General features: G+C 42.6%; 1 protein-coding gene and 1 pseudogene across 1 annotated transcript in view; both read left to right on the top strand.

Moving 5' to 3' along the window:
- The first annotated feature begins 19,078 nt into the window (after positions 1–19,078).
- LOC132769723 (ral guanine nucleotide dissociation stimulator-like 1 pseudogene) lies at positions 19,079–28,915 on the top strand (annotated as a pseudogene).
- Positions 28,916–70,315: 41,400 nt separating this feature from the next.
- FZD7 (frizzled class receptor 7) overlaps positions 70,316–72,089 on the top strand; it is a 4,275-nt gene continuing 2,501 nt past the window's right edge. The window contains exon 1 of the mRNA XM_060783152.2: positions 70,316–72,089. This exon is cut by the window's right edge and continues 2,501 nt beyond it. Coding sequence (XP_060639135.2) covers positions 70,810–72,089 — 1,280 coding nt within the window. The 5' untranslated portion in view covers positions 70,316–70,809.

Consider the following 72,089-nt stretch of genomic DNA (forward strand, 5'->3'; position numbering starts at 1 on the left):
AATAATAATAATAATTTTTAAAAGAGTATCTGACATGTGATCCAATACAAAAGCCTGCACAGTGCTCTTATTGGCTGTGTACTAATCTTGTTGTGTATCTAATAATAATAATAATAATAATAATAATAATAATAATAATAATAATAGTGTCCGACATGTGATCCAATACAAAAGCCTGTACAGTGATCTTATTTGCTGTGTAATAATCTTGTTGTATATCTAATAATAATAATAATCATAATAATAATAATCGAATGGCACCGGCTCTGGCATAAAGCAGTACAGGTGGTCCCAGTGGCCACTGGTGCACTAGATGCTGTGCCAAAAGATCCCAGCCAGCATTTGGAAACAATAAACATCTACAAAATCATGATCGGTCAACTGCAAAAGGCCACCTTACTTGGATCTGCACGCATCATTTGAAAATACATCACACAGTCCTAGACGCTTGGGAAGTGTTCGACTTGTGATTTTGTGATGCTAAATCCAGCATATAGATCTCGTTTGCTGTGACATACTGTGCTTTTGTGTCAATAATAATAATAATAACAAAAACAACAATAATGAGTGTCCGTCCTGTGATCGAATACAAAAACCAGCAAAGTGATCTTGTTTGCTGTATACTAATCTTGTTGTGTATCAAATAATAATGTGAATAGCAACAACCCAAGTACACTGGGTTGTAGAACCTAGACAATGTGTTGCTTCTTTTAAAGCGAACGAAAGCAACATAATGCTTAGGAATCGGAATAATTGCCACTTTTGTCAGGACAAGGGCGTCCAGCATTTTGTATACTGACAGTGTTCTTCTCTTCCTCCTGATCTGCATCTTGTTGCTTCTTTTAAGAGGCTGGTGGGAACAGGTTAAAGGTCAACCCTGAGCTGCCAGCAAATGGGGTGAAAAATTGTGGAGAGTTCCCCTTTGCTTGGATTAAGGGGTCTATTCTTCCCTTTTGTGACGGGGCTACCTTCTCCCGGACGGCTCCCATGTAGCAAATTAGTGTTCTGACCTCTCTTTCTAATTACTTCTTCAGGTGTAACAGCCAGCCAGCTGTTGGGAAGGCGGCCAGGGGCTGGGTGGTGTCCTGTTCCCATCATGGCATCCGACACAGATTTCTTCTTCCTCGGTTATCACAAAAGGGGCCTTTTGTTTTTATGAGAATAAACAGTGGCCTCTCTCCCTGGAGAAATAAAAGTTGGGGGGGGGGGGGGAAAGAATATCACAAGCAGAACAATATGCAGAAATGACAAGAGGAACAAGGAAGGTAAACTCTAATCAAGGATAGGGTCGGATATTGAGCACATTCCCCGCTTTCCCTTTTGGAGTCTAAATATAAAATTAGTCCCTGAATGACTTCATATTTAAAAATATAATTCTTCACATTATATTTTGTATTTAATCTCTTTTGCATAGTCTGCGGAAAGGCTTAGAGAGATGTTGCTGACTATGTCCTGATTTGTATCCCAAATACATTATTTTCATATTGTACTTCGGGCTTAATGTTTAAATGCAATACGCTGCATTAAAAATAATAATACATAGCTCTGCCATTGCTCTGTATTCACGGATCTCCCTTATTAATTCTAGCAAAGCTTCTGTGAAATTTGCAGATGTTATTACCACATTTCCAGCAAACACTGATTGTATGTATTTTAATAATAACAATAATAATAATAATAATAATAGATTTATTTATTTATTTATTTATTTAAAAGTTTTATATACAGACCTTCTCACCTCTCTTGAGGGACTCAGACCATACCATAATATTACATACGAGGCCCGTAGCCAGGATTTCATTTTGGGGGGGGGGGGGCTAAAAAAATTCAGGGGGGGTTCGGGGAGGGAGCTGAGTTTTGGGGGGGGGGGCTGAGTGAAAGAAGTTCTAGCCTAGCAAACCTTCTGTATCATTACCCCAATACCCCCATGCATATGGGATATATTGAGTATGGTGATCAGATCATGATATGAATAAACATAACAGTTTAAATAATGCACCAGTAAGGTCTTTTCGTGAACCACCATGAGAATTTCGGGGGGGGGGGGGGGCTGAAGCCCCTCAAGCCCCCCCCCCCCCCCCCCCCGGCTACATGCCTGTCACATACAGTCAATAAAACATCATAATTCATATTACAATAAAACATTAAAACAGCAATTACATTCAATAACTACAAGGTCAGTCGTCACACTAAACTCAATGTTCATCATCCTCCACCCATATCTCAGGGTGTTGGCTCACTCGTCGAATGCCTGTCTCCATAACCACGTCTTTATCTGTTTCCTGAATATCAGGAAAACTGGAAAAGATTCCTATGCAATCTTCTGCACAACGAAATTTAATACTGGTTTATTAAATGATCAGTGTAGACGAGGACTAAAACATGGAAAAGCTGACACGATATGAGGATTTAAAGATCAAACTGCAAAGACTCTAAAGCCAGTAAAGGTGATCCCAGAGGTGATCAGCACACTGGGTGCAGTGCCTAAAGACCTTGGCCTGCACTTAAACCCAATTGGCGCTGACAAAATTACCATCTGCCAGCTGCAGAAGGCCACCTTACTGGGATCTGCACGCATTATTTGCCAATGCATCACACAATCCTAGACAGTTGGGAAGTGTCCGACGTGTGATCCAGTACAACAGCCAGCAGAGTGATCTTGTTTGCTGTGGACTCATCTTGTTGTGTTTCAAATCATCATCATCATCATCATCATCATCATCATCATCATCATCATCACATAATCCTAGACACTTGGGAAGTGTCCAATATGTGATCCAATACAACAGCCAGCATAGTGAGCTTGTTTTCTGTGTACTAAACTTGTTGTGTTTTTAATAATAATAATAATAATAATAATAATAATAATAATAATACCTTACTTGGATTTGCACGCATCATTCGAAAATACATCACACAGTTCTAGGCGCTTGGGAAGTATTCGACTTGTGATTTCGTGATACGAAATCCAGCATACATATCTCGTTTGCTGTGATATACTATGTTTTTGTGTCAGTAAAATAATAATAATAATAATAATAATAATAATAATAATTTTATTTCTTACCCATCTTTCCTCGTGGCTCAAGGTGGGTCACGGCACTGTCAAAACACACAAACATTGAAAAATTCTATAAACACACATATTAAAATATAGTTCTATAAAATATACATATTAAAATGTATTTCTATAACAGTGTATTGTTCCTGCTACTACTGCTGTTGTTGCTGTTTTTGTTGTTGTTGTTGGTTGTCTGAAGTTCTAGAAATAGCATTAAAAGGGCAAAACAGCTTTGTACATCGACCCAGAGAAGCATTTCTTAAATCAAGTCCATTTACCCTCATTACAGTAACGTTTGGTTTTTGCTAGAGAAGCAGTATTGCCCAAAGATTCATCTTACACAATAGAGTTAATGCAGTTTGACACCACTTTTACTGCCATGGCCCAATGCTATGGAATCATGGGATTTGTAGTTTGATTTGGCAAAAAGGCTAAAAACCTTCTGGTGTCAAATTGCATTGATTCTACAGTATGGAAGCACGCCAAGACTCCAAGTATAAACCTGTTACTAATATAGATGGTGCTAAAGAGTTTTTTGTGCTGGAGCGGTTACTGAGTCATTAATGGAAATTAAGCTTGGGGGACATATTCTTTCACTATAGTGCTTAGCTGAGGTGCAAAGAAAGCACTGAATAAACATATATTTTGATTTAATAACAGTATCATTTTCTTAATATATTATTCAATTAACGTCCTTGATTTTAAGATGACTGTAATCTACTTACATGTACCTACAATGATGGAAATTGTGCTTTGTTGATGATCTAGTTATTATGGTACTAATAACATTTCACTTTATGAAATTAACGAACTTTTTGGTCAAATGTTCAGTTCACTTATTTAAATTCACAACAACCCTGTGAGGCTGAGAGCAATTGACTCAGGTCCCTTCTACACTGCCATATGAAATCCAGATTGTCTGCTTTGAGCTGGATTATATGGCAGCGTAGTCTCATATAATCCAGTTCAAAGCAGATAATGTAGATTAGCTGCTTCGAAAATCTGGATTATATGGCAGTGTAGAAGAGGCTTCATATTCACTTAGAAATCATGGTGGTGATGGGGCCCAGTATTAATTCAAATACAAGAAGTACTTGTATATCCACTCTCAGCACAATGAGGCATATTGTCTCATTCCTGAAGGCCAAATTGTCGTCATAATGATCTTCTTATTTACCTAGGCGATCCCATGTAGTCCAAGGATGCTGGTCCTCTAAGGTCCGTGTTCTGTCGGTGGGTCTGTAGGTGACTCCATTCGTGCCTCTTCAAATTCTACAGCACTGCTGATCACAGCTGACCTCCAGCTGGAACACTCAAGGGCCAGGGCTTCCCACTTCTCAGTGTCTATACCACAGTTTTTGAGGTTGGCTTTGAGCCCATTTTTAAATCTCTTTTCCCGCCCACCAACATTTTGTTTTTGAGTTCGGAGTAGAGCAACTGCTTTGGGAGACGGTGGTCGGGCATCCGGACAACATGGCTGGTCCAGCGGAGTTGATGGCAGAGGACCATCTTTGCTTCTTTCAGCACGCTGACATTTGTCCGCTTTTCTTCCCAAGAGATTTGCAGGATTCATGATGATCATATATAGTAAGCTCACGCCAAATACCTTCTCATATGCCCTAGATCCCATATCCAATGCCAAGGAATACTGGTAGTTGCAGTACAACTACCGTAATATTCCCATTCCTGCTGCAGCAAATGTGACAGACTTTGAAAGCTAAGGATTTCCCAGACCCCTTCTACCCAGGTGTATAAAATCCACATTATCTGCTTTAAATTGGATCATATGGTAGAAAGATATAGGTTTCCCTTTAATCTAATCATGTCTAATCATGTCCAACTCTGGGTGTTGGTTCTCATCTCCATTTCTAAGCCGAAGAGCTAGCGTTGTCCGTAGATACCTCCTAAGTCATGTGGTCGCCATGACTCCATAGAGCACTGTTACCTTCCTGCTGGAGTGATACCTATTGATCTCCTCACATTTGCATGTTTTCGAACTGCTAGGATGGCAGAAGCTGGGGCTAACAGTGGGTGCTCACCCTGCTCCCTGGATTTGAACCGTTGACCTTTTGGTCAGCAAGTTCAGCAGCGTCACTGGGGGCTCGCGAATTATATGGTAGTGTAGACTAAAGTAATCCAGTTTCAATAAGATAATGTGGATTTTCTGTGTTGATAACCTAGATTATCTAGTAGTGTAGAAAAAGGCCCCAGAGTACCTGGGAGCAGTGCTTTTATGGTGGATCTTCCCAACAGCACTTTCATAAATCATGAACCTCATAATTATTTGGAGTGAAGCCATGACCAATATATGTGGTATCAAATAGATACAGGGTTGCATCTACAAATATTGCTTTTTGCACTATAACTCCTAGAATAAATTAGCAGGACATTGTTTTAAACTATATCATATTTTATGACAACCCAACTCCTCTACTGAGCATGGATAGTTGTGCTGTCACGTGCTGGGCCTATAATAATTGTCTTTTGAACAGGACGTGCTGTTTATGCCCAGCGGGAAGCCAGGTTGCTTTGGCTGAGAGGCCCTAAGGATTTTCCTATACAAAAGTCTTTAGATGATTGAAAAGTTTAACAAAGTTCTTTATTATTGCGTAGATCTTCAACAATTTAAACAAACACTTCTCAGATCTTCAACAAGTCAAACAAATGCTTCTTAACTTACCCAAATGGACAGGTAACTGGCTTCGTGAATTGTTTCTTTTCTTTAAAAGGAAAACCCTTTTTAACCCCTCCCAGGCAATCTACTTTCTATGCTTGCTGGTGTGGGCTCTACTCCCAGTTTCAATTACTTCTGGTTACCCGAGTAGACCTACCAGCCAAGGCTTTGTAGATTCTCCAGCTGGAGTTCTTTTGGATCTTTTCCAGAAAGATGTGGAGCTGTTTCCCCCGGATGCTGTGAGAAATGAAGCTTGTCTACAGATGGAGCTGATCCACATCCTGTAGCTAAGCTTTCCACTATAAGACTGAACTAAAAATGGTTCCCTTTCCCTCCCAGAGCCCTGGAAAAAGGGGTGGAACCAAAACTTAACAATGATAGACAGGTCATTGGCCCTATAATTGCAAACCAAGGGAAGCCACCTTACTGCAAAATGCATGGAACCTTGGAATATATGCAAACACTCAATAGAAAGAAAATGAAGCTGAAGCTCCTGGTACAGCCGTACCAGCACAATAGTAATGCCAATTTCCCCCCATAATAACTCTTTCAGGAGTGATTTCCCTTCCGAGGTGTATTTTATTTATTTATTTATGACATTTATATGCCGCCCTTCTCACCCTGAAGGGGACTCAGAGCAGCTTACAAGTAATATGTAAATACAATATATTATATTATTACCATAGCACAATATCAATATTATATATTACTATATTAAACCATAACATTAAACTGTAATATTATTAGTAATATTGCATGTAATATAGTAATATCATAATATTACTAATAATAGTAATATTACTAATACTAATAGTAATAGTAATATTACTAATACTAATAATTTATTTATTTATTTATTTACTTTGCTTATATACCGCTGTATCTCAAGCCCGAAGGCGACTCACAGCGGTTCACAAACAGTAAAAACAGTAGAAAAAGCAGTGGTTCCATACAACTTATAACAATTGACTTAACACATTATCCATAAATTACCAATAAGCAATTACAATGCACAATTATTACAAAAAACAACCGTACCCAATCTTCTCATCATCCAAGCGTAGTCCAGGTTCGTCGTCCATTGTTCCATTCCTATGTTCCATTACCAGACTGCACTAAATTACTCAAACGCCTGCACAAACATCCAGGTCTTCACCTTTTTGCGGAATACCATTAGAGATGGTGCTAGTCTAATGTCCGTAGGAAGGGCGTTCCACAGCCGAGGAGCCACCACCGAGAAGGCCCTATCTCTCGTCCCCGCCATCCGAGCTTGAGAAGCAGGCGGGATCGAGAGCAGAGTCTCCCCGGAAGATCTCAAAGTCCTGGTGGGTTCATAATAATATCATATTATTAGTAGTATTATATTGTATTACGTTATAATATTATCAATACAATATGTATATTATATTATATTATATTATATTATATTATATTATATTATAAGCACAGTGCAGGAGACAAGATAGAACTGTTGTCCTGGTACCTCTCTTCACTCTGATCTCAGAGAAGCAGTTGGTGCTGGAGGCGTATTCTCACTTCCTGTTGTCTCATTCTCATTCTTAACCATGAGTCGTTTGTAAGTCGGATGTTTGTAACTTGGGGACTGCCTGTATAGGAGAAACACCTGTGATTAGAGTGGGTAGAGTGGATGAAGGCCATTGGCTTCAGTGGGATAAAGTCCTCAGGCTATGATGCCTTGAGCTCACAAAATGAAGAATGGGAGATAAATGTAACAAACTAATAAATATCAGATTTATCTCTTGAACTTTATGGGGTTTGTGACAGTGAAAACATTCCACCGGCTATTAAAATCAATAATGCAATTAAATTCCTTAAACTAAAGTCCCATTGTTAACCAGCCTTGCTGGCAAACACACTCATTCCAAAGGATGCTGCCCAGTCATTGTGAGTCAAGGACTTTTCAAACTGAGCCCCTGCAGTAAGCCGGGAAGCAGAAGTCTGATAAAGGACTATGTTTGCCTTGAGATTTTACCTTAGCAAACACTGCCCGAGCAAATCCAAAAGCCTCCAACCCCTAGTGCGGGTGATTAAAATACAAAAAGAAAATTGACTCGCAAGCAGCACCTACAAAAACAGGCTTATGGGATTGCTGCACATCTTTAACCCCTGCTGTTTCTCTTGCCGCCAAACGTAATTAAGATAATTATTTGTTATCTCTCCAAAATGAGGCGGTGCTGAGGAATAGAAGTCAGGCTCTGTGCCAGAATAAATACATTTCCCTGATAGACCAAGAATACACACACAAACACACAAGAAGTGCAGATTTTATTTTAAGTAGCATCTTTTTGCTTCCTTACTGATGGAAAATGGCTTCAAGCAACCAACCTCCAAATGCAGGCAACGTCTTCATCAATTTGCCCAGAAGACAACCCGGCAAGCAAAAGCGCTCCTATTTCCATAACCATTAGACAAAAAGCAGTTTCTCTGAAAAAGCTGGAATGGGTGGCTGACTGCAGGGGAAGGGAAAAGGAAATTCAAATAAGGATGAGTGTGGGAGATTTAGCAAAGTTAACCTTTGGGAGCAGGAAGGATGAGCCGGGTTCTTTATAAACATCTTTTTGGCAAGCGTATGCAAGTTTAGATCTCCTTTAGGTCAGCAGGATGTCACTGCTTTGCAGGTCTGTCTTTAATATGTGATTCTAACACATCTCATCTGCAACAATGCTGTGCCGGTTCAGAAATGTGTATCTATTTTATTTATTTATTTATTTATTTATTTATTTGCTATATTTATATACCATCCCTCTCAGCTCACAGGCAACTCGGGGCGGTTTACAGTTGGTACCAAAAACATAAAATACAATTTCAATACAATTGTTCCATCTTCCAGGAGCATGGTTTACATTGCCTTTTATCTGCATGGGATAGCTTTCCTTTGCATTTCCCCAGGGTTGCTATAGACCCAGCAGCACCCTGGAAGTAAAACAGTATCAGAATCTTTGGGTTAGAAGTCCGCCCTTTTTCCTGGGGTTGAGATCTCCATTTTGGAATCTCCCCTGCCTCCTTCATTAGAGAAAAAAGCCTCAGATGTGCTGTTGGTCAGACAGGCAAAGCTTTGAAAAGTCATTGTGAGTACAATTGAGCAATTGAGTACAATTGAGATACTAAGATAGATAGATAGATAGATAGATAAGGAATTGAGTAATTAAGAAATTGAGTTATAGATAGAAATTGAGTTATTGAGAAATAGAGAGAAATAGTTAATGAATACTATTGAGCATTACTTCATCTTCAAAGCTAACTTTGAGCTTAGATAGGGCAAGACCTGTTCTTTCCAACCATAACAGCTCAGGGTTAGGGTGAAAGATCCCAGGATTTTTTCTACCTTTTGGAGAAAAGTTACCTCAGTAATTGAAGGAAAAGGAAAGAACATCTCTATGGTTTCCCAAATTGACTGTTTGTGTTGTAACTTTATCAAGCTGTGCCAAGTCGACCAAGGACTTTGGAAATAAATATTTGGTTGATATTCAGATGTTGACTGGCATCAGTTGCTGAAAGCATTGAGTTATTGCTTCAAAGAAAGACCCCCAGCGGTTCACCCAGATAAAGAGAGAAGCACATCTTAGTTTTAACGTTATAGGGTCTGGGTGTGACGGCACAACAATAAAAACAATCGAATAATAAAACCATAACAAAATCAATAAAAACATGAACATTAGGGTCTCCTGTTAAAAACACTGTCCAGTCACATAGTCCAACCATTCAATTTTCCTGTGTCTGTTACACTGTATTTGCAAATGCCTGCTCAAAAAGCCAAGTCTTGACTCTCTTCCAAAATGTTAAAATGAGGAGGGGGGGGGGCGATCTGATATCCCTAGGGAGGGCGTTCCATAGCCGAGGGACCACCACTGAGGAGGCCCTGTTTCTCGTCCCCGCCAGCCGTACTTGTGACAAAGGCGGGACCGAGAGCAGGGCCTTCCCAGACAATCTTAAAATCCTGAACATAAATAAAATATGAGTATACAACTCTGATTGAATTCACTGGAACTTAGAAACATTACTGCCTACATGCTCACTGGAAGTTGTGGTCCCTCAAAAAACCTTCTAGCTCCATAGTTCACCTCCAATTACCTATAAGTTGCCAAACTTTATCTTTTGTTAAAGCATAATTTGAGACAATGCCCCAATAAAGTGCTCACATCCACCTCCCATTATTCCCACCAAGAATGGTTACTGGAAGCCAAAATATTTTAATTTTAAGTATAGTCCAAAATATTTTAATTTTAAGTATTAGTTAAATGTTTATCCCTCCCCCATTTCCTCTTATGAAATCAAATGATGTATGAGGTTCACTGTGTCCCCTCTTCCTCTTCACAACAACTTTATGGGTTAAGTCAAGTAGAGAAAGTGACTGGGCTGAGGTCAATGACCTTCAAGGGGGACTTGAATTTTGATTTTTAACACACTTAGGACCTCATCACATTGAGATCCTCAAGTCCAGGAACAGTGGGGTCATCAATGGGGAAGTGGGTAAATCTGGCAGGCAGAGGGTGAAACCCTTATCCCACGCTCTGCATCGCCTGCATCGCTGCCTTCCCCATCACATGAGGAAAAGCTTCATTGCCCAGTTTCCCCCTGTGCTGTCCCCAACTTCCGTAATGACACATGTAGCCACCCGTGTTCGCCGGGCTTTGTCCTAGGACCCTGCCAGGACAGGGCCAGGACAGAACCCTGCTGGAAGCAAGCCTGCATCATGAGATGGGCTCCAGTGAGCTTCATCCTGGAAGTGTCCTAGGATGGAGCTCAAGCCTCATATGATGAGGTCCTTATTCTATAATTTTAACCATACCTTTGAATCCTAATTTCCTGGACACCCTATCTAACCACTATGCTAAATTTTCTATCTGAAACTGCTAGTGTGTGTGATGAAATAATCACTACAGTCATCAGAACATAAATGCAATTGGTTATTTAGTAAGTAAAACATTATTTGAAAGTTTTGGTTCGCTCCTGACATGATAAATAAAATAAATAAATTTGAAAGTGTGGGTTTTTATAAAAAGCGCAACTGACTAGAACTTTGTTTGATGTTAAATTGTTGTTCGGAGGTTGCAGTGGGTTAAACCCCTGTGCCGGCAGGACTGAAGACGCAGGTCGCAGGTTCGAATCCGGGGAGAGGCAGATGAGCTCCCTCTATCAGCTCCAGCTCCTCATGTGGGGAACATGAGAGAAGCCTCCCACAAGGATGATAAAACATCAAATCATCCGGGCGTCCCCTGGGCAACGGCCTTGCAGACGGCCAATTCTCTCACAACAGAAGCGACTTGCAGTTTCTCAAGTTGCTCCTGACACGACAAAAATAAATCACATTGAATCAATTCCTGTGTTCAAATTTGCCAGCCTCTGTGGCGAATTGGAGTGCAGCAGGGCAATCCCAGTGCCCCACGCCCTGACTGGCCAGCAGCTGATGCTTCCCCATCCCACATGGGGAAGCAACGCCACGTGGCATTTCCTGTAGTAGCCCCATAGAACATGGAGAGGATATTGTATTGGCGGCACAGTGTCCTAGGACACTCCTGCTCCAGTTGACACATAGAAATCCACCAGAAGTAAGGCTACATTGTGTAATGAACGGAATTAAATTTTCCACGTGTGATGAGGTTGCAAATCTTAATTTCCAGAATTTGCCAGCCAGATATGGGAGCTATAGTCCAGAAAGCAATGTTTCAAAGTTCTGGCACATTGTATCTATCCAAATAAAAAGATTAATAATAATTAAATATTAACATTCAGAGAGAGTTTTAAAAAAAAAAGACAGCGAGGGTATATCTTATTCTCACAGTAAAATGTTTCCCTTGAGAAATGTTTTGCAAACACATTGGGAGCTACTAATCTGTAGAGCGGTTAATTTATTAGCAGTGTCTTATTAACAACTCAATTCATGTTTGTGGAGACACTGCTTCACATTTTAGCTATTACCAAGAAAAGGATACCAATGCCCCCAGCATGTGGTTAAAAAGGTAAAGGTTTCCCCTGATATTAAGTCTAGTTGTGTCTGACTCTGGGGGGTGGTAATCATCTCGATTTCTAAGCCGAAGAGCCGGCATTGTCTGTAGACACCTCCAAGGTCATATGGCCAGCATGACTGCATGGAGCACAGTTACTTTCCCGCCAAGGCAGTACCTATGGATCTACTCACATTTGCATGTTTTCGAACTGCTAGGTTGGCAGAGTCTGTGGCTAACAGCTGGAGCTTACCCGGCTCCCCAGATTCAAACTGACAACTTTTTGGTTAGCAAGTTCACTAGCTCAGTGGTTTAACCTGCTGTGCCACCAGGGTTACTTGAAGAAAAAACACACTTTCCAATTGCAGTTATAATCTATATAAATAAAAATGTAATGTTAGTTTGTGGGATTAACATAACTCAAAAACCACAGGATGAATTGACACAAAATGTGGACACTATAACCCTAACAGACCAATGAGTGACCATCACTCATAACCCCCCCCCCCCCAAAAAAAAGAACAGCGGAAAGGACTTAAAAACAAAAAAAACCGAAAGGATGAAAAGTTAAATGACGATACAGAAAAAAAGGGAAGGAAGAGAGAGGGAAGGAGGGGGAGAAAGAAAGAAAGAAAGAAAGAAAGAAAGAAAGAAAGAAAGAAGAGAGAAGGGAGCATGCAAGCAAAGAGCGAAGGAAGGAAGGAAGCAAGGAAGGAAGGAAGTAGAGAAGGAAAAAAATAAGAGAGGGAAGGAAAGAGGGAGCGAAGGAAGGAGGGAAGGAAGGAGAGAAAGGGAGGGAAAGAAAGATGGGGGAAAAGGACAAATTGAAGCAAAAAGCAAAAAAGTGAAGGAAAGAGGTAGAGAAGGAAGAAAGGAGAAAGAGGGAAGGAAAGAAGGAAAGAGAGAAAGGAGGATGGAAGCAAAAAGCGAAGGAAGGAAGAAAAGAGGTAGAGAAGGAAGAAAGGAGAGAAAGAGGGAAGGAAGGAAAGAGGTAGAGAAGGAAGAAAAGAGAGAAAGAGAGAAGGAAGGAAAGAGGTAGAGAAGGAAGAAAGGAGAGAAAGAGGGAAGGAAGGAAAGAGGTAGAGAAGGAAGGAGAGAAAGAGGGAAGGAAGGAAAGAAAGAGGGAAGGAAGGAAAGAAAGAGGTAGAGTAGGAAGAAAGGAGAGAAAGAGGGAAGGAAGGAAAGAGGTAGAGAAGGAAGGAAGGAAAGAAGAAAAGGGAAGGAAGGAAGGGAAGGAGAGAAAGAGGGAGGAAAGTTTGGCCATAGCAACTCATGGCGGGTACAGCTAGTAAGTAGACTCATAAACAATCAGGTACAAGGTGGTAGCAGACACACATTGACTTGAAAAGTAGCTCCAAAATCAATACATTATATTTCAAGAAAAATGCAGTTAGTATGGGGGTACTTGGGTGGGATACTGGGTCCTGTGGCTATATTTCAGAAGAAGAAGGAACTGGCAAAAACCAACTCTGAGTCTTTCTTGCCTAAGAAACCCTATCAGTTTTGAGTCAGCATAAGTCAACAGGGACTTAAACACACACGCATCGGGAGAGAGGAGTGTTGCTGTGAAATACAAAGTTATTTCAGAAATCTTCCATCAGGGTCAAAGCTCAATCTGCTCCCAAGGCACTTTGACCTTTGTGTCCCTTCTCCTTATTTTTGTTCTGCTTCAAATCCCTGCCAGGAAGTTCAGTGAAGTGAGTTGTATGGGGTTACTGATAAAATGGGGAGAGGGTGCAAAAACCAGGGAAACAATGCAGTGAAGAGAGTGTAAAGGTGAGAAACAAATGCAAAGCACATTAAAATAATTTAGTAGGAATCTCTAAACACAAATACATATGTCAATCACAGTCTCAGCCAAACAACCCTCACAAGTTGTGAATTTTCATTGTGTTAGTTGATAGTTTAAGCTAGTATAAGTTTTCATAAACTTTCCCCAATTCCCGAACCTCCACATGAGGTTTTCTCATTATAGTTCCTCAGTAGAGATTTGTTAATCAATATCCTGATAGCCAAATTCTTACAAACATCCCTCCCCAGAGGGAAAAACCCTAGTCAAACAAAAGCATTATACTATGTTGATAAGTGTCATTTGTACTTCATTTTTCCTCCAAGAAGGTCAGACTGGCATTCTTCTGAGATTATTCTATTTTATCCTCATCCTACAAAGTAGATTACCCGGAGAGAGGTAACTTGTGTCGCACCTTGTTAACTATAATTGGTATTTTGTCAAGTTCTTTGTAGGTGAGACCTCGAAGAAGTGGGAGAAGGGAAAATGGAAAAGTCAAAGAGTAGGGGGAATAAAGATGTCTGTGAATGTGGCAGCAGATTCTCAGGTGCCCGTGTCAAAGGAAATGAGGCATTGGCGACGAAGCCACTTTCTTGGGAGTGACACTCCAACTACAGCACAGTCTTAGGTAGGTATGTGGCATGACTGACACCTTCATTATGGGCTCTTGGGGTCCAAATGATGACCTTTGTATCCAACTTTTCAAACTTGTAGTTTAAATATCCATTGCATTTTCTCTCTTTTTTTTAATGAGCTACTAATTGTTTTATTTTGCCCTCAGCTAAAGGATAAGAATTATCCTTTTTTTTAAAAAAAAATACTGTAGACAACATGTTTTAAAACATGTTTCACACCTAGCTCCAGCAGACAAAAGTCCTTTGTCCCACCCTGGTCTTTCCACAGATATATAAACCCATTTTCCTACTTCCAACAGACCTCACTACCTCTGAGGATGCTTGCCATAGATGCAGGTGAAACGTCAGGAGAAAATGCCTCTAGAACATGGCCATATAGCCCGGAAAACCTACAACAACCCAGTGATTCCGGCCATGAAAGCCTTCGACAATACATTTTGAAATATGTTTTGCTCTTTGCTCCATAACCTGACCTGACAACATTTCTTGATGGGTAGATATATTAAATGAATAAGTGACTACCATGAGATCATTCATGGCTTTTCATTTCCGAGTAAGATCTAAAACCTAGGGCATTTTGATCCAAGGCCAGCTCTCTGCTCCACACACTAGACTCCATCCCTTTCCTGCCCCAAATTATTAAAAAGTTATTATGAACATGAGTGCGGTGGACAAAATTCAACAGCTAAAACTTCCTCTGTTGTTGCATCTCTTTGCAGGGTGATAATTCTACCTATAACACAATTTGTTAACAGCAAGGTTGTCCTGCCAAAGCGGTAACAAACACTATAGTGCTAGCCATGGCTAGTGTTATCAGATGGCATTATTGTACCTAATACAAGCAAAAAGCTATCCATTGTAATTAGCATACCCGAGGGCCCTTTCACACTACAATTGTAAAACTATGGCTGTATCCACACTGTAGTATGGTACCAGTCTGACACCACATTAACAGCTATGGCTCAATGCTACAAGAATCTAGGATTTGTGATTTTGTGAGATATTTACCTTGTGTTGCCAGAGAGCTCTGGGATATTTAGAATTCTCAATTAGGGAGCTCTAATAACCATGGCTCATAAAATTGAGCAGATCCCATGCTTCAAATATCTGGGGATAGTCTTCCATTCCTCCAGCAGCAGAAAAGTCCATGGAGATCATGTGGCTGAGATTGCACAAAGGATTAAACAACTAATAACTGACACTGAGTGCCAATTAGACTTAGCCAATGCCCCGTCCTTTATTATTGATGGAGTCAGTAGGTTTTGTACCTCCCCTATGAATTATCTAACCATTCTGGAGGTTTCCATCCATTGGAGGGCCTTCCCTTTGGCACGTTGCCATGCCCTCCCACCTGCCATATTGGAAGGCTGTTACCAGAAGACTCTGAGACTCAGAGACACATAGAGATGACGGAACATGTGCTTCTTCAGTGCATATAGAGACAATGGAACAGGCGCACAGCACAACTCCCGTGTTACACCAGCCCTACTGGCTGCCAATTAGCTTCCGAGCACAATTCAAAGTGCTGGTTTTAACCTACAAAATCCTACACGCCTTGGGCACGGTTTACCTATCCGAACTGCTCTCGGTCCCACCATTTTCGCAGGCGTGTTTGGTGTGGACGAGAGGCAGGGGCTTATCTGTGGTGGTCCCCAGGCTATGGAACTCTCTCCCCAGTGAGATTAGGTCTGCCCCCTCTCTCCTGTCATTCAGGAAGCAGCTAGAATCCTGGCTTTGGAGTCAGACATTTGCAGATTGACGGATGATTTGATATAGACCAAGAGTTATTTGGCCACAGCGTTTTGGACTGAGTTGGATGTTGTTTTAATGTGATGAATTGTTTTTATATGTATTTTAGAACTTATTTATTGTATGTTGTTTTATGACATTATTTATTTTATAGCATTGAATTTTGATGTTAGCCATTCTAAGTCCCTCCACGGAGGTAGAGAAGAATGGATACAAAAGTTCTAAATAAATAAATAAATTCTTAATTTTGTAAATAAAAATTGGATGAATTTAGTCTTTGGGCCATTTGGTGCGTATATATTGCATATCAAAATTTTCAAAGATCCCATCAAAATTGTAACTGCTACACATCTTCCTTCTACATCCTTAAACGCCAATTCTGGAGTCAGATTTTCTTTTATATATGTTACTACTCCTCTTTTTTTCTTTTCGTAGGATGAATAAAATGTCTTACCTAATCTCTTATTTTCCAAATGTGCCACATGTTTGTGGCAAATATGCGTTTCTTGCAATGAAATAATGTCCAGATTTGCCTTTTGTAATTTACCAAATAATTTATTCCGTTTCTGGGGCGAATTCATACCATTGATATTCTTCGAGAAACATTTGATTTGTCTTTCTGCCATTTTATCCAAGTAAATCTGTGTCTTGTCCTATATCGCCCAAATTCAGTTCCGAAATTCCTTGCGCTGTTATGTCCGGACCGTAAGCTCCTTCTCCTAGATCTTCTGATGTTAGTACACTGCTCCCTTGACTTTTACTAAATTGTCTATATTCCTCTGGGGTCTCAATTCTTGGCTTTTTCTTCTCTTTACCGTTTCCATTTCCGTTCCCTGGTGTCAATGCCTTTTTATCTCCTTTCCTTCCTTCAGATTTTTCCTCTTCAGCTTCTTTCATTAAATTCTCATAGAAGGACTTGGCCTTTTGTTCCGATGTCAACCAATATCTTTCTTCTTTATACGTCACCATAATGCCTTCAATTCTCTCCCATCGGAATCTAATTGATCTTTTCTTTAATTCATCTGTAAGGAAGTAGTACTTTTTTCTTCTGCTTAGGGTCGATTGTGGGAATTCTTTCAGAGCTGCAATCTTGGTTTCTTTATAATAGATTGGGTTCTTATTGCTTCTGTATAACACTTCATCTCTAGTTTTCTTCCGTGTGAATTGTACTATCACATCTCGTGGCGTCTTATTTTTCCTTGAATAAAATGAGGATACACGATAAATTTGATCTAACTCCATCTCCAATTCGTCTTCTTCACATTCCAGACATTTTGCTATCATATTTGTTATCAACTGGGTAATATCTTCTTCTTTATCTTCTTGAATATTTCTGAATCGTAAATAATAATCCATTTGCTTTTGTAGTAACTTTTCTTGCTCTATTTCCATCTTTTCTTTTTGTCTATCAATTCCTTTAATTCTCTTCAACATATGAGATTGTGTTTCCTCCATCTTGTCTTTGCTAATTTTCAGCTCCTTTACTTCTCCATATAGGTGGGATATATCTTTTTTTATTTGCCCAAATTCCTCTTCCATCTTCTTTTTAATTCCTTGAAACTCTTCTGTCATTTTTTTGTAATTTTTTTCTTGCTTATTGAAAAACTCTTCTTGTTTGTCCGCCATATCCTTTTTTAATGAATCTTGTTTTTCGGACAGTTTTTTAATTTCCTTCAAAATATTCTCCATGTTAAGACTGGTATCTAAGGAACCTCTTCTTATCTGAATCTTCTCCTTCTCTTGCTTCCCCTTTAATGACATCTATTCTTTATTATTCTCAACAATAATTTTCAATCAATTTGTATATCCTAATTCATTAAATTTTTCTATAATTATTTCCCAATTAATTCCCAATATTAAATTATTTTTATTGTTTTCTTAATTATATATATATGAATCTATAATTAGTTTATCTTCTTCAATTTAAAACAATTTCCTTTATTAAAATATTTACTATATATTTAATTAAATTTGCAATTAATTAATTTAAGTTTTGCAATTACAATTGATTAATTATTATTATTTGTTTATATTATTTGTATTTAATTCAACTAATCATCAATTATCTTATCTTATCCGTTGATTCCCCAATCTTCTTCAATCTTCTTTAACAATTTCTTCTCTTCCCCTATTTCGTCTGCTTCTCTTCCTGGTTCGTGTCTTCTTCTCGTCCTCGTTCCTGTAGTACTCGTCTGCTTCTCTTCCTCGTGGCTCGTCTTCTTCTCGTTCTCGCTTCTCCTCCCGTCTACTTCTCGTCCTCGTCCTCAGTTGTCCACGGGTGTCCCTTTATCTCTATTTACTTCAAAAAAGCCAATTTCTGCCGTTTTTTGCCGCTTTCCGCCGCTCCGTAACATTCTTTCTCTATGGTCTCTTACTTCTCTATGATTCCGCCCTTCTTCCGCCCTTCCTCTGAATTCTCTTCCGCCCTTCTTCTTCTTATTTGTCCCTCCTCTTCCTTCTGACTTCACTTCCCTTTCCTCTCTTCTCTTCACTTCGTCACTTCCTGTTTTTCCTCTTTCCACCTTTGTTTATAAAGAAGGGGCTCACTAGCCACAACAATATGGCGCTCAAGGTCAAAATTCAACTTTCTTCTTACCACCTCGGGATGGGTGGAGGTAAGGGCAGGGAGTGGGTTAAAAATGGGACAGGCGGGCGGCTGCTTATTTTTAATCCAGTTCTAGGCTGTTAATCTTCTTGTCTCTCCAGACCTTTCTTCCCACGCGGCAGTTAATTATGTAATTAAATTTTTAATGAAATATTTCCCAGTTAGTTAAATTAATCAAATTATCCCTTTGTTTTCTTTCCGGATCGCCTTTTTATTTAGCGTTCTCGCTCTTTCGCTTTTCTCTTAATTTCTCTGTATAATTCTATATGATTCTTTAGCTCCTTATCTTTGTTTCTCCACTCTCGCTCTCCTGCTTTATTGATTGCTTTGAGGTAAACTCTCTCGTTACCTGATGGTGAGATCTTCTTGTTTTTCTCCTTGAGATTCTTATTTCTTTCTTCTTTCTTTTGTGCGGGCTGGCTGCGGTTGAAACGGGTTTTCACCCGATCCCTGCGGGGCGCTTGCTTCCCGCCGACCCGGACCCCCCTCGACCCCCCTCCTTGAGGGAAAGGGGCTCTTGGGGCTCTACAGGTCTCTGCGGGTTCGCTACACCTTTGCCTTCAATCCAGCAAAGGTGGGGGAGCAAACAGCTCACCCAAATGCGCCTCTACGCTGGTCCCCCGTCGGAGCTCCCTCTCAACGAGGTTTGCCTGTCGCCATCACCCACCGGAACAGAATTTGATGAGCTCTTATTGATCGGGGATTTTAATGGAGTAATGGACAAACAAAAAGACAAGAATAAGACAAAAAGGAACGGAGATGGAGGAGGCTTACTGCCACAAAAATTTTTTGATCTCCAAAAGGAATTTGACTTGGAAGACATCTGGAGAGTTAGGAATGTAAAGAAACAGGGCTACACCTTTTATTCCCATCGACACCAAACATGGTCAAGGATAGATATGGCGTGGATATCAAAAAAATTAGCTACTAAGGTAGTACAGATGGAAATACTACCCAGAGATATTTCAGACCACTGTCCATTGGAGATAGAAATAAATTATAAGAATTACCAAAGGAAAAGGAGATTGAATGAAAATCTGATTAAGACAGAGGAAGATAAAATGCATTATAATAAAATTATTAAGGACTATTTTGAAATTAATGACATTGGAGAGACAAAAATACAAGTAACATGGGACGCGCTGAAAGCCGTTTTAAGAGGACATTTTATTCAACATGGAGCTAGGAAAAATAAAGAAAGAAATAGACAAATGAAGGAAGTGATGAACAAAATTGAAGAGAAAGAGTCAGAATTAAAAAAGAAACCGGATAGTAAAAAATTGAATAAGGAAATAGCGAGACTTAAACAGGAGAAGTCTCGCTTAGAGATGGAAAGACAAGCAAGAGAGCTGAAATTTTTGAAACAACAAACGTTTGAAAATGCAAACAGATCTGGGAAATGGCTAGCAAGACAGGTCCGCAAGAAGAAACAAGCTACTCAAATAACGAAAATAATTGAAGGAGATAGAGTACTTACGACTGACAAGGAGATTATGGAAGAATTTAGGAAATACTTCAGTAAATTATATACAAGTGATGGAATAAGGAAGGAGGAAATTACCGAATATATAAGTCAATTGAAACTGCAAAAAGTTTCGGAGGAGATACGAGAAAAGCTAAATAAAGAGATTACGGAAGAAGAAATTGGTAGAGCATTGAATAAAATGGATGCAGACAAGGCCCCAGGCCCTGATGGATTTACGGCGGGTTTTTACAAATCAACGAAGAGAACTGTTATACCAATGTTGAAAAAGGTCCTAAATGAGGCACTACTGTATCAAAAAATTCCGGAATCTTGGAACCAGGCCGAAATAGTAATGATACATAAAGAAGGCACACCATCTGAGAATATCAAAAATTACAGACCTATTTCACTACTTAATGTAGATTATAAAATATTTACGAACATCTTGGCGACAAGATTAAAAGAATTTTTGATGGATTGGATAGGGGAAGACCAGACAGGGTTTCTCCCGGGAAGGTACATGAAGGATAATATACGAACTGTTCTTGATTTGATAGAATATTTTGAAGTGAATCACCAGAAGGAAGCCGCCATTTTATCAATTGACGCTGAGAAAGCATTTGATAATTTGAATTGGGATTTTTTTAAGATGCTGATCCAGGAGATGGATATGGGAGCACAATTCACAAATGCAATCAATGCTATTTATGATGTACAAAGAGCAAAAATTCAGATAAATGGTCAACAATCCGAAGAGTTTATAATTACGAAAGGAACAAGACAAGGTTGCCCGCTATCTCCCTTGATTTTTATTATGGCTTTGGAGCCATTGATGAGGAGAATAAGAGAAGATACAAATATTAAGGGAGTTAAAATTGGGAAATACGAATATAAGATTAAAGCCTTCGCGGATGACCTGTTAGGGATAGTTGAAGACCCCATAAATAATCTTCAGAAGTGGATAGAGAAAATCCAAGAATATGGAAGAGTGGCAGGCTTCAAACTGAATAAAGGAAAAACAAAAATCTTAACTAAAAATGTAAAGAAGGAAAAGCAGGAGGAAATCACATCTACTACAGGAATGGAAATTGTTAAAAAATTAAAATATTTAGGAATTTGGATATCTACCAAGAACGGTCAATTGTTGAAGAATAATTATGAATCGTTCTGGAGTAAAATACAGAAGGACCTCAAGAATTGGAAAATATTGAAGTTATCTCTATTAGGAAGAATAGCGTTAATTAAAATGAATGTATTACCGAGATTACTGTTTCTATTTCAAAACATCCCCATAATCAGAAATCAAACAATTTTTAAAAACTGGAAGAAAGAACTGTTGAAATTTGTTTGGGAGGGGAAAAGACCTAGAATTAAATATTTAAATCTAATAGATAAAAAAAACAAGAGGAGGTCTAGGTTTCCCAGATCTGAAAGCCTATCATGATGCAAGTGCTCTCTTATGGATCAGAGATTGGATGTTATTAGAAAATGAAAAAGGATTGAATTTAGAAGGACATGATCTACGTGTGGGCTGGCATGCCTACACGTGGTATGACAGAGAGAAAAAGGAAAAAAAATTCGGAAACCACTTTGTAAGAGCATCCTTGTTGAGAGTATGGGAGAAATATAAGAATTACTTTTACACTAAAACGCCCCTTTGGATCTCTCCAATGGAGGCGCATCAAAGAAGATTATTGGGCTGGAGAGCGTGGCCAACATATAGAGATATTTTAAAAGAGAATACAGGAGAGATTAAATCTTATGAGCAATTAAAGGAGAAAAATGTGAATATGACATGGCTGCATTACTTACAAATGAAAGACTACATTAAGCAAGATAATAAAATAGGTTTTGCTTGGGAAGAATCAACCTGGGATAAAAATTTTGAAGGTAAAGAAAAAAGTTATCACAGTTATTTACAATACGCTCTTGTCGTGGCTAACGGAAGCTGAACAAGTTAAACCATGTATGATAAAGTGGGCAGAAAACATAAGAAGACCGATTCAATTTAAGGAATGGGAACAGATGTGGAACAAGAAATTAAAATATGTATATGCAACAGATTTAAGGGAAAACTGGATAAAAATGTTCCACAGATGGTATACCACTCCTAAGAAACTATCTTTAATGAACAAAAATTCTTCTGATAAATGTTGGAAAAATTGCCAACAGATAGGGACATTTTATCATATGTGGTGGACGTGTAAAGAAGTATCGAAATATTGGTCTATGATACACGAAGAGCTACAAAAAATTCTGAAAAGAGTATTTAAGAAGAAACCAGAATATTATTTACTGGGCTTTACGGACTTGGAATTACAATTACAGGAAAATGACGATAAACTTTTTACTTATATGACGACGGCAGCGAGAATAGTGTTGGCAAAGGTTTGGAAACAGGAAAGTATACCTAATAAGGAGGAATGGTTGATGAAAGTTAGAGAAATAAGGAAGATGGACGAATTGACTTTTCTTTTGAGAAAAAATACCGGAAACCCGATAAAGAAGACTGACTGGACACTTTTTGACAATTACGAGAAGGAAAGAAAAAAGTAAACATGAGACAATTGAATGGAAAGCAACAGAATCATTTTGAGAGACGCAACACCTGATGAGGAGATGGAAGTCAAACTTTTTTTATCTTTTTTTTTATAATAGATTTTCTTTTTTTATGTATTTTTCATAATTTTTCATATTTTTTTTATATATTTTTCTCTTTATCTATAATTTTCCTACTGTCCTATCTTCTTTGAATGTTCCCCCTCTTTCGTTGTAGTTGAAAATACCTTAATAAAAATTATTCAAAAATAAATAAATAAATAAATTCTTCAGTGCCTGTTCTATAGAGATATTCGATCCTGTCTCATTATGCCATGGCTATACAAACGCCATGGCTATACAAATACTTACATTTCACCTGTCATGTCCAGCAGTTTTAATTTTATTTATTACATTTGGTCCAGCCCTTAGTTTTAAATGTGTCATGATGTATTGTTTTAATGTTTTACTGTTATTGCTTTATGTTTATTGGTTGCTTTATGAGTTTTATGTTGTATTTGTTATGCTGTTGTTTTATTGAGGCCTTGGCCTTTGTAACCCGCACTGAGTCCTTTGGGAGATGTTAGCGGGGTACAAATAAAGTTAATAATAATAATAATAATAATAATAATAATGTCAAAGTGAAACCTGGGCTGAGAAATGGCTCTTAACTAAAAATGTTCTTAAGTTGGGATGCTCTTAAGTCAAAGTTTCACTGTACACTTTGTCTTTAATGCAGACCCCATCTTTACTAGATGTGACTTGCATCAAAGACAAAGATGGCTGCTAGACTAGAGGAGCCCTTTCTTCTGTGGGTTGCTGCAGGAAGTACAAAGACATATTTTCATTTTGTTTGTGGCCTTATTTTACTATAAGGCTTCCTTGGAGAGAGGGGATATACTGGCCATGCTGACTGGGATAGTCTGAGAATTACAACACAAAAAAGGTCACTCTTCTGAGCTTTGATTTTTTTCCAAGATCAGAGTAAATGCATAGTCTCAAACCAAATCTCAGCACAGGGGTTTGGAGTTTAATCCAGGATTAGGGAACAAATAAAGCTATAGATACACAAAAACATAAAGTAATATAGCTGTTGTTGGATTGCACCTCCCAGCAGTCCTAGGCACTGTAGAAGGATGATGTCCAAGTGTATCGAAAAGAGCTACACATGCCTAATGCAGCCTTCCCTTCTTCTGTCCACCTCTCAATTCACGTATTTCCCCTCTCTCAATATTTTTTTATTTCTTAGCCCTAGCCAAGCATAATTTCCTCCTAATCAAAAAGTAGAAATAACTCAGCGGAAGCCACTTTCTTTGCAGTTCAGACTTAATCAGAGCAAGGGTTTTCTTTCTTTCTTATCTAGCCCTCATATCACATGTGGCACCAGATCAGCTGAGATAAGAAACTCTAATGACCACAACAGATTTCCTTTTTCCCTCTTTCATTATTTGGCACGTTATGCTCACCTCCAGTAGGGAAGCCACTATATATGTATAGCACGCTGGCTGCTGTGCCATGCGAAAGAGGATTGGACTCAGCATCCTACCCGCCTGTGGGGATGGTTGCCCAGGATGGAATATATACTTTCCTTTAATAAGCTCCTCACTCTACCTTTGAGATAAAAAGGGAGAGGAAATGTTTATATTCTGACAAACCGTCTCTTTCCACCAAGGTCTTGTTTTATTTATTAGCTCGCTCTGTCCCTCTTGTCATTTCTCCCTCTTCTCTTCCTTTTCCGGTATATCCATCCCTCTTCCTCCCCCTCACTTTCTCTCCCACACTTGCTAATTCTGTCCTTGAGTGACAGTGAAACTTTCAGAAAAATCTATGCCGCTTGCCTTCAATTCCTTCTCACCATCCTCTCCATAAGAAGAGATGCTTAAAAGTGGTTCACTGTGTTCAGGAAAGTAACAAAGCACCTTATTCTCATAAAGGATAAAACCCATTCAAGTCACCAAAACACGAAATACAAACAGTCTATTTCAGTGTTTCTCCATCTGGGGGTCAGGACTCCTGGGGGGTAGAAAGAGGGGTTTCAGAAGACCATTGCAAAATCCATATTTCTGATGGTTTTAGGAACCCCTTTGGCAGAGAAGGCTGAAGATCTCTCCACCTGTCCTTTTTGGAATCCTCCCACCAAAATCCTCCCTCTGCTGTGATTGGATGGCCTCTCATATGGCCTCTCAGCCAAGGGGAGGGCTGTTTCTAAGACTCCAAGCAAGTAGGGGAGAGCAGGCGTGCTTGGCGCATGGCAGCATGGGAGAGCACATGAGGCTGGAGGGAGGCTCATGTCAGCAAGTCCCTTCAAGGCAAGGGGAAAGCACCGCACGACATGGGACTGAGAGTGGCCCAGCAGCATCAGGAGGAGAAGGAGCAGCAGAAGCAGCTTATGTAATTTGTAACGCTATTTATTAGGGGAAAAAGTTAGTATTTTTGTTTTTTTATTAATGCTCCCATTAGAAAATGCATATTTATCTATTTATATTTATCTTACCTTTTCTTCCCCCAACCCTAGATCCTGATTTTAACCCCCCCCTTCCCTTTACCCCCCCCCCCGTCCCACTCCCGTTCCCATATTTACCCCTTATATCTTCCCAACCCTTCATTCCAAACTCCTCCCCCTCCCTTCTTTTTTATGTGAATGTTGAAGAACTTAATAAAAATATTTTTTAAAAGAAAAAAAAGAAAATGCATATTTATTTATTTATTATTTAGAGCATTTGTATCCTGTCCTTCTCAACCTCCGAAGGGGGGCTCAGAACAGCTTAGAATTGGCAGTCGTTAGATGCTGACAAAGAAACAGATATGGTTAAACTACAACTCCCTAAATTGTGGGTTAATCCTCCCCAAATCCCACCAGTATTCATAGTTGGCCATGTTGGATCTGTGTGCCAAGTTTGGTCCAGATCCGTCGTCAGCTGGGTTCAGTGCTCTTTAAATGTGGGTGAACTACAACTCACATATACCAAGATCAATCACCCCCAAACCCCGCCTGTATTCACAGTTGGCCAGGTTGGGTCTGTGTGCCCAGTTTGGTTGAGATCCATCATCGGTGGGGGTCACAGGGTTCTCTGGATGCAGGGAGAGCTACAATCACCATCATGTTGAGTGAGTCCCCCCAAATCCCACCAGTATTCAAAGTTGGCCATATTGAGTATTTGTGCCAAGTTTAGTCCAGATCCATCATTGTTTGTGTCGACAGTGCTCTCTGGATGTAGGTGAACTACAACTCGAGAACTCAAGGTCAGTGTTCACCAAAACCCAGTATTTTCTGTTGGTCATGGGAGTTCTGTGTGTCAAGTTTGATTCAATTCCATGGTTCAAAATGCTCTTTGATTGTAGGCTAACTATAAATGACAGCAACTACAACTCCCAAATGACAAAATCAACCCCACAAAATCCCACCAGTATTAAAATTTGGGTGTATCAGATATTTGTGTCTAATGTGGTCCAGATCCATAGTTGTTTGGGTTCACAGTGCTTTCCAGAGGTAGGTAAACTACATCTCCCCTAAATAACTTTCAATTCCTTCCAAATCTCTCCAGTATTTTCTGTTGGTCATGGGGATTCTGTATGGAAAGTCTGGTCCAATTGGTGGACTCTTTGATTGTAGGTGAACTATAAATCCCAGCAACTATATCTCCCAAATGTCAATGTGTATTTTCCCCAAACTTCCCCAGTGTTCACATTTGGACATTTTAAGTATTTCTGCCTATAAATCCCAGAAACTACAACTCCCAAATGACAAAATCAACCCCCCCCCCCAACCCCACCAGTATTAAAATTTGGGCGTATTGGATATATGTGCCAAATTTGGTCCAGTGAATGAAAATAAATCCTGTATATCAGATATTTACATTACAATTAATAACAATAGCAAAATTATAGTTATGAAGTAGCAACAAAAATAATCTTATGCTTGGGGGTCACCACAACATGAGGGACTATATTAAGGGGTCATGGCATTAGAGAGGTTGAGGAACACTAGTCTATTTAATAAGGTTTAAAAAAAAAAGAAGCCCAAGTCAAGATAGATACCAATCTCTGACAGCAATTAAAAGTTGAGATAAAGTAGGTTTAACATTATCTGCAATTCAATTGCTGGCTTCTGCTGCATGCTTCATGTTGAAGGAAAGGCCTCCTATAGGCCTGAAAAAAACCAAGAAAGGCCAAAAACAAAGTGAAATTGCCTCTGCATTGCACAGGAGATATTGCTAAATATTTGTGGTGTTTTTTTAAAGTTCAGGGTTCGGATGACACTTCAAGGTCCTGCAAGGGGCCAACATAGCCCCTAAATCTCGAATAGTTCCTCATCCCTGATTTAAAGGGTGGACTGTAGTTAGAATTGGAATAATAATAATAATCATCATCATCATCCTCACAGATCAAGGCAGGGCACAAGACCATCAAAACATAAAATACATACAATAAAATACATATATCAAAACATCCACTATAAAATACACACACCCAAGCACATGGTACAAAAATCAAAATGCATTGGGCATAGAATGCAAACCCAAAAGTTATGGTTCAGAACTGACTGAGATGGTCTGCGGGAAAAAGTGGATCTTTAACTGTGCCTTAAAAGTTTGCCAGCTATTGGTAATGTATACATTATGGAAATAATAATAATAATAATAATAATAATAATAATAATAATAATAAAAGATTGACAGTTCCTTTAGCTTCCAGATCATGACAGTTAAAGCGGCAGTTAAACAGCATTGATCCCACAGCGGAAAGACATTCTATGCCTGCCTCGTCTATCTCGCACGATGTTTCTGGCAGCATCCACACTGAGAGGATGATGGTGGAGGCCCGTACAAAAAGCCGTTTGGTGACAAGAGCTTAATTCTGGATGGAGGTGAAGAGGTAGAAGAAGGTGCCATCTATCATGTCACTCTCAAAAGAGTACAGATTCAACAAGCTGCTAGTAAAGCAGCAGAATGGCTTGGGATTGAATGGCACCAACTGCCCCCAAATCATGCTTTTAGCCTATGTGAGACACGTAAGATAAGGTCAATCAAGGCTGGCACTCTGGAGAAGCTTGTGGAGAACCTGCTGACAGCTTCTGGGGACAATGACTTCACCTACATCAACATATTTCTGGCAACGTATCGAGGCTTTGCATCCACAAAAGTAGTTCTGGATTTGATCCTTGACAGATATGGAAACCTGGAGACCTCAAACTGTGAAGAAGACGGAAGCCAGAAGTCTACCGAGAAGAAAACAGTCCTCAGGACAGCCATGGCCTCCCTTTTGAGAGCGTGGCTAGACCAGTGCCCTGAAGACTTCCGAGAGCCCCCCGATTATCCTTGTTGGCAGAAACTCTTGGCTTACCTGACCCGGGTCATGTCAGGGTCAGGACTTGATGGAAGGGCACAAAACCTGTTGGAGCAATTTCAGAAGCCAGAGGTCGTGAATGGCGGGATCCGTGACACCCTTGCCAATGAGGAAAAACTGGAGACTGAGAGTTCGGAAGATTTCTCTTCTTTCGCTGAAGACTTTGTGGTGGAACAGCTCACCTACATGGATGCCGAACTGTTTCAGAGGGTGGTGCCATATCACTGTTTGGGCAGCATCTGGTCTCAGAGGAATAAGAAGGAAAACCACCACGTGGCCCTCTCCATCAGAGCCACCATTGCACAATTCAATGCCGTGACCCAATGTGTCATCCAAACCATCTTGAAGGACAAAGAGTTGACAACCCAGCAGCGAGCCAAGATCATAGAGAAGTGGATCAGTATTGCCCACGAATGCAGGATCTTGAAGAATTTCTCCTCCTTGAGGGCCATCGTTGCAGCACTGCAATCCAACTCCATCTACCGGCTAAAAAAGTGTTGGGCCAGCCTTGCCAAGGACAGCATGTTGATGTCTGAAGAACTGTCAGACATTTTCTCAGACTCTGACAACTATTTGATAAGCCAGGAGCTGCTTAAGAGGGAAGGAACAGCAAAATTTGCAAATTTGGGCAGCACTGGAAAAGAAAATCAGAGAAGGGCTCAGTGGTGACTTCAGCTGCAAAAAGATATGGGCGTAATGCATGGCATGGTTCCTTACCTTGGGACCTTTTTGACTGATCTGATAATGCTCAATGCGGCCCTACAGCACTATGTGGAAGGGGGACTCATAAATTTTGAGAAGAGAAGGCAGAAGTTTGAAGTAACAGCTCAGATTAAGCTCTTGCAATCCTCCTGCAACAACTATTGCATGGCGGCAGACATAAGATTCAGCCAGTGGTTCAGGACACAGCCATCTTTAACAGAGAAAGAGAGCGATACCCTTGCTCTTGAGATAGAAGCAACTACCACATCTCTAAAACCACGGAAGAGCAGGGGGAAGAGGATGAGCTCCTTACTTCACTGCTGTAATTTCACATACCGTGCCCACCAAAGGACACCCAAGTAGGAGTGAAAGCCACAGAAGATAGTACGTCATTGCAGATACTGGGTCAAGGCCGGTTATTTAAACAGGACTTTGACAGAGATTAGACGATCTCTAGGATATGGATTTACCTCAATGGGGGAGCAAGCCTCTTTGAGGAACGACCATGTTTTTAATCTAATGTTCATAATTTTATTGTTAATTTTGTTACTTGATTGTGCTGTATTTTGTGTTTTATATTCATTGGATATGTTATTAACTGTTCATTCTATTTTATCTATTTTATTGTATTGCACTTGTTATATTAATGTTGTAAGCCGCCCAGAGTCCCTTTGGGAGAGAGGGCAGGATATAAATAAACTTTTAAATCATAATTATTATTATTATCTCTTCCGGCAGGTCATCCAGCAGTCTTAGAGCAGCCAATGAAAAGGTCCTCCAGGTGAGAGTTCACCATCGGGTTCCAGCTTTTTGGAGTAGCCACTCCACAGAGGACCTCAATGTCCTTTGGGGCAGATTGTGAACCAAACCATGGACCCAAACCATGTAGGAGTGGGTCTTTATTCTTTACATATGCACATTGTTTCTATAGCAAGGTGGGCTTCCCCATTGGTGATGTTGTCCAGATCTATTGAAAGTAGGCATGCAACCTTCAGATTGAACTATCAGCAGGGGCAGATCGTTATGCAACCAAGTCTAGCAGAAGTCCTCTCTTCTATATATCTGTTAAAGGAGCCAGAGCACTTTCCTTTCATCACTGCATTTTTACTTTTCCCTTTCTTTTCCACAAAGTGATGAGCGAATGACGAAGAAGCTTGAACTTTGATTCCCTTGATAATGGAGTGGAAGAAGCTGTTGAGGAAGATACTGAGCTGTAATGACAGGAAGGCTCACTTTTGTTGAGTCCTGCTAAATTTATCATCTTTCCGTTGAAATGCTTGTAGTAACTGTATTGGATCAATGTTTGTAAATATGTTGACTTATTTCTATTGTAAATTGTTTTTATAGGTTTTGCTTTACATATGTATGTGATTTTGTATTGTTTCTACATAATGTTGTCGGGTCCCATTCAGGGAGAATAGTGAGATACAAATAAAGATTTATTATTGTTGTTGTTGTTGTACCTCATTACCTTTGGGGATGCTTGCCATAGATGCAGGCGAAACATCAGGAGAGAATGCCTCTAGACAATGGCCATATAGCCCGAAAAAACCTACAACAACCCAGTGATTCCGGCCATGAAAGCCTTCAACAATACGTTGTTGTTGTTGTTGTTGTTTGAAGAAGGTCTTTTCAAGTGGCTTCTCTATGTCATGGATGTCATGGAAGTGCAGAGATGGAACAAAAAAGCACCTGGTGACTCTCCACCAGCCAACAGTGCCAGAAGAATCATCCAAGGAAAGAAAAATCAAAAGCTGCCAACTTGATTTCTAAACTAGCTTCTACATCGGATGGATTACAATTGGATACAAGTAGCTTCCTGCCCCAGAATGACATGTTAACCTTTGTCTGCTTCTGGTCCTCAACTGACTTAGGCTGGAGGAATCCCACTGATGTCACTGTTCATGTTTACTGGAACTAACAACTGGACCCAGCTATCATACTATCACCTACTCCTGTTCTAACTGACATCAACAAACTCAACTGACTTTTAATTCAAAACTGACTCTAACCTTAACTGATTTCTAACTGATTTAACTGACTCCAACTGACTTCTGATTGAAACACATTCTAAAATGGAGTCTCACTCTGAACAGGGTCACAACCTCTAACAACATAGAGTTCAGAGTCAAACTGCATACCAACATACACATGCAATATAGTCAGCAATCTCAATTATATACATAACAAATAACTAGTATAACAGGCTTGTAGAAGGTTGCTATTTCCAACAGGCCAGGCTTTCCTTGATTCAGTCTATCCATCTTTTATGTGGCCTTCCTCTTTTCCTACTGCCTTCCAAGCAAGAAACTAGACAATGAATATTAGGGCACTATGACACACAGTACATCAGGGCTTCTGATCTTCAACAACCAGAAAGGGGATTAGGGGAGATACAGATCCCCTGCTGTTTTAGGAGATGTGTCATCCTCCAGTTCTGGTCACTGTGTACATTTGTGATCTTTGAGACTCATAGTTCACATTATACACCATTACTCTGGTTCTGACTCATAGTTCACATTATACGCCATTACGCTCCTCCTGTTTTCTTCACATCTATGCTGAATGAGCTGAGTCAATTGAATCTGCACGTGGCTTTTAAAGGTTAAATAAGATATATCTTGTGAAAAGTATGAGTCGTCAGGATGCATTTCAACAGAAGCCCCGCATTGTTGCAAAACATGCAACAATACTGATCCATGTATTGTCAAAGGCTTTCATGGCCGGAATCACTGGGTTGTTGTAGGTTTTTTCGGGCTGTATGGCCATGTTCTGGAGGCATTCTCTCCTGACGTTTCGCCTGCATCTATGAGGATGCTTGCCATAGATGCAGGCGAAACGTCAGGAGAGAATGCCTCTAGACCATGGCCATACAGCCCGAAAAAACCTACAACAACCCAGTACTGATCCAAGCAAAAACCTGCATAATTTTAATCATTGGCTTTATATATGAACTAGCAATTGTTGTTAAAAAGGTGTCACGCTTCTATGTACGTGGGGCCAATCATTGAACATGGGCTTCCTCAAAGGGTTGATGTGCTTATAAAATGGGAACGAGGAAAGCCATGACTGCTGTCTCGAGCTCACTGGAGAAAAAGTGGGCATGAAGACCCACTTCGCCTTATCCCCAGCTGGCCACCATCAGAAGAACAACTACAGTAGAGGAGTTGGCTATGGCTGGATTTACACTGCCCTGTATGCCAGGATCTTATCCCGGATTATCTGATTATCCCAGATTAGACTCGTATAATACAATTCAAAGCAGATAATCTGGGATCAGATCCTGGGATATAGGGCCATGCAGATCCAACCCAACAGAGCCGAATTGCAACATCAGAAATGGGCATTGTGCCACAGGACTATTGTGAGAATAGTAGTAGAGCAGTGGTTCTCAACCTGTGTGTCCTCAGGTGTTTTGGCCTACAACTCCCAGAAATCCCAGCCAGTTTACCAGCTGTTAGGATTTCTGGGAATTGAAGGTCAAAACATCTGGGGACCCACAGACTGAGAATCAGTGTAGTCAGGCATGTAGCCGGGGGGGAGGGGGGCTCGAGGGGCTTCAGCCTCCCCCGAAATTCTCATGGTGGTTCGCGAAAAGGCCTTACTGGTGCATTATTTAAACTGTTATGTTTATTCATATCATGATCTGATCACCATACTCAATGTATCCCATATACATGGGGGTATTGGGGTAATGATACAAAAGGTTTGCTAGGGTAGACCCTGTTTCACTCAGACTCAGCCCCCCCCCCTGAAACTCAGCCCCCCAACCCCCCCCCCGAAAAAAATTCAGCCCCCCCCCCCCCCCCCCGAAACGAAATCCTGGCTATGGGCCTGAGTGTAGTAGAGCCTCTTTGAACTCACTGGAGGAAACGTTGGATATGAATTTGTCTAAAAATAAATAAACACATGGGCAATCCAAAAAGGCTATCTATATAAATAAAAATGTAATGTTCGTTTGTGGGATTAACATATTGCCACCAAATTTGGCCACAAGGAGTGACCATCACTTAAAAATTGAGTTTGTCATTTGAGAGTTGTAGTTGCTGGGAATTATAGTTAACCTACAACCAAAGAGCATTCTGAACTCCACCAATGATGGAATTGAACCAAACGAGGCACACAGGACTCCCATGACCAACAGAAAATACTAGAAGGGTTTGGTGGGCATTGACGTTGAGTTTGGGAGTTGTAGTATTGTAGTACACCTACATGCAAAGAGCGCTGTGGACTCAAACCATGATGGATCTGGCCCAAATTCGGCACGAATATGCCGAACTAGGAACACAGATGGAGTTTGCAGGAAATAGACCTTGACATTTGTGAGTTGTAGTTACTGGGATTTATAGTTCACCTACAATCAAAGAGCATTCTGAATCCCACCAACAACAGAATTGGGGCAAACTTCCCACACAGAACCCTTATGACCAATAGAAAATACTTAAGGCCATCAAGTCCAACTCCCTTCACCAGGGCAAGAAACCCTATTCAAATACTGTTTACCCACAAGCATAAAGAAATTACATATATTAGAAACCAACACTTTCTCATTATTTTATTTTCCAGATCACCAGACTAGGCCACAGCAACGCATGGCAGGGGACGGCTTGTTATACATAAATATTTTCCATCTGTATCTTCAGTGCTAGAGTTAGTTACTACTATCATATACATAGCTATTCAGAAAGGTACAGCAGCCTGGAAGGTTTTGGGCTACGGTTCTAAGAACTCCTTTGAGCATTTGAAGAGAAGACACCTGTTTGCTATCTCCAGATTATCTTAGTCAGAAAGCATGGGACAAAATTGTGAATGAAAGAAAAGTTGGCTCCAATAATTCATCTCAAATCCCCCCATCCTTTCCATTTTCTTCCTCAAAGATCTGGTTTCAGGTCACATCCCACGTTTCCGTTCCCCTTCTCCTCTGGCCCTGACCTCCTGTTAGATCTGCCCATTGAAGGTTTCTCACCATATGGCTGCTCAAAAAGCTCACCTATCAGTCACAGCTTGTGAGGAGTCAGGAAGGAAGGAGCCTCGTTTCAGATTTCCTTTCAGGAGATCCTCTCGCAAAGATATCCTTCCCTGATACAGAGGCATCTGGCTCATTATGATCGTAGCAAACATTTGGACTTACCTCTTCACTGCTCTCTTTTCAGGTCTGATTATATCCCTTTTCCTGCCGAAAAATAAAGAAGGAAAATAAATAAATGGCTTATCTTATTTTTTCTCTCTCTCTTTACTCAACAACTTTCTATATTACATTGTCGAAGGCTTTCATGGCTGGAATCACTGGGTTGTTGTAGGTTTTTTGGGCTGTATGGCCATGTTCTAGAAGCGTTCTCTGATGTTTCGCCTGCATCTGTGGCAAGCATCCTCTGCAGGCGAAACGTCAGGAGGGAATGCTTCTAGAACATGGCCATTTCTATATTACAAATATGACTTATAGAAGCTTGTTTGGACTACAGTTCCCAGAAGGCCTCCTCCCCTGTTTTACCCCACTCCCAGCCAGTATAATTCCTTTTCAGACAGATTATGAAAGTTGTAATCAACACAAATAACTTTCTGGTTATGAAACTTTCTGGTTATATAACTTTCTGGTTATATAACTTTCTGGTTAGTACAAGAGAGGGCAAAGTGGGATCCACAGATAGATTTCTTTGGCTCCTTCTACACTATCTTCATATCCCAGGATCTAATTCCAGGTTATCTGCTTTGCAACTGGATTATATGAATCTATACTGCCTTATAATCTCGGATAAACAGATAATCTGGGATCAGATCCTGGTATATAGAGCATCATAGAAGGGGCCTTCTATTTCCAGTATATCTGAGAGAAGTTTGAAATTTCCTAATGACAACAGTGAATCCTTCTTAGTAAAAAGAATGCCTTTCATCATCACAAAATGGTTCCGGCCCAGCTTACCTATCCAAACGTATCTCCCTCTATGAGCCATCTCAGAGATCAAGATCTTCTGGGGAGGCCCTGCTCTCAGTCTCACCTCCTTCGCAGAAGCGACAGGTGGGGATGAGAGGCAGGTCCTTCTCAGTGGTGGCCCCTCAGCTGTGGAATACCCTCTCCAGTGAAATTAGATCAGCCCCCTCCCTTCTGACCTTCAGAAAGAAAGAAAGTTATGGGACCAAGCTTTTGGATAGTAAGTCCTAGTGCAATAAGAGAATAAAGAATAGTGAAATGACAAATAGAACAGCCTTGGATCATGATTTGGATGAACTATTGGTTTTAAATTGAATTGTTTTAATGGTTTTGGTTGCAATGTTGTTTTTTGTCATGTCAGGAGCTACTTGAGAAACTGCAAGTCATTTCTGGTATGAGAGAATTGGCCGTCTGCAAGGACGTTGCCCAGGGGACGCTTTGATGTTTTTCCAACCTTGTGGGAGGCTTCTCTCATGTCCCCGCATGGAGAGCTGGAGCTGATAGAGGGAGCTCATCCACACTCTCCCTGGATTCGAACCTGCGACCTGTTGGTCTTCAGTCCTGTCAGCACAAGGGTTTAACCCACTGCGCCACCAGGGGCTCCTGGTTGTAATGTAACTGTTTATTTTATTATATGTATGTTTATGGCATCAAATTGCTGCTTATTTGTAAGGCCACTCTGGATGAGAAGGGTGGGATATAAATGCAGTAAATAAATAATAATAAATAACCACCACTATTTTATACAGATAAAGCATCCCTTGTCCAGAATTCCAAATTTCAAAATACTCAAAAATTGTGCCAGAATGTTGTCATGGTTGTTAAAGTGGGATTGTAGCAATATAATGTGTGTACTTAAAGAACTCTGTTCAAATTATTGTATACTGTTCCACAACCCAAAAAACTCATGTGCTTTCAGCGTTTTAACATACTGGTGGGTTCATGTCATCACATACTCTGGCACATACTTTTACGTAAAGCATTTGAAGGTGGGAACCTGTAATAATCCCAGCAAAACCCTGTGTTCTTCAGCAGAATTCTGCAACAGGAAGATAAAGATGGTGAAATCTGGCCCATAAACGACTTTATTTGTGACTTATGCCTGGAACCTCTGTATGGCAAAGTAAATAGTAAATATGTGGAAAATGTATTTTCCCTACTTCTGGATCTGACACTCCAGGACCAATAGGCTTTTCTCAGAATTGGGCACAGGACTATACTTGGACCAGAAACATACTACAGAATCATACTGAGCTAGAAAGGCTCACAAACATATCAGGGGGCAGGGATATTTTGTGTAGTATGAGTAAGTGAAACAATGGATATCAAATGTGTGGCTAAAGGACTTGTACTATATATAGTAAAGTAAAGATTTCCCCTTGACATTAAGTCTAGTTGCAACTGATTCTGGAAGGTAGTGTTCATCTCCATTTCTAAGCCAAAACGCCGGCACTGTCCAAAAACATCTCCTAGGTGATGTGGCTGGAGCTGGGGCTGACAGTGGGAGCTCACCCTGTCTCACGGATATGAACCACCAACCTTCCAGTCAGCAAGTTCAGCAACTCAACAGTTTAACCTGCTGTGCCACAGCTCCCCATACACACACACACACACACACACACACACACATATATATATATATGAGCTCCCAGTGGTGCAGTGGGTTAAACTGCTGAGCCGCTGAACTTGCTGATATATGTAATATTGTAATATATGTAATGTTTTATGCTTGTGTGTAAACAGTATTTCTGGTTGTTTCTTTGTCGGTGTCGATGCAGAGATTGTCTGTGGAACATGCAACATATAATTGTCCTTCTTTAGGGGTCCCTTTCAAATCTATGATACTATATCTCTCTGTGTGTGAATCATATCTATCTATCTATCTATCTATCTATCTATCTATCTATCTATCTATCTCTATGACTGGATGGCTCTTTGTCAGGAGGGCTTTGATTATGTTTTCTTGCCCTGGTGAAGGAATTGGACTGGATGGACTTAAGTATTTTCTGATGGTCATGGGAGTTCTGTGTGGGAAGTTTGCCCTAATTCTGTCATTGGTGGAGTTCAGAATGCTCTTTGATTGTAGGTGAACTATAAATCCCAGGAACTACAACTCCCAAATGTCAAGGTCAATTTCCCCTAAACTCCATGTGTGTTTATATTTGGACATATGGAATATTCGTGCAAAGTTTGGTCCAGATCCATCATTGTTTGAGTCCACAGTGCTCTCTGAATGTAGGTGAACTACAACTCCCAAACTCAAGGTCAGTGCACACCAAACCCTTCTAGTGTTTTCCGTTGATCATGGGAGTCCTGTGTGCCAAGTTTGGTTCAATTCCATCATTGGTGGAGTTCAGAATGCTCTTTGATTGTAGGTGAACTATAAATCCCAGCAACTACAACTCCTAAATGACAAAAAAAAATTTTGGAGTGATGGTCATACTTTGGGTTAGTAGGTGTCTTGTGGCTAAATTTGGCAGTCATTCGTCCAGCAGATTTTGAGTTATGATGTCACTCAAAACGAACAGAGCATTATATGTGTGTGTGTGTGAGGGGGGGGGGGGTAGAGGGAGAGGGAGAGAGAAGCCCATGGTAGTTTGTTGGGCTGAAAACATGACCCCAGGAGCATTCAAAATTCCCCATGTCTTGTTCTGACATCTGAGTTGCCATATTTTCACTCATTCTCATAGTAGGTAGGGGGTCAAAAACTGAATCACAGCCTTAATTGTCTTGATTTTAGCTGCAGGCTTAAATCGAATTTTAGCTTCTGCAACATCATACATCCTTTTATTTTCTGCAGCTGAAACCTATTTGAGATCTAGCACAGTGTCTCCAAAGCATTTAACCGGCAGTCCTTGTGCATTTTTTTGACTCTGAAGCAGCACATGGTTCCACACATGCTTCCAATTATTGTTCCTAGCATGTGTCTGTATGTATGTATATATATATATTCCAGTACCTATTCATAGGAGGCTTTTCTTTTTAGGCAAGCAGCGAGGCACACAAAGAATTTTTTTAAAAGCACATTCGGGAATGGAACCAACAGGACTGTACATCACACCACCTGTCTATGTCGAACTGTCTACATGGGATCTGAATAAAAACCTCTGCAGTTTTACAATTAGCATCAGACGCGACATACTGCCAGGCAAATAAGTCGGTAGGGAAAAGGGGGAGGAGGAAGAGGAGGAGAACATTAAATAGAAGCTATGTAATTAAGCAGAAAGACTCTCGTTCCCACCAGAGTGTCAGTACAGGAGGCAGAAGGAGCTTAGAAATGTTGCTTTCTAGTGACCACAAGGGATCTATGCTTGGCTATTCCAGTCACACTATGAAGCCCATTATTGGCAGCTGTAAAGAGAGACTGACAGGGAGACAAGAATAGCATTTTCGTAATGATTTCTTACGGAAGAATACAAACACGGTGTTCCAGAAATGGCAGGATCTGGAGTCACGATTTCAGATTTTCAAATCCTCATGGCTGATTTCAATATTTATTAATAATCTAGTTATAATTCAGAAATAACCTTCAAAGGATGATGGGCATCAGGATTGCCTCAGCTGTCATCAGGAAGAGTGAATCTGTTGGGGTGTTGTGTGGTTTCCGTGTTCTAGCAGTGTTTTTCTCCTGGCGTTTCTGAGTTGAGAGTGTTTTGAGTTAAGAGCTGTCACTCAACCCAGGTTTTGCTTCGACATATATAATAAGCAGCTGGGTAGTAGAGAAAATATTTTAATTTTAAATTATCGACAGGGATATATATATATATATATATATATATATATATAATTCCAATAATTTGCTCAGCTAAAATTATAACGCTCACAAAAGGTAGAGGGAGTATGGTTGCTGAACCAACTGTATATTTAGAAGTTAGGAACTGGGAACCACTGGAAATGAAAGACTTAAAATGATTCTTCAAATGAATTCCACTGCCACCATTACAATCTTAATCAGGCTAAGGTAATATTGAGAGTTTGTTCTGTAACACACACTGTGCCACTATAGTTTTTTTAGAAGCTGCTGTGAAGCTGACTTTAATAATACTTTGACCACAAAGGTATTCACACTGAGGCTGGTATAAGTTGATAAAAATAACAAGAATGTTTATTGAATAGGCTTGAAATAATCAGGTACAAATGCTTAATGGTTTCAGTAAAATACTGGCATAAAAAGCTTGTGGTTGCGTTAGAATCAAAATCTTAAAATCTTCTGGGTTACAAGTCTTCACTGTTCCACCACAGAAAATTACTTCAGGAAATGAATCTCTGAAAGTAACTCCCAAAAATACCCCTTAGGAATCTAGCCAAAAATACCCTGAACTAGACTTCCTTAGGAATTGAACAGTCCACTAACGGGCTACTGCTCCTCCACAGTATTCTAGCTATTTACTCAATAGCTACTCTGAATACTTCACAAAAGACTAACCCAATCTTCTTCTTCAAATCCAAACTCGCTCTCACTAACACCAACCCTTATTCTCTCTAATAGCTCCAAACCCAACTCCCTAAACTGGGACTTCAAGCCTCAGTTTTAAAGACTTGTTTTCTTTAGACTACTTAGGCTCCGCCCCATCTTCCTAGCCAATCCTAGCCTTCCGATTTTCCCTCTAAGACTTGAACATGCCCCCTCAAGGCAAACCTAACTAATATGGCTTCTCCCTGTCTCCCTTTTCTAAAATGGATGCTTTGGCTTCGCCAGGCCCACTCCCTTTAGGCCTCAGGCAGCCAGCTAAGGTAAGGGATTCATTACAACATACAAACAGCAATTTGAGTTAAGAGGATCTGAAGATGCCAGCCACAGATGCAGGCAAAACAACAGAAGAAAAATGCTGCTAGAACATGGCCATACAGCCTGGAAACTACACAACATCCCACTGATTCTGGCCATGAAAGCCTCCAACCATACAGTGAAGCAACTGCTTCAGTTAGTAGGGTGATGCAGGAACTCTTCCTATGCCCATCCTTCTGACTCCTTTTACCATTCTCCTCTGTTGGGGGGCACAGCTATGTGAATCACAGGGCCTGCCTAGAGTCTCTCACCTAGTTTGGTGTCCTGATGGGCATTGTCCCTGCACCAGTGTAGTTGTCTGTGCAATTGTGTTTTTTTAATGGAACATTTCACAAATGAAAACCAAGACACATGTGACCAAGCACCATCAAAGTGTGGTTGATCTGGCAAATGTTATTAATAAGGAAGAACACCCAAACTAGGAAAGGCTGCAGCGGTTTGCTCTAGCCCAGTGGTTCCCAACCTTTGAACCTCCAGGTGTTTTGGACTTCAGCTCCTATAGTTCCTAACAGCTGGTAAGCTGGCTGGGATTTCTGGGAGTTGAAGTCCAAAACACCTGGAGGCCCAAAAGTTAGGAACCACTGCTCTGGCCTAATCATGCCGGGAAGGACAAGACTTCATTTCTCCTCTCTTCCAATTCTGAATTAGCTGAATACAAATTACTTCCAAGCACTACCACCACCACTACTACTACAATGGAACCTCAACTTAAGAGCACCCCAACTTTAAAGTGTTTTGAGTTAAGAGTGAACCCTGGTTTTGCTTTGACATACAAACAGCATTTTGAGTTAAGAGCTAGCACCAGAGGGAGTACTAGCACGAAAGTACAGGACTTTAATGCTTCAAGGTCTTGTGGTTCAGCCTGATCTGTGTGAACCTGAGCCCCAGCCCCAATCTCTGTGTGAACCTGATTCTCTGATTGTATTTCCAACTGAACATGTATCTCTCCCTGACAGTGTTGAAACTGTTGTTGATGTTGAAGTCAGTGGCAAGGAAAGTGAAACTGAACAGCCGGATGAAAATGTTTTGGAATCCAGCCGTGACAGCTCTCCACCTGGGTTTTTTAATGAGGACCGAAGGGAACAGATAGCTAGAGATAGGAGTGATTCACAGTTTCTACGAAGGTCAGATAGATTACAGGAGAGACAGGCCCAGGCTTCAAAGTCAAGGGGCGTTTCAAGGAATAGTTTCTTTGGTTTAAGGGGCCTCCTTCCGGGTGTTTCGTTAGATCAAGCAACGTTTTGGACTGCGGCTGTGCCTTGGCAGAATTCCTGTGTTCCATGGCCGGTAATCCCAGAGGCTTCTAGTTTTCAAGTACCTGGTTAGCGAGAGGCTAACAGGTTCCTGGTTCTTGTATTGTGGTTTTTGGAATTTTGCTCAAGTTCAGAGATTTTCCTGACTGCTGTGTTTCTATTGTGGCTTTTTGACTTTGCATTTACCTTTCTTTTGTAACCAATTTTTCATCAATAAAAAGGATTGTTTCTCCTACAGTTCAGTGTGGTGGATTTAATCTTATGGTCTCGTTTCCTGATCTGGGATGCAACACAAGGGAACAGCCTAGGTGCCTCGTGCACTTGTCCGCTTTGGGAGATTGCTCTCTGTCTTGCTCTTGTCCACTTTGAGGAACTTTGGGTTGTTGATTTTGTGTGGTTTATATTACTGATATGTTTGGCTTCAGGAAGAGAGAAAGGGCAAGAGAGGCTAGAATGGGTCCAGTATGAGGAAAGTGATGCTTCTGCCTCTTCACTTTGTGCTTCCTTGCCACAACTTTGTGCGTCTACTATTTTAAAGTTGGTCTTTCTTTTTTATTGTTCCATGTTAATATGTATTAATATATTATTTGTTATTACAATGGGAAAATTCACTTTGAAATAAGAGTAATTTAAGTTCAGAGCTCAGACACTGAATGAGTTACACTCTTAATTTATTTATTTATTTATTTATTTATTTGGTACACTTGTATACCGCTAATATCTCAGCCTATACGGCGACTCATTGCGGTTTACAGCATATTTAAAACTACAATATTCCAATTTAAAATATAAAATTAAAATATAAAATACATACATATACATACATAGTATTGGGCCACCAATACAGACCAGAACATCTCATAATTAAAGTCACAATCCAATTCGTTGTCCGAGATTGCTAATCCATGATCAAAACATCATCACGTCGGGTTAGCCGAAAACTTGCTGGAACATCCAAGTTTTCAGTTTTTTCCGAAATGCCATTAGCGAGGTGGCTGATCTTATTTCAGTAGGGAGGGCATTCCAAAGCCGCGGGGCCACCACAGAAAAGGCCCTATCTCTCGTACCCGCGAGCCGCACCTGTGAAGCAGGCGGGATGGAGAGAAGGGCCTCTCCCGAAGATCTTAGGGTCCTGGTGGGCTGATAGGCGGAGATGCGTTCGGATAGGTATGTAGGGCCAGAACCGTTTAGGGCTTTAAAGGTCAAAGCCAGCACTTTGAATTGGGCTCGGTAGCTAATCGGTAGCCAGTGGAGCTGGTACAGCAGGGGAGTTGTATGCTCCCTGCGCCCTGCTCCTGTTAATACCATGGCTGCCGCCCGTTGGACTAGTTGGAGCTTCCGGGCCGTCTTCAAAGGCAACCCCACGTAGAGAGCGTTGCAGTAGTCAAGGCGGGATGTAACCAGAGCGTGGACTACCGTGGCCAAGTCAGACTTCCCAAGGTACGGTCGCAGTTGGCGCACGAGTCTTAACTGTGCGAATGCTCCCCTGGTCACCGCCGAAACCTGGGGATCCAGGCTCAGCGATGAGTCCAGGATCACACCCAAACTGCGAACCTGTGTCTTCAGGGGGAGTGCGACCCCGTCTAACACAGGCTGTAACCCTATACCCTGTTCGGCCCTGCGACTGACCAGGAGTACCTCTGTCTTGTCTGGATTCAATTTCAATTTGTTCGCCCCCATCCAGACCGTCACAGCAGCCAAGCACCGGTTCAGGACTTCGACAGCCTCCTTAGTAGCGGGTGGAAAGGAGTGACAGAGCTGGACATCATCTGCGTACAGATGACAGCGCACCCCGAAACTCCGGATGATCTCGCCCAGCGGCTTCATGTAGATGTTAAACAACATGGGGGACAGTATTGAACCCTGAGGAACCCCACAAAACAAAGGTTGTGAGGTAGAACAGGAGTCCCCCAGTAACACCTTCTGAGACCGACCCTCGAGGAATGACCGGAGCCACTGCAGAGCAGTACCTCCGAGACCCATTCCTGCGAGGCGTCCCAGAAGGATACCGTGGTCGACGGTATCGAAGGCCGCTGAGAGGTCGAGTAGCACCAACAGGGACACACTCCCCCTGTCGAGCTCCCGACGGAGATCATCCACTAAGGCGACCAAGGCTGTCTCGGTACCATGTCCCGGCCTAAAGCCAGACTGTGCCGGATCTAGATAATCCGTGTCTACCAAGAATGCCTGGAGTTGTGAGGCCACCACACGTTCCATGACTTTGCCCAAAAAGGGAAGATTGGAAACAGGCCGATAGTTTACCAATTGAGTGGGGTCCAGTGATGGTTTCTTCAACAGCGGTTTTATCACAGCTTGCTTTAAGCTGGCTGGAAAAATGCCTTCCCGAAGGGAGGCATTAACCACCACCTTAACCCACTCGGCCAATCCCCCTCTGGCCTCCTTTAGAAGCCAGGATGGGCAGGGGTCTAGGATGCATGTGGTAGCTCTCATTCCTCCAAGCACCTTGTCCACATCCTCGGTTTGAACCAATTGAAAAGAATCCATCAAAATTGGACAAGCAGATGCTCGTGTTACATCCTCAGAGACTGCCGTTAATGTGGTGTCCAGTCCAGAGCGGATCAAAGCGACTTTGTCTGCAAAGAACTGAGCAAAAGCTTCACAGCGAGCTGCCGAGTCATCAGGGCACCCATCCTGAATGGTGGGTTTTAATAGGCCTCTGACAACTCGGAACAGTTCAGCCGGACGGTTCTTTGCAGACGCAATAGTGGCCGCAAAGAATGTTTTCTTTGCGGCTCTTATTGCCGCGGCATATGACCTTAAAAAGGACACAAACCGTGTTCGGTTTGGCTCGCTCGGATCCGAACGCCACACGCTCTCTAGTTCCCTCTTCTTTCGCTTCAACACCGCCAGCTCCTCAGTAAACCAAGGGGCTGGTTTAGTTCGGCTACTTGAGAGGGGACGTTCTGGAGCGATCGTGTCTATTGCCCTAGTCATCTCCCCATTCCAGAGAGCGACCAGGGCATCAACAGGATCACCAACCGAGGTGGCGGGGAAATCCCCAAGAGCCATCAGGAATCCTTCCGGATCCATAAGCCTCCTGGGGCGGACCAATTTAACGGGTCCTCCACCTCTGCAGAGGTTAGGGGGTGCAGTGAGTCTAAAGCTGACCAGGTGGTGGTCGGTCCATGGCAACGGAGAGATGGATAACTCCTCAACACCGCCACCTTCCTCCCATCCCTGACAGAAAACCAAGTCCAATGTGTGTCCAGCACTGTGGGTGGGGCCAGATACTTGTTGGGACAGCCCCATGGTCGCCATGGTAGACATGAAGTCCTGAGCCGCTCCCGTTAGGGCAGCCTCGGCGTGGACGTTGAAGTCCCCCAGCACAAGCAGCCGTTGGGACTCCAATGCCAGGTCCGAGACTACCCCCGCTAGCTCAGGTAGGGAGACTGTAGTGCAGCGAGGTGGACGGTACACTAACAGAATCCCTAATCTGTCCCGGTCACCCACCCTCAGGTGGACGCATTCAAAATTTGTTGACTGCGGGATGGGGGTCCTGGTCAGAGAAATGGAATCTCTGTAGACTACTGCAACTCCGCCTCCCCGCCCTCCGGATCTCGGTTGGTGCTGCACAGAGAACCCGGGTGGACAAAGCTGGGTCAAATTTACACCTCCCGCTTCGTCCAGCCAGGTCTCTGTGATGCACGCCAGATCTGCCCGTTCATCCAGAATTAAGTCCTGGATGAAAGTTGTTTTACCGTTGACAGATCTGGCGTTCAACAGCACCACTTTCAATCCAGAGGGACCGCCATCCTGGTTACACCTACTTACCGTATCAGGAGACCGATTTGGAATTACTAATGTTGTTCTACGTTCCCTAGGCCGAATTAAAGGTCTCCCTTTCCCGTATCTCCCCTTCCCCACCACGACTTCTATGGGGACTCCTCGGTTAACGGAAGCCTCTCCCTCCTCCATGACGCATTTGATACCTATAATAATAAACCAAGGATCATTGCGGTTTGCATGCCATGTTACAATTTCAGTTTGCCATGGCTTTGTTTTCCAAGTGTTCCCCGGTCCTGTTGAATTATATTCGAGTTCCCCCGTGCTATTCCATTTCTTATGACCCACATATGCAATTAGCAACCAAATTAACAGATGCCAAGGAGTGGGTGGTAACATGGGTAGTAGTTGTTAAGCACAGTCAGGGGCAAGAATAAGCTCTTGGAGTACAGATGGAGACTTATTCAGCACAACACAGTAGAACAACAATTAAATGCGATGGCTTGACAGTTAACCCAAGGTGTTAGATAAGGTGCGTCATGGAGGCCTGATTCAACACTGGATGTATCAAATCAATTATCAAATCAATTAAAGTGCTATAGTTGGTTAAGTGCCACAAAAAGGTAATTTAAAGTGCTAATGGCATAAAGTGCTAAGATCACAACAATTAATAAAATACTCGATGTAGCCAACTGGTCATGGAGTCAAAATTAGTTAGCAACCATCAGGAGCAGTCAGCACAATTAAGATGATCAGCATAGATTCCGATAGTAGTCAATAAAAGCAGAGATGATTAGCACCATCAGAGATGATTAACACACTCAATAAATGGTTGACAAAATTAAAAGGATTAAGGTGCTTAGGCTCAATAAAGTAATAGTCCACTGATGTAATAGATTAAAGTGCTGATAGTATAAATACTAGTATCCCACAAAATTGGAGACCGTGAGATGCCGGGAGATGGCAATAATCAAACCAAAACAGAGGGTGGCCCACACAGTCTTCCGAATTTGATGGATTGCTCGACGAGATGGTGAAAACTCGAGCTTAACAACAAACAGCACAGTTTGTCCAGGATTGGATCAGCGAGATGCAAGGTGGCAGTAATTTGGTCACAGGTGGCCGACTCAGTCTTCCGGAGGTGGTGGGCTCTAAGTTAACGGCCGCGATGGTGGGCGGCTCGCGCCTGATGGCGGGCAGACCACCCCTCCCCCCCTCACAGGATGACAATACTCGGCCAAGAGTTTTAGTAATCAACACAAGAATATAGGAGTCTCAATAGTCGATCGGCACAGGGCTGCTGTAGGTACTCTTCCTAAGGCAAACTTGCCAGTAACAGGAGGTTGGAGAATGCAGTCAGCCAACCAGATGGAAATAATACAACTCGATCAACACAAACTCGGTTGGCACAAATAGTCAGTCAGCCAGATGGAAATAATATGGCTCGGTCAACACAAACTTGGTCAGAACAAATAGTCAGCCAGATAGTACAACACAGACTCAATCAACACAGTCACACAGCCTGATGATGACAACACAGTTCAATCAAAACAGGGCCGACTCAAGCCGGAGCCGATGAAGGCCGAACTGAACCAGGAGAGGGCCGGTGCGATGGAGGACGGGGGTCTCGAAGGTCGGGGGACGGGGGGTCTCAAAGGGCGTCAGGACGCCGGAAATACCGGAGTTGCAGCTGCGGGCGCCTCACTGCAGACGGGCCGCGGAGCAGGCCGGACCACGCATTAGGCCCCGGCTGCGACAGATGGAGGATCGCGGCCCGCCTCCTCTGGAAGACCAGGCGCGGCCGCGCGGCAGCAGGGACGCCGAGGTCGCGGCAGCTCGGCGCAGCAGGGCTTTTTGTGTTCACAAAAAGCAGCTACACAATAGTTCTCCAGGGAGCAACAACATAGGCCAACATCACGAGTAGAGCCTAGAAAGGCAGGCTGATAGCAAGGTGTAGCTGGGAGACAGAAGTTCTTAAAGCCTCCTTTCCTGGCTTGCTTTCTCACCAGTGTGGGGGAGATGCAGCCAGGACGCCGACCCTCTCCTGTTCTTGCAGGCAGACTGATTGTATTAGGCTGTTTCTAGGTGCTGTTGTTAAGGATACCCCACCGCAGTATCCAGGCCTGTAGCGAGGGGGTGGTTTTAGGGGTTCAAACCCCCCCCCGAAATGTTTCAGATTTTTTTAAAAAAATCTGGTTTATTCATGAATTTTAACTGGTTAACCAAATCCCCATGCTAAGTCTATGAGATGCAAAAAATTAAGAGTACCTCCAGAACTGTAAGCACTATCTCAAGCAAATATTGACAATTTATTTACACTGTCATTACTTGCAGCAATAGCCGATGTAGTGAAGCAACCAAGTTGTGTGTGTGTGTGTGTTGAATGCTCTCATTAAGGAGGCCAGACTTGGTGGAGGTGGTTTACAGGGGCGGAGCTGCAGGCTATGGAAGGTTGCTCTGCCCCCTGCTGTGCTCTTTGCTTCTATGTGAGCTATGGAACAATGGCTTCAAACGACAAGAAAGGAGGTAGGTTTCAACCCCCCCCCCCCTGAAATTTTCAACCCTCCCCGAAATTTTCAAACCCCCCCCCCCCCGAAATTTTCAACCCCCCGCCCCCGAAATTGTCAACCCTCCCCGAAATTTTTTTCTGGCTACGGCCCTGGCAGTATCCTTAACAGGAGTTGAGGGGGGTGCCTTCTTCCAGCATTGAGCTTCCCATTGAGGCTCCATATTGTCTTCTGCAAGGATGGATTTGTTTTTGCCTGCCCAAAGATCAGAGAAGGCAGGGGGAAGGGATGAGGAGAGATTCTGTAAACATTAGCTCAAGGAATTCCTTAGGTCCTTTGAAAGGCACCTGGGAAAAATACCCTATCAAATAACAGCTCTTTTCCTTTCAGAGCCATGTTATTTCAGCAAGCTGGATATGTTCTTCCATCACTTGCTTATGACTTTTAATCAAGCACTGATAAACTGTTCCTTTGAATGCCTGGAAGGATCTGTTAGGTGACAGAACCATCTCTGAGAGGTTTGATGTCTCTCTCTCTCTTGCTTTTCACTATGCCAAAAACTAATACATAATTGAGATGTCTCCACCATATCTCCCCATGGCTGCCCAAATCACTATCTGTCAGAGTTTAGAAGAGTGATCATACTGGATGGCAGATTCCGGGAGATACAGCGTAAGCAATGACAAAACACATCTACTCTCTACCCACCAACCCATTCTAGTGTTATTTTTGTGGTGTTGATACTAGTTATCTGGAGTTTTCCGCTGCGAAAAGTTTGGCTTTCTTTCTCTCTCTGTACTAGCCTTACATAATATTTTTAGCTTCAGGAGGAAGATGAATAGCACTGAAACTATGAGGCTGCTTGAGGAAATTTCCATAATCACAGTTGGGCTTCCTTAAAGCCCATATGTAATGCTAACAGTAAAATCAGGTCCCTTCTACAAATCCAGATTACAGGATATGCTTTGAACTGGCAGTGTAGACTCAGAGAATCCAGTTCAAAGTCGATAATGTGTATTATCTGCTTTGATAATGTGGATTATATGGCAGTGTAGAAAGGCCTCAGTGGGATCAAAAACATTTAATTTTGTCTCCAGGACTGTATAGGACAGTGGTTCTCAACCTTCCTCATGCTGTGACCCCTTAACACAATTCTGCATGTTGTGGTGACCCCCAAACATTAAATTATTTTTCTTCCTACTTCATAACTGTCATTTTGCTACTGTTATTAATCATAATATAAATATCTGTTATGCAGGATGAATTCTCATTCACTGGACCAAATTTGGCACAAATACCCGAACGCTCAAATTGGAATACTGGTGGGGTTGTCATTTGGGAGTTGTAGTTGCTGGGATTTATAGTTCACCTGCAATCAAAGAGCATTCTAAACTCCACCAGCGATGGAATTGGACCAAACCTGGCACACAGAACTCCCATGACCGACAGAAAATACTGGAAGGCTTTTGGAGTTGTAGTTCGCCTATATCCAGAGAGTGCTGTGCATTCAAACAATGATGGATCTGGACTAAACTTGGCAGGAATACTCAATATGCCCAAATGTGAACACTGGTGGAGTTTGGAGGAAATAGATTTTGATATTTTGGGAGTTGTAGTTGCTGGGATTTATAGCTCACCTACAATCAATGAGCATTCTGAACCCCACCAATGACAGAATTGGGCCAAACTTCCCACATAGAACCCCCATGACCAAAAGAAAATACTGTGTTTTCTGGTGGTGTTTAGTGACCCCTCTGACACTTTCTCATGACCTCTCCAGGGGTCCCAACCCCCAGGTTGAGAACCACTGGTATAGGATGTTTAAGAAAGAGAAATCCTATGTGTACTTACCTATCAACTTAATATGGCTTCTACTTGGCCGTTACCGGATCCTGACTTTGCTTGAATTTGCCTAGCATTTGGTTCTCATACTCCTTGTGCTTGCCTAAGATCCAGTCCTAATCTTGCTCACAGGTCCTGGATCTGCTTCGACATAACTTGTCCTTGATTCAGTAAGATCCCCACAACCACAGAAATTTTACTTATTCACTCCTGGAGGGAAATGATCTACATTCTACAAGGGGTTCATTGTATACTTTCCCCAGAAGCTACCCTGGAGGATCTAGCAAAATCCTACAAAGGATAATTCAGATTGTCTAGGTCCTTTGAGAATCTGGATTATATGGCACTGTAGAAAGGGCCTGTATTGTGACACTTGTATTGACATCAGTATTACTTGATCTGGAGGGTTTACTGTACAGTACACCTAAAGACTGGACAATGTAACCAAGCAAGAACCAAGAGGACTGGAAAATCCAAGGGCACGAATACTCAATACCCAATATGTGTTTACATATTGCTAACAAAGCACGTTACTGTTCCTGTCCATCTTGCTGCTAATTGGGACTAAGAACGCAATATAGCACTTTAAGGCGCCTGCCTCTGCTGCTAAACCGTACTTGCACTTACGCCCCCTCCCCCGATCCCTCCTTGCCGCACTTTAGTTAGCGCTGAGGGCCAGATTTGGGTACTTGTTGCACCTTAAGATTCTTGCACTTTATGAATTGCCCTAGTGGCACGCAGCCGTGTCGCCTACTGTGTTGCACTTTAAGACTCTTGCACTTTATGAACTATCTTATTGTCGCGACTGAGACGTTTACTACGCTTTACCTCTATCAATCTTACTGAAGTGTATTATTATCACCCATGTGGCTCCCCATTGCCCTATTTGTACTGTCCCTGATACTAGTCACTAGTGGAAGGGGCAAGGGAGGAAGTGGGCTGGAATCCGTGGATAACAATGAGGTGGGGAGGGGGGAGAAAGGGAATCAAGGGAACTGGCAAGAAAAAACGCCAACAAATCAAACAACTAGCGAAACAGGAACTAAGACCTTGGATTTGGAATGCGGCATGGAAGAGGGGAGGTGTTCCACTAGCCAAGGGGCCCCCATAGAGGTCGTGGTGGGGAGGAGGAGATGCGGAAAAAGGAGACCTCAAATTCGGCTTAATTCGGACTGCTTATCAACATTAATAATCCCAAACCGGTCTCCTAGGGTAAATTGGTGTAACCAGGCTGGCAGGCCCTCTGGATTGAAGGTGGTGCTGTTGAACGCCAGATCTGTCAACGGAAAAACGACCTTTATCCAGGATCTAATCCTGGATGAGCGGGCAGATCTGGCGTGCATCACGGAGACCTGGCTGGATGAAGCTGGAGGCGTGAATCTAACCCAGCTTTGTCCTCCAGGCTTCTCCGTGCAGCACCAACCGAGATCCGGAGGACGGGGAGGCGGGGTCGCAGTGGTCTATAGAGATTCCATCCATCTGACCAGGAGCCCCATCCCGCAGACCACAAATTTTGAATGTGTCCACCTGAAGGTGGGTGACCGGGACAGAATAGGGATTCTGCTAGTGTACCGTCCACCTCGCTGCACTACAGTCTCCCTACCTGAGCTAGCGGGGGTAGTCTCGAGCCTGGCGTTGGAGTCTCAACGGCTTCTCGTGCTGGGAGACTTCAATGTCCATGCCGAGGCAACCCTCACAGGAGCGGCTCAGGACTTCATGTCTGCCATGGCAACCATGGGGCTGTCCCAACAAATATCTGGCCCCACCCACTGCGCTGGACATACATTGGACTTGGTTTTCTGCCAGGGTTGGGAGCAAGGTGGCGGTGTGGAGGAGTTGTCTATCTCTCCGTTGCCATGGACTGACCACTTCCTGGTCAGATTTAGGCTCACTGCGCCCCCTAACCTCTGCAAAGGTGGAGGACCCATTAAGATGGTCCGCCCCAGGAGGCTTATGGATCCAAATGGATTCCTGACAGCTCTTGGGGATTTTCCCGCCTCCTCGGTAGGTGACCATGTCGAGGCCTTGGTCGCTCTCTGGAATGGGGAGATGGCCAGGGCAATTGACATGATCGCTCCGGAACGTCCCCTCTCAAGTAGCCGAGCTAAACCAGCTCCTTGGTTTACTGAGGAGCTGGCAGTGATGAAGCGAAGGAAGAGGGAACTAGAGAGCGTGTGGCGTTTGGATCCGAGCGAGTCAAATCGAGCACGGTTTGTGTCCTTTCTAAGGGCATATGCCGCGGCAATAAAAGCCGCAAAGAAAACTTTCTTTGCGGCTACTATTGCGTCTGCAAGGAACTGTCCGGCGGAGTTGTTCCGGATTGTCAGAGGTCTTTTAACTCCCGCCACCTCAGGCGGGAGCCCTGACAATTCGGCCACGCGCTGCGAAGCATTTGCTCGGTTCTTTGCAGACAAAGTCGCCTTGATCCGTTCCGGGCTGGACACCATGTTAAATGCAGTCTCTGAGGATGTGACACGAGCACCGGCTTGTCCTATTTTGATGGATTCTTTTCAGTTTGTGAAGCCCGAGGATGTGGACAAGATACTTGGAGGAATGAGGCCCACCACGTCCATCCTAGACCCCTGCCCATCCTGGCTTCTGAAGGAGGCCAGAGGGGGATTGGCTGAGTGGGTAACGGTGGTGGTTAATGCCTCCCTTCGGGAAGGCAAGATTCCAGCGAGCTTAAAACAAGCTATTATAAAACCGCTGTTGAAGAAACCATCATCGGACCCCACTAAATTCGACAACTTTCGGCCTGTTTCCAATCTCCCCTTTTTGGGCAAAGTCATGGAAAGCGTGGTGGCCTCACAACTCCAGGTATTCTTGAGAAACACGGATTATCTGGATTCGGCACAGTCTGGTTTCAGACCGGGACATGGAACGGAGACAGTCTTGGTCGCCTTAGTGGATGATCTGCGCCGGGAGCTAGATAGGGGGAGTGTGTCCCTGTTGGTGCTCCTGGACCTCTCAGCAGCCTTCGATACCGTCGACCACGGTATCCTTCTGGGGCGCCTTGCGGAAATGGGCCTCGGGGGCACTGTCCTGCAGTGGCTCCGGTCATTTCTGGAGGGCCGCACCCAGAAGGTGTCATTGGGGGACACCTGTTCAACACCACAGCCTTTGACCTGTGGAGTTCCACAGGGCTCTATACTGTCCCCCATGCTGTTTAACATCTACATGAAGCCGCTGGGTGAGATCATCCGGAGTTTCGGGGTGCGGTGTCATCTGTACGCAGATGATGTCCAACTCTGTCACTCCTTTCCACCTGCTACTAAGGAGGCTGTCGAAGTGCCTGGCCGCTGTAATGGTCTGGATTAGGGCGAACAAACTGAAATTAAATCCAGACAAGACGGAGGTACTCCTGGTCAGTCGCAAGGCCGAACAGGGTATAGGGTTACAGCCTGTGCTGGACGGGGTCGCACTCCCCTTGAAGGCGCAGGTTCGCAGCTTGGGTGTGACCCTGGATTCATCGTTGAGCCTGGATCCCCAGGTTTCGGTGGTGACCAGGGGAGCATTTGCACAGCTTAGGCTCGTGCGCCAGCTGCGCCCGTACCTTGGGAAGTCTGACTTGGCCACGGTGGTACACGCTCTGGTCACATCCCGCCTTGACTACTGCAACGCTCTCTACGTGGGGCTGCCCTTGAAGACGGCCCGGAAGCTCCAGCTAGTCCAGCGCGCGGCAGCCATGTTACTAACAGGAGCGGGACGCAGGGAGCACACAACGCCCTTGTTGTTCCAGCTCCACTGGCTGCCGATCTGCTACCGGGCCCAATTTAAGGTGCTGGTGTTGGCCTACAAAGCCCTAAACGGTTCCGGCCCAAAATACCTTTCTGACCGCATCTTGGCCTATGAGCCCACGAGGGCCTTGAGATCATCTGGGGAGGCCCTTCTCTCGATCCCGCCTGCCTTACAGGCACGTCTGGCGGGGACGAGAGATAGGGCCTTCTCGGTGGTGGCCCCCCGGCTGTGGAACACCCTCCCTGTAGACATCAGACAGGCACCCTCCCTTATGTCATTCCGCAGGAGCCTAAAGACATGGCTATTCGAGAAGGCCTTTAACTAAGTGCTACAATAATAATTGGCAATGACGACTGGAACGGAATATGGATTATGAGATTGGTTTACGATTCTATGATGAGACGGCGTGGATGATTTAGTGTAATATATATTATTGTTATATTTTGATAGTTATGTTGATATTTCGTGTGTTACTGCTGTATTGTAAACTGTTTTTTTTTTTTTACATGTTGTACATCGCCGTGAGTCGCCCTAGGGCTGAGAATGGCGGTTAACAAATGAAGTAAATAAATAAATAAATAATAAATATAATACTCGATACCCAAATAATCCAGAGAGTGGCATCCTCACAGATCTTATGGAGAAAGTGGTTACATTACATGATTACGAAGTAACAAGGGGCACACTCTTGATCATTTTGAACTGCTGAGACTCAGCGGTTCATCTTAAGACACCAATAAAGTTTTATGTGATACCACTGTTGTTGTGTCTTTTTTTTTGAGGGATCATGGAAGTGAGAGCAAGTATGCCATGCTTTGACAACTCCACTCAACAACAAGGCAGTAGTTAGTTTCCAAGTTAGTTGGTCTGGAATGTATTTCAATAAATACATAGTTTTCCTGGATAATCTTTTCAAGTTTTCCTGGATAATCTTTTCAATATTTTCAAGTAAGCTTGCAAATTGCAGAAAGCTGCAGAACTACTAGGTGAATTGGAGATTTGCCTTCTCTCTAGCTGGGAACTGAGCCAAACAGAACTGGAAAATTGGCGCCCTAGGCCCCTTCTACATATATAAAATCCAGGTTATCTGCTTTGAACTGGATTATATAGCAATGTAGAACCATATAATCCAGTTCAAAGCAGATAATGTGGATAATATGGCAGTGCAGAAGGGGCCTGTATTGTGACACTTGTGTTAACTTCAACAGCTTGGTCCTGTTACAGCTGCGTGACCTTTATACAAGTTGGGTTCCTTGTAGTGCAGTGTTTCTCAACCTGGGGGTCGGGATCTCTGATGGGGTCACAAGGGGGTTTTAGAGGGGTCACCAAAGACCATCAGAAAACCTTTTTGAAGCCCCCGGTGATGCAGTGTGTTAAAGCGCTGAGCTGCTGAGCTTGTTGACTGAAAGGTCACAGGTTCGAATCCTGTAGCAACGTGAGCTTCCACTGTCAGCCCCAGCTTCTGCCAATCTAACAGTTCAAAAACATGCAAATGTGAGTAGATCAATAGGTACCACTCCATGCAGTCATGCCAGCCACATGACCTTGGAGGTGTCTACGGATAACACCAGCTCTTTGGCTTAGAAATGAAGACGAGCACCAAACCCCAGAGTCGGACACGACTGGACTTCATGTCAGGGGAAAACCTTTACCTTTACCTAGGAACCCTTTTGGCACAGAAGGCTGGAGATCTCTACACCTGTCCTTCTCTTTGTTTTTGGAAACAGACGGCAAACCCTCCCACCAAAAGCCCTCCTCCTTCTCTCTAGATGTAGGTGAACTAACACTCTAAAACCCAAGATTAATGGGCACCAAATCCTTCCAATATTTTCTGTTGGTTATGGGGTTGTGTGGGAAGTTTGGCGCAAATCTATTGTTGGTGGGGTTCAGAATGCTCTTTGATTATAGGTGAACTATAAATCCCAAATGTCAAGCTCTATTTGGGAGTGTTCACATTTGGGCATATTGAGTATTTGTGCCAAGTTTAGTGCAGATCCATCATTGTTTGAGTCCACAGTGCTCTCTGGATGTAGGTGAACTACAACTCCAAAACTCAAGGTCAATGCCCACCAAACCCTTCCAATATTTTCTGTTGGTCATGGGAGTTCTGTGTGCCAAGTTTGGCCCATCATTGGTGGAGTTCAGAATGCTCTTTGATTGTAGGTTAACTATAAATTCCAGCAACTACAACTCCCAAATGACAAAATCAATCCTGCCTCCAACCCCACCAGTATTCAAATTTGGGCGTATCGGGTATTTATGCCAAATTTGGTCCAGGGAATGAAAATACATCCTGCATATCAGATATTTACATTACGATTCATAACAGTAGCAAAGTTATGGTTATGAAGTAGCAACAAAAATAATTTTCCGGTTGGAGAACACCACAACATGAGGACCTGTATTAAGGGGTTGCGGCATTAGGAAGATTGAGAAACACTGAACTAGAGGAACTTTTTCCCTTTGTTTAAGGCAGCAAAAAAATCAGTGCTGATGATTCAAATTAAATCAGTCTTCCTTTATTTCATGGAATTCTGATGCTGAAAATACAGATCTGTCTGCCGGGTACTGGAGACAGATCCGTATCATGACTTTTTGAGCTGTAGGCCCCAACTTAAACTTAATATTCCAACAGTGAGTGCCTGTTCCACTCACACACCCAATGCTGCAATCTTAGTAGATTTCCCCACCAGCCAGCAGTCACTTTTAGTAATTCACAGTGCAGCCAGTGTATACATCTCTTTATTGGGTCGAATTGCACCCCTCAAAGCAGCTATTGCTTTCCTTTTGTCTCCCGTGTCCCCTTCGTATGCTTTTTGTCAATCAACGGATCACATTTGGGGTTTGCAAAGGGGGCAGAGAAACCGACCTTTGGTATCTCTCAGCCTATGAAGTATCACCGCTGCCTCTCATGTTCGAATTCAAACAATGAGCCGTGTTTGCTCCTTGCTTAAAGTGCAATAACACGGTGATCTCAAACATTAGAGCCATGTGTTATATCTTTAAGAGAAGGAAACTGATACGCAGGTCCTTACCCTCACACATCTGAAAGGGCCTAGGTGACATCAAGAGAGAGGCAAAACACAATCTGCTTTGTACTTTCCGGTGCCACTCCGTACGAAGGACAAATGTTGGCCGTGGAAAGATACCGGGGCTGAGGTTTAGCTCAGTGTAAACCAATTTCACCCAGATTCCAGATAAATCTAGGGAGGAAGGGTTTCAACTTAAGTGCCACTATAAGCAGCGATAATCACCAAGTATAGCAATGGCCTCCAGGTCTCCTTTTATAGAGCAGGAGCCTAGATTTTGAAAAGAAAAGGTCTTTGTTATTTTAAAAGGCACTGATGACTGGAAATCCTAAAAGAGATAAGCTTCCCCCACAACTCTTAATGGAGGACTCGGGGAAAAGTAACTGCTAGGGCATTTTTTTCCTTTTCTGTGGAAGAAATTTAATAAAGGGCCACCAAGGATTTTGAGATTTTAAATACGAATAACAATAGTTAGCATTTTCTAATACTTCAAGTCCTTGAGGAACTTGTGCCTTCTCCAGATGTTGGAGGAGGCACAAGTCTGTATTAGGACAGTGAATGTTAATAGTTTCTTGGTAGTTTCTTGAAGTCCGATATTTATTTATCGTGTCAGGGGCAACCAGACAATTGTATTACATTTCTAACAGAACAAAAACAAACAAAAAGACACAAAACAAAATTTGCATGCTTGGTAGTTGATTAAATGTCCTTTGACCAGTATCTGGCCACTTGGAGTGCTTCTGGTGTTGCCGCAAGGAGGTCCTCCATTGTGCATGTGGCAGGGCTCAGGTTGTATTGCAGCAGGTGGTCAGTGGTTTGCTCTTCTCCACACTCACATGTCGTGGATTCCACTTTGTAGCCCCATTTCTCAAGGTTGGCTCTGCATCTCATGGTGCCAGAGCGCAGTCTGTTCAGCGCCTTCCAAGTCACCCAGTTTTCTGTGTGCCCAGGGGGGAGTCTCTCATTTGGTACCAGCCATTGGTTGGGGTTCTGGGTTTGAGCCTGCCACTTTTGGACTCTCGCTTGCTGAGGTGATCCAGCAAGTGTTTCTGTAGATCTTAGAAAACTATTTCTTGATTTAAGTCGTTGACATGCTAGCTGATACCCAAACAAGGGATGAGCTGGAGATGCCACAGCCTTGGTCCTTTCACTATTGGCTGCTACTTCCCAGCGGATGTCAGGTGGTGCAATGCTGGCTAAACAGTGTAGTTTCTCCAGTGGTGTAGGGCGCTGACACCCAGTGATAATGCGGCATGTCTCATTAAGAGCCACATCTAATGTTTTAGCGTGGTGAGATGTGTTCCACACTGGGCATGCATACTCAGCAGCAGAGTAGCATACCGCAAGGGCAGATTCTTCACTGTGTTTGGTTGTGATCCCCAGGTTGTGCCAGTCAGCTTTCGTATGATATTGTTTCTAGCACCCTCTTTTTGCTTGATGTTCAGGCAGTGCTTCTTGTAGGTCAGAGCACGGTCCAGGGTGACTCCCAGGTATTTGGGTGTGCTGCAATCCTCTAGTGGGATTTCTTCCCAGGTGATCCTCAGAGCTCGGGATGCTTGTCTGTTCTTAAGGTGAAAGGCACATGTCTGTGTTTTAGATGGATTAGGGATCAGTTGGTTTTCCCTGTAGTAGGCAGTTAGAGCACCTAGAGCTTCAGAGAGCTTCTGTTCTACCATCTCAAAGCTCCCTGCTTGAGCAGTAATGGCACGATCATCAGCATAGATGAAACTCTCTGTCCCTTCTGGCAGTGGCTGGTCATTTGTATAGATGTTGAACATGGATTATATAGGATTATATAGTCCCACACGAAGCCCTTGGTGACACAGCGGGTTATATTATTAGTAATATTATTAGTAATATTACATGTAATATTGCTAATAATATTACAATATAATGGTGTAGTACAATATAGTAATATATAATACTGATATTGTACTATGCTAATAATTGTATATATTGTATGTATATATATCTTGTAAGCCGCTCTGAGTCCCCTTTGGGGTGAGAAGGGCGGCATATAAATGTTGTAAATAAATAAATAAATGCGCTGAGCTGCTGAACTTGCTTACCGAAAGGTCACAGGTTCGAATCCGGGAAGCAGCGTGAGTTCCCGCTGTTAGCCCCAGCTTCTACCAACCTAGCAGTTCAAAAACATGCAAATGTGAGTAGATTAATAGGTACCGCTTCTGCAGGAAAGTAACGGTGCTCCATGTGGCCATGCTGGCCACATGACTTTGGAGGTGTCTACGGACAACACCGGCTCTCCGGCTAAAAATGGAGATGAGCACCAACCCGCAGAGTCAGACTCTACTAGACTTAATGTCAGGTGACAACCTTTACCTTTACTAGCTCCACAATCAAACCATGACTATGGCCCCTTCTACACTTCCATATAATCCAGATTATCAAAATGGATAATCCATATTATCTGTCTTGAACTGGATTATATGAGTCTACACTGCCATATAATCCAGTTCAAAGGAGATAATCTGGATTTTATATAGCAGTGCACAAGGGCCTTATGATAACTCTCATTCACATTGTATTGGACTGATAGTTCCCCAGCACTTTAGTTAAAGCTTTCTAAGTTCCCAGTTCTCTAGCAATTTGACCTAAAAACTGAGAAAGAAAATGGGGGTACTGCACTTCTTTCAAGGGGAAAGTTCCTGAAGACTCACACGAAGGGAGAGGAAGACTGATTTGCAGGAAATTTTAGGCAGAGGAAAATATTCTGGGGCAAAACAAAAGAAAAAAATGAAGTTAGCAAGTGAATCAATGAATGAAGGAGACTGGAAGGGATGCTTAGGATTTATTCAAAGTACTGTAGTTCAGAAGCCAAAAAGAAAAATATATTTAGCCCAGGAAAAAGCCAGCTCCAAGTTAAAAATCACAAGGCAGAGTCCTCATTAGAGAGGAGCAGAACAAAGCAAAAAAAAAATAGGAGCAAAAATTAATCAGAGCTGTGCTGGAGTCTCTGGAAGGCGCAGCACTAGAAAGCCAAACCCGCTGTAAAATTGTTGGAAGGGGAAAAATGAATCTGAAAACACAGCTCCCTTCTCTTTGTCTTCTCTTCAGGAAAGAGACGTGTTTCAGCACTCAGAAGGCACCAGGGGAAACGACTTGTGTGTGGAAAAGAGTGCGAGCATCGAAAAAGATGAGGAAATCCAAGTGAACCCAGCCAAGGAGAACATACAAAGGCAAACCAAGGCCCCAAGGCCCCAGGACAAGAAACAACAACAGATTTTGCTCATAAAAAAGAAAAGAAATTCAAAAATGTAAAACTCAATGAGAAAAGCAGAGGAAAGGAGAGCTTCTTTCTCAAAGTTACTTCTTTCAACTCTAATTCATCACCCCTATTTTTTATTTTTTGCTCCTGCCCTTTAAAATCTGGTTGTATATAGGTAGACAGCAACTTAGTGGGGAAATGGTTTTCACCCTGTTTTCATTATAGCCCCCAAACAGCATCCCTTTTGACTTGGGTCACATTTTGAGCAGGAGAGATGTCTCATCATACAGTGAAGGTGGTCTTAGGGAACTAAATGCGATCCTAATGTATCGCCTGGTGGATAAAAATATCAATTAAAAGTGTCCGGCTCTGTAATTTTTCCATTCTGATCCATGTTTTTCAATTCTGATCCATGATCATGAGGGTTCCATACTCCAGGTTTTTTTTTAAAACAATTAGCAGATTATATAAATTTGCATGTTATAAAAGTCAATCACATGTAAAACTGTCATGCACATTGCTGATCCATTTGATGAATGAAGTATGACAATCATAATGACATTTTGCCATGGATAGATGATCCTGGTGGTATTCTCCATGGATTGCTGGAATTTTTTTCCAGGAAGAAATGTAAATGAAAGTAAAGGCAAACAACAGAAATTGCAGGAGGAAACAGGGTCTGATTTCACTTAGAGGTACAGATTTTATTTTAACTAGAAAACTATCTGCTTTAACCTTGCTTGCCATTTTTGAATATTCTTTGCTATACATATGTTAATGTGATTACCTACCTTATCATCATCATCCAATAAAAGTTTCTTAGGTCCCTTCTACACTGCCAAATAAAATACGGATTATCTGCTTTGAGCTGGATTATATGGCAGTGTAGACTCATATAAAATAAAATACGGATTATCTGCTTTGAGCTGGATTATATGGCAGTGTAGACTCATATTTATTTATTTATTTACTATATTTGTATACCGCCCCTCTCAGCCCGGAGGCGACTCAAGGTGGTTTACAGTTGGCAGTCAATGCCCCACAAATAAAATACAATCAAAAACATTACATCTATATATATAAATCTGTTAGGTTGGTTCAACGGGACAGCAAAACTCCACAACCCCCCAACGAAACTGCACCAAAATTGCCATGCCCATAACACAACCCACAAGGTACAAACGTATCTACTCAAATTGAAAAACAACACAACAACACACTCACAAAACGGCAAAACAACAAAACTCAAAAAAAACCCAAACGAAACTTAACCAAAATTCCCATGCCCATAACACAACCAACAAGGTACAAACGCATCTACTCAAATTGAAAAACAACACAACAACACACTCACAAAACGGCAAAACAACAAAACTCAAAAAAACCCCAAACTAAACTTAACCAAAATTCCCATGCCCATAACACAACCAACAAGGTACAAACATATCTACTCAAAATGAAAAACAACACAACAACACACTCACAAAACGGCAAAACAACAAAACTCAAAAAACCCCCAACAAAACTGCACCAAAATTCCCATGCCCATAACACAACCCACAAGGTACAAACATATCTACGCAAAATGAAAAACAACACAACAACACACTCACAAAACAGCAAAACAACAAAACTCAAAAAAACCCAACGAAACTTAACCAAAATTCCCATGCCCATAACACAACCCACAAGGTACAAACATATCTACTCAAAATGACAAACAACACAACAACACACTCACAAAACGGCAAAACAACAAAACTCAAAAAAACCCCAATGAAACTTAACCAAAATTCCCATGCCTATAACACAACCCACAAGGTACAAACATATCTACTCAAAATGGAAAACAACACAACACACTCACAAAACGGCAAAACAACAAAACTCAAAAAAACCCCAACGAAACTTAACCAAAATTCCCATGCCCATAACACATGCAACCCCACGCTCCATCACTCCCCCCGCCGCCGCACACACACACGCAACCCCACGCTCCTTCACTCCCCCTGCCACCGCACACACACGCGCAACCCCACTCTCCATCACTCCCCCCGCCGCCGCACACACACACGCAACCCCACGCTCCATCACTCCCCCTGCCGCCGCACACACACGCGCAACCCCACTCTCCATCACTCCCCCCGCCGCCGCACACACACACGCAACCCCACGCTCCATCACTCCCCCTGCCGCCGCACACACACGCGCAACCCCACTCTCCATCACTCCCCCCGCCGCCGCACACACACACACACAACCCCACGCTCCATCACTCCCCCGCCGCCACACACACACAACCCCACTCCCCCCGCCGCCGCACACACACACGCAACCCCACGCTCCATCACTCCCCTGCCCCAATCTTACCTCCTTTTACTTCACGCCACCTCCAAACCCCACCCCGCCCCTTCCCACCCTGTCAAAATCCAGGAAAGACAGGAAGGAAGGAAGGAAAGAAGGAAGAAAGAGAAAGGGAGGTAAAGAAAAAGGGGGAAGGAAGGAAAGTTAGAGAAAGAAGGAAGAAGAAAAGGAAATAAAAGGAAAGATGGAAGGAAAGAAAAGAGAGACAGCAGAAGAGAAAGAAAAAGGGGGAAGGAAGGAAAGAGGTAGAGAAGGAAGAAATGAGAGACAGAGGGAGGGAAAGAAAAAGGGGGAAGGAAGGGAGAAGGAAAGAAAAAAGGGAATGAAGGAAGGAAAGAGGGAGTGAAGGAAGGGCGAAGATGTAGAGAAAGAGGGAGGGAAGGAAAGAAGGAAAGAGAGAAGGAAGAAAAGAGACCAGAAGAGAAAGAAAAAGGGGGAAGGAAGGAAGGAGAGAAGGAAAGAAAAAAGGGAATGAAGGAAGGAAAGAGGGAGTGAAGGAAGGGGGAAGATGTAGAGAAAGAGGGAGGGAAGGAAAGAAGGAAAGAGAGAAGGAAGAAAAGAGACCAGAAGAGAAAGAAAAAGGGGGAAGGAAGGAAAGAGATAGAGAAGGAAGAGGAGAAGGAAAGATGGGAGGGAAGGAAGGAAGGAAGGAGGGAGGGAAAGAAGGAGAGAAAGAGGGAAGATTGGCCACAGCAACACGTGGCGGGTAAAGGTTGTTATTTCTATTATTATTATGATGCTATTGTTCCTGTGAGACCCTTTTAGGGGGAATGGGAGAGGTGTCAGGTCCCAGAGGCAATGCATTGCATTATTGTTATTGTTATGATGGTGGTGAAATAAAAGGAAATAAAAAGTGAAAGAAGGAAGCAAACAGGGAGGGAAGAAAGGCAAAGGAAGAAAGGGGGAGGGAATGAAGGAAAGAGAGAAGGATGAAACCAAGTAGTGAAAGAAGGAAAGAAAGAAAGAGGTAGAGAAGGAAGAAAGGAGAGAAAGGGGGAGGAAAAGGGGGTAGGAATAGGTAGGGACCTCTCTTTCATAATAGTCCAGATCTCAACCTCAACTTTGATAAGTTTTACTATAGGCCACAGCAACGCGTGGCAGGGCACAGCTAGTATAATATAAACCATATAAAAACAATAAAACAATCAAAAACCATAAAGTACAAGTCCTCAGCGTCTCATCATTAAAATCATTTTCCGTCGCATCGTCCAATCGTTCCATGATTAATCAGTTATACTGCGTCTGCAAATGCCTGCTCAAACAGCCAGGTTTTAACTCTCTTTCGAAATGTTAGGAGGGAGTGGGCCGATCTAATATCCCTAGGGAGGGCGTTCCATAGCAGGGGGGGCATCGCTGAGAAGGCCCTGTCTCTCGTTCCTGCCAATCGGATCTACAAAGAAGGCGGGACTGAGAGCAGGGCCTCCTCAGACTATCTTAAGCGCCTAGATCAGGGGTCCTCAAACTAAGGCCCGGGGCCGGATGTGGCCCTCCAAGGTCAATTACCCGGCCCTCGCTCAGGGTCAACCTAAGTCTGAAACGACTTGAAAGCACATAACAACAACAACAATCCTATCTCATCAGCCAAAAGCAGGCCCACATTTCCCATTGAAATACTAATAAGTTTTTATTTGTTAACATTGTTCCTAATTTTAATTATTGTATTGTTTTAAAGTGTTTTTATGCTACAAATAAGATATGTGCAACGTGCATCGGAATTCATTCTTCTTCTTTTTTTCAAATTATAATCCGGCCCTCCAACAGTTTGAGGGACTGTGACCTGGCCCTCTGTTTAAAAGGTTTGTGGACCCCTGACCTAGATGGTTCATAGGGAGAGATGCGTTCGGACAGGTAAACTGGGCCAGAACCATTTAGGGCTTTAAAGGCTAAAGGCATATAATCCAGTTCATATCAGATTATGTGGATCATCTGCTTTGATAATCTGGATTATATGACAGTGTAGAGGGGGCCAAGCAGGCATAGCAGTTAAACTGCCAGCTATAGAAGATCCTGCTGACTGGGCAGTTCAAGCCCAGATCAGGGTGAGCTCCTGCCATCAGCCCAGCTTCTGCTTACCTAGCAGTTTGAAAACAACAATGTAAGTAGATAAATAGGTACCGTTTTGGGGTTGGTAAAAAACGCCCTAAAAAACATGCCGGTAAAAATCCGACCAGGATGGCAGGCTCCTTGGCGTGGAAAATGAAAACAACAGTACCTCTTCATAGTCGAGTTGAGCACAGCCAGATGCTGGAGATGAAAAGAGGAAAGCCTTGCCTCTGTTTATGTGCTGTCTGTCTCTGTCAATTGAATAACGGCATTGAATGTTTGCCATATATGTACCTGTAATCTGCTCTGATTGCCCTCAGGGAGATAGAGCGGAATATAAATAAAGTATATTATTATACATCCTCCGTTTCCATTCCTATTTGCTCAGTAACAGCTTGTGATGCCCATGAATTTGCTTTCAATTTTTGTCCAAATTTTGAAGGAGCTATCCAAGGAAATGGTTTGACACTTCAAAGCTCAAAATACTACCAGGAAAGGATTCAATGCCCCTTCTAACATGGAGCACCATTGCTCTCAGTCCACAAATCATATATATAATTTATCATCTTATTTATTTATTTATTTATTTATTTATTTATTTATTTATTTACAGTATTTCTATTCTGCTCTTCTCACCCTGCAGGGGACTCAAGGTGGATTACAATGTACATATACATGGCAAACATTCAATGCACACAACATATATAGACAGACACAGAGGCAATTTAACATTCCAACTTTTCATGGGGGTATTCTGGCCACCAGGGGAGCTGTTGGCCACCAGGGGACCACCCATTTGTGACACTGATAAAGTACTTCCTCATTCTTTGCAGGCTTGCTGGAGATTTTTATGGCATCGTAAATTAGTTAAATTAGCTTTCCCACATAAGTGGTACCTAAATTTCCTACTTGACAGATGCAACTGTCTTTCGGGCTGCAAAGGTCAACAGCAAGCTACACACATTGGTCGAACACAGACTCCAACCTGGGCTAGCTTCAAACTCATAACCTTTTGGTCAGTAGTGATATTATTGCAGGTGACTCCCAGCAAGCTGCGCCACAGTCCCAGTGCAATGCTCTATTCAACTGATGAAATGAGTGCAATCCACAACATTGTTTGTTTTTGAAACACTTAGTTACACTTTTTCCTATAATAGAATAACATAGCTCACCTGCCAGTCTACCCCCATAAAAATTGAAAAATATTATTTTGGACAAGCATGTACATTTTTTTAAGGAAACGCCAGTCTGCTGCAGCCTGTTTCTCTCCCTTAACACCATTTTCTTTCACTTCTCCATGACATCAATCATTTTTTTTACCCTATTGATTTGTCTCCCTGCTAAAGGTTACACTCCAGAAAATCATAGATTGGCAGGAGTTATATTGGGCATTAGGATTATTGTCACTCCTTACAAATGAAGGATTTTCCATATAGTCAAGGATGTCAATCATGATTATTAAAAATACCAAGATGGAAGGTGAGAAAAAGTATGTCATTGATTTAAATGGTAGGTCAATGACCCAACTCAGATAGCTGAAACTAGGGGAGAAACAAGTCATAGCACAAATTAAATGCAAAAAAAATCTAGAAAGTGAAAATGAACAAGAATCCCTAGTAAATTCTTTCCCAGGTAATACCTAATATGAAGGCCATCTCAAGTTTCAGGAATTCAGGTTAGTTCTACCATATGGCCACCTTATTCACCTATCCAACATCCATAGTTTCACTTTCCAATGTTCCCAAAAGTATTCTCTCTCCCCAGAAGTTTTTGTAGGTTTCTCTAGGATCTCAACTGAGATTCTATTGTATGTTTCCAGACCAAGTATAGCACGTGTGCTATTATTCACGGTTTCATGTATCCACTGGGGCAGGGTCTTAGAATATATTCCATGCGGATACATAGTTCAAGTTGTATTTTTTCTCATATTAGACTCAGTCCAGTCTCCCTTCCTTTCTTGCTCTTTCTCCATCTCTCCCTCCACGAGGCCAAACATACCAGGAATAAAAACCACACCACTAACCAGGCATGTAGCCAGGGAGGGGGGGGGGCTTGAGGGGCTTCTATCCCCCCCCCCCCGAAATTCTCATGGTGGTCCGCGAGAAGGCCATACTGGTACATTATTTAAACTGTTATGTTTATTCATATCATGATCTGATCACCATGCTCAATATATCCCATATGCATGGGGGTATTGGGGTAATGATACAAAAGGTTTGCTAGGGTAGACCCTCTTTCACTCAGACTCCCCCCCCCCCCCCGAATCAAACTCAGCTTCCCCTGAATGAAAATCCTGGCTACGGGCCTGCAACTAACCCAAAGTTCCTCAAAGTGGACAAGAGCATGAGGCCCGGAGGCTGCTTCCCTGAAGCCCTAAAGCCCTAGACTGACATTAGCTGTTAACTCAAAACACTGTTCTTATGTCAAAGTTAAATCCAGGGTGAGCGATGGTTCTGAAATCAAAATGCTCTTAAGTTGGGACACTCTTAAGTAGAGGTTCCACTCTACTTTGCCCCTAATTACAATGGAATATGTTTACATCCTGCTTCACTAGAAAACAAATTTCTTTATCCATTCCTTACAGGGCAAGATGTCACCACACACAAGTTTCATGTGCTGCCAAAGCTGTGTTTTCCTGCTGTTTCTTAAAACCTAAATGCTATGGATGAAGGGAGACAATATGTGTGATTGTATAGAAATTGTGTAGACGCGCCCTTGAAATGTCTCTTTGGAAATGTTCAAACAGAACCAATCATCCCATAAAAATTCAAAAGAGGAACCAGCAGGTCACAAACATGATAGAAAGGTTGTTAAAGAGGAAGTGTGACTGTGGAAAGTGAAGGATAGGAAACAGTGAAAGTTAACACGTAAGGTGACAATGTGAGTTCCCTCATCTAAGGCCTGATTCTCTCTTCTCTGGTCTGCAAGTCTCAGGGTGAAAATGTTGCCTTGAAAATATGCTTTAAAATAAACTATGTGATGTTGCCCCACCAGTAACAGAAGTGACTTTGGAAAACTAGTGTAGATTCTCCCAGATCCCTTTGACTCCCTTCCTTCCTCTCTTCCCCCTCTGAGGCCCCTTCTACACTGCCATGTAATCCATATTATCAAATCAGATAATCCACATTATCTTCTGCAAACTGGATTACTTTATTTTGCCTTATTGTAACTTCCTGGGCTTGCTTTATGTATACTGATTTGTTGGAAACTGCCTTGAGTCGCCAATTGGCTGAGAAAGATGGTATGCAAATACAGTAAATAAATAAATAAATAATAATAATAATAATAATTATTATTATTATTAGAAACACAACAAGGAGTCCACAGCAGACACTCTGCTGGCTGTTGAATTGGATCACACGTTGGACACTTCCCAAGTGTCTAGGACTGTGTGATGTATCGGCGAATAATGGGTGCAGATCCCAGTAAGGTGGCCTTTTGCAGCTGGCAGATGGTCATTTTGTCAGCGCCGATTGTGTTTAAGTGCAGGCCAAGGTCTTTAGGCACTGCACCCAGTGTGCCAATCACCACTGGGACCATCTTGACTGGCTTGTGCCAGAGTCTTTGTAGTTCGATCTTTAAATCCTCATATCGTGTCAGCTTATTATTATTATTATTATTATTACTATTACTATTATTATTATTTATGAGTCTACACTGCCATATAATTAAGTTCAAATCAGATCATCTTGATTTTATATGGCAGTGTGGAAGGGACCTCAGAAGGTTTAAATGGTTGAGTTGGGATCCGAACCCCAATCTCCAGACCAATGCTCAGACCACTAAAAGGTGAAATTATGATGGAAGCCATCATGTCTTCACAAAACATGGAGGCTGCCTTCTTCAGGCTATTTACTCCTGACTGGAGCCTCCAGTGGTGCAATGGGTTAAACCCTTGTGCTGGGAGGCCTGCTGACCAAAAGGTCGGCGGTTCGAATCCAGGGAGCAGGGTAAGTTCCCATCTGTCAGATCCAACTTCTCATGCAGGGGCATGAGAGAAGCCTCCCACAGGAAAGTAAAACATCCGGGCAACCTCTAGGCAACAACCTAGCAGACAGCCAATTCTCTCACACCAGAAACGACTTGCAGATTCTCAAGTTGCTCCTGGCACAAATAAAACCCCTCTCCATTACTATTGTCTCATTGAGGACCCAGAAACTAAACCAAATCTGCAAACACTATTCCAGATATAAACTAAAGCTAATATGGCAAGGGGAAGGAGCTTTAAGCGCTTTGTATAGCTGAATTTCGGTAAAATAACATTTCTGAAAGATAAGATGTCGAAGGAAGGAGTGAGTGTCTGCACTTCTGTGAGATTACCATTTTTTTTAAAAAAGGAGCTGCTCAAGGTTAAATTTGTTTATCTGTTTGACATCAAGAGGGCAGCTGCGCACCATGGATCAATTGATTTGCAGAGAAATAATTGTTCTCCCAGACAAAATCCAATATATAGTGTACGCATTTTTTTAAAAAAAAACTGCTTCAAGCCTCACTCAGTTCACCCTTCAGCATAGCCTTCCTTTTTATTAATTCTGAACATTTTTCCTGCCCTTCCTTCTTTCTATATATTCAAATCACATCCTATTCCCCCTGCCCCCCAACAGTCCAATCTATAATACATTTCCTGGCCCTGGTAGGGGAGGAGAAAGGAGAGGAGCTTCATGCATGCATTTAACTAATGATAATTTTAACAAACAGTATTTTGGACCACCCTGAGGGTAGATCCTGATCTTATAGGATGTTATTGTGCAAAGGATGGAGCAATGGGAGTTTGTTGTAAATAATAATAAAATAATAATAGGTTTGATTTATATCCCGCCCTCTCTCGCAGAAGGGACTCAGGGTGGCTTACAGCAAGTAACTGTTAAAACAATATCCAAAATATACTACATAGGTCAAATTAACATAGCTTAAAATAGAACTATTGCAATGACTGAAAACATATAAGAACAGAACATAACATAACAGCAACAACAAAAATAGCTGCTCTTGCTGGAATAAAAACATTACAAATATTAATATTTTACATATTATATATATATATATATATATATATATATATATATATGTGGGAGCCCCCGGTGGCGCAGTGGGTTAAACCCCTGTGCCGGCAGGACTGAAGACCGGCAGGTTGCAGGTTCGAATCCGGGGAGAGGCGGATGAGCTCCCTCTATCAGCTCCAGCTCCTCATGCGGGGACATGAGAGAAGCCTCCCACAAGGATGATAAAACATCAAAAATCATCTGGCGTCCCCTGGGCAACGTCCTTGCAGACAGCCAATTCTCTCACAACAGGATGCTCCTGCTCCTGACATGACAATATATATATTGTGTGTGTGTGTAAAATACTAGGTTATATATAATATATATTTATATAATATTTATATAGGATATATATGTAAAATGTTAGGTACATAGGATATATATATATATATATATATATATATGCACACACACACACACATATAATGTAATGTTATATATAGAATATATATATTTATATAATATTTATATAGGATATATATGTAAAATATTAGGTAGGTAAAGGTAAAGATTTTCCCCTGACATGAAGTCCAGTCGTGTCCGACTCTGGGGTGTGGTGCTCATCTCCATTTCTAAGTCGAAGAGCCGGCGTTGTCTGTAGACACCTCCAAAGTCATGCGGACAGTATGACTGCATGGAGCACCGTTACCTTCCCACCGGAGCGGTACCTATAGATCTACTCACATTTGCATGTTTTCGAACTGTTAGGTTGACAGAAGCTGGGGCTAACAGTGGAAGCTCACACTGCTACCCGGATTCGAACCTGCTTTAACCCACTGTGCCACCGGGGCTCTTTAAAATATTAGGTAGGATTTATATATATATATATATATATATATATATATATATATATAATATTTCTATAGAATAGATATGTAAAATATTACATAGGATATATATATATATATATATATATATATAATATGTGTATATATATATATAATATTTATATAGGATATATTTGTAAAATATTACATAGGATATATATATATATATATAGGAGATTTATATAGAATATATATATAATATTAGGTAGGATATATATATAATATTTATATAGGATATATATGTAAAATATTATGTAAGATATATATATGTATTTATATAATATTTATATAGGATGTATATGTAAAATATTACATAGGATATATATATCATATGTATATGTATAACATTTCTATAGGATATATATGTAAAATATTAGGTAGGATATATATAGTATATATATATATGTATTTTTCTAGGAGATTTATATAGGATATATATGTAAAATATTAGGTAGGATAAATATATATATAAATATATATATATAATATTTCTATAGGATAGATATGTAAAATATTACATAGGATATATATATAATATGTATATATATAATATTTATATAGAATATATATATATAATATTAGGTAGGGCATATATAGAATATATATATAATATTTCTATAGGATAGATATGTAAAATATTACATAGGAGATATATATATATATAGGAGATTTCTATAGGATATATATATATAATATTATGTAGGATATATATAAATATAATATTTCTATAGGATATATATGTAAATATTATGTAGGATATATATATCATATGTATTTATATAATATTTCTATAGGATGTATATGTAAAATATTACGTAGGATATATATATATATATATCATATGTATGTATTTATATAACATTTCTATAGCATATATATGTAAAATATCAGGTAGGATATATATATAGAGAGAGAGAGAGAGAGAGAGATTTATATAGGATATATGTATATATTAGGTAGGATATATATAGTATATATAGTATATATGTATATCTATAATATTAATATAGTATCTATATGTAAAATATTAGGATATATATATATGTAATATTTATATAGTATCTATATGTAAAATATTAGGTACATAGGATATATATATCTCTCTCTGTGTGAAGAAGGAAGACCAACGGGCTCCCCTTCCTCCTCTTGTTCTGCGTTGCTTCCCTCCATCTCCATTCAGCCAACCCTGGGCGAAAAAGTTTCTTTCAACTTTTCCAGCGATGGAATCCTCCTAAGGCAGGCCCCGCCCACATTCCTCCCCGCCCCTCCCCTCCTTTGATCGCCCTGCCCAATCCGGAGCCGAGTTGTGGAGACAACAGAGCGCGCCATTGGCCGGAGCAAGGGTTCGGAGACGCCGCCCCCTTCTCGGTCTTGTGAATGGAGAAGGGGAGAAAGGGGCGGGGCTAGAGAGAACGCTCAGCCATATAGGAGCCTTTTTTTCCCTCGCAGAGAGAGAGAGAGAGAGAGAGAGAAGGAGGAGGAGGAGGGAGGTCTCAGGGCGCATTCCTTCTCTGGATCTGGATCCCTGCGGAGGGGCCGAGGGAGCGATCGCCAGGCGGAGGGAGACTCCCAAGCGGCTTCCCTTGGAGCCTTTGCATTCAAAAGCGAGGAGAAGCTGCCGAGAAGTCCCGGAGGAGGAGGAGGAAGGGCGCTCTTGGGAGTGCGGGGCTTCTCCACGCGAGGAAACTTTTGGAGGTGGGTCTTCCAAGGGTGCCGAGAAGGAGAGACCGAGGGGAGACCTGCTTTGGCTTTGGAGAGGCGCCCTGGTGCTTCTCCCTCCTGGCGGGAGTCCAAACAGGCAGCGATCCGGTTTGGCTTCTTCTGGAAGGCTCCTCCTGCTGCTGAGTGGGCGATGCCTTCGGGGCCCTGAGTGGGAGAAGCAGCAGCACCATCCTCTGACAATCCTCCGGCATCCTCCTCCTCTTTGGCCTCTTCCCCATCCCCCAATGCTCAGGGCAGCAGCCATGGGCCTGTGGGGTCTGCTGGCCTTAGCTTGGCTGATGCCCCATGCCAGCCGTGGGCAGCCTTCTTCTTCTTCTTCGCAGGGCGAGAAGGGCATCTCGGTGCCGGACCACGGCTTCTGCCAGCCCATCTCCATCCCCTTGTGCACCGACATTGCCTACAACCAGACCATCCTGCCCAACCTGCTGGGCCACACCAGCCAGGAGGATGCCGGCCTGGAGGTGCACCAGTTCTACCCGCTGGTCAAGGTGCAGTGCTCCCCGGAGCTGCGCTTCTTCCTCTGCTCCATGTACGCCCCGGTCTGCACCGTCCTGGAGCAAGCCATCCCGCCCTGCCGCTCCCTCTGCGAGAGGGCCCGCCACGGCTGCGAGGCCCTCATGAACAAGTTTGGCTTCCAGTGGCCCGAGCGCCTGCGCTGTGAGAACTTCCCCGTCCACGGCGCTGGGGAGATCTGCGTGGGACAGAACACCTCCGACACCTCATCCTCCGGGGGAGGAGGGCGTGGAGCAGGCGTCGCCCCGGGGAGCCCTGCCACCGCCTCGTACCCCACAGAACACTTACCCGGACCCCCTGTTCACCCACTGCCTCCCACCACCGGTCACGCCACCTTCACCTTCTCCTGTCCCCGGCAGCTCAAGGTGCCCCCGTACCTGGGCTACCGCTTCCTAGGTGAGCGGGATTGTGGCGCCCCATGCGATCCTGACCTGCCCAACGGAGGACTCATGTACTTCAAGCAGGCCGAGGTCCGCTTTGCCCGCCTGCTCGTGGGCATCTGGTCGGTGCTTTGCTGCGCTTCCACGCTCTTCACCGTCTTGACTTACTTGGTGGACATGCGGCGCTTCAGCTACCCCGAACGGCCCATCATCTTCCTCTCTGGCTGCTACTTCATGGTGGCTGTGGCCTATGTGGCTGGCTTCCTGCTAGAGGACCGTGTGGTGTGCGTGGAGCGCTTCTCGGAGGATGGCTTCCGGACAGTGGTGCAGGGCACCAAGAAGGAGGGCTGCACCATCCTCTTCATGATCCTCTACTTCTTTGGCATGGCCAGCTCCATCTGGTGGGTCATCCTCTCACTCACCTGGTTCCTGGCGGCAGGCATGAAGTGGGGCCACGAGGCCATTGAGGCCAACTCCCAGTACTTCCACTTGGCCGCCTGGGCTGTGCCAGCCATCAAGACCATCACCATCCTGGCCATGGGGCAGGTGGATGGAGACGTCCTCAGCGGGGTGTGCTATGTGGGCCTCTACAGCGTGGACGCCCTGCGGGG

This window comes from Anolis sagrei, chromosome 1 (genome assembly GCF_037176765.1).
Source record: "Anolis sagrei isolate rAnoSag1 chromosome 1, rAnoSag1.mat, whole genome shotgun sequence".
NCBI classification, from domain to species: Eukaryota; Metazoa; Chordata; class Lepidosauria; order Squamata; family Dactyloidae; genus Anolis; species Anolis sagrei.